Source organism: Antechinus flavipes, chromosome 2 (genome assembly GCF_016432865.1).
Source record: "Antechinus flavipes isolate AdamAnt ecotype Samford, QLD, Australia chromosome 2, AdamAnt_v2, whole genome shotgun sequence".
NCBI classification, from domain to species: domain Eukaryota; kingdom Metazoa; phylum Chordata; class Mammalia; order Dasyuromorphia; family Dasyuridae; genus Antechinus; species Antechinus flavipes.
Window position 1 is genome coordinate 447,300,800 of NC_067399.1, and position 72,089 is coordinate 447,372,888.

The 72,089-nt window shown below is 38.4% G+C and overlaps 1 long non-coding RNA gene across 1 annotated transcript; it reads right to left on the reverse strand.

The window, feature by feature from the left end:
• Positions 1–19,302: 19,302 nt before the first annotated feature.
• Positions 19,303–51,134, reverse strand: LOC127550401 (uncharacterized). The gene is made up of 2 exons (XR_007950859.1): positions 50,971–51,134; positions 19,303–20,029 (listed from the first exon to the last, which is right to left on the reverse strand). It is a non-coding gene; the product is annotated as an uncharacterized LOC127550401 (long non-coding RNA).
• Between the last annotated feature and the right edge of the window lie 20,955 nt (positions 51,135–72,089).

Genomic DNA, 72,089 nt, shown 5'->3' on the forward strand with positions numbered 1-72,089 from the left:
TACTACCTGGCTCTCTAGTGATAACACACAAAGTTTCCCCTATCCTTCCCTACAGCATTTTATGTTGTATGTTCTCAAGTGTCTAAACAAATGATACAAATGTGGAATCAGAGAATCTCTGAATTATAAGGAATTTCAGTGGCAGTCTAGATAAACTTGGACCTGGAAAAGAATTCTTCTATAATATACTAAAAAAGTGGTCCTCTACCCTTCTCTGGAAGACCACCAGTAAGGGGAACCCACCACCTGCAAGGCCCTCCCTTCTACTTGAACATAGCTATAATACAAGAAAGTTTTTCCTTATATCAAAACCAACAACTGTCACTTGTTGATTCTGCCCATTACTTCTCCTTTCACCTTATAAGACCCAGAAGGACAAGACTGCACCCTTCATGATTTCCTCTTAATACCTGAAGACAGTTAGCATGTCTTCCCATGCTCCAACAAATCTAATACTGGTTAAACATCCCCAATACTTTCAAGTATTCTCATGAACTCAAGGACCTTCATCAGCCCATTTACCCCTTCTGCATATTTCCTAGATAGGATAGCATAGTAAAGAGAGCCCAGGACTTGGTCAGTGCTCAACTTATGAAGTGTTCAAATCCTGCTATAGACACTTATTAGTTCTGTGATTTGGAAATTTTTTAATTAAAGCTTTTTATTTTCAAAATATATATAAGAATAATTTTCAGTTTCCCTTATAAAATCTTATGTTCTAAAATTTTCCCTCCCTTTTTCTCACCCCCTTTCCCAGATGGCAAGTAATTCAATATATGTTAAACATGAGCAATTCTTCTATACATATTTCCGCAAATATTATGCTCCACAAAAAAATCAGATCAAAAAGGGGAAAAATGAGAAAGAAAACAAAATACAAGCAAATAACAAAAAGAGCGAAAATACTATGTTGGTCTGGTCTACATTCAGTTCTCACCATCCTCTTGCTAGGTTCAGATGGCTCTCTTCATCACAAGACCACTGAAACTGGCTTGAATCATCTCATTTTTGAAGAGATCCATACTGAAATTCTTTAAACCTCAGTTTCCTCACTTATAAAATGAGGACAATACTAATTTTACACAGTTATTGCAAGGGACAAATGAAATCATGTATATAAAGTACTTATAGTTTAAATATATTGTGGATGTTCTGATCAGTGTTCTTCCTAATATGGCATCCTAAACTAAACATAATATTCAAATATAGAAGTGGGATCATAAACTAAAATGGAAGATACTTTCAAGACACTTTGTCTTGTTTTGTCTTTATTGTCTGACCACCTCAATTTACAGATAAGAAAACTGAGACTTAAAATGGTTAAGTGAGTTGCATCAAGTCACACAGGTGACAGAAGATGGTGGCACAGTAGATAGAGTGCTGAGCCTAGTGTTAGGAAGACTTCTACTGTCTCAGGATGAGAAGAAATGTGTGATAAATAAGTGTTGGATTGAATTAAACTGAACTGGAATGAATTGAATAAAATTGAATTGAACTGAACTAAACTAAATTGAATGATAAAAGTACTGATTGACAAAAGAATCTGATTTAAGAGACATATTCCTCCTATAAAAGAAAGGTCATAATCTCTTAATACTCATTTTTAGTATATATTTCATTTTTCTGAGTTCAAATCTGCCTCAGACACATACTAGCTGTGTGATCCTAGGGAAGTCATTTAACCCTGTCTGCATCAGTTTCCTCATATGTATAATGCATTGGAGAATGAAATGACAGACAACTCCATTATCTTTGCCAAAAAAGCCACAAATGAGTCATGAAGAGTCACAAACAACTAAACAGCAACAACCTCTGCCTCTAAAACTAGGCTTTTTCCCATCACACTATTGGCAGAATACAGCAGTATTCTCATTTTATAGAAATTCTGCAAAATCTTGATCAAAACTCTGTAAAATAAAAATAAAAATAAAAAAGGTAGGACTTCGGTGCTTCCCCCTAAGGGTGGTATTTTTGTCTGGGAAGAACAACAATAGATAGAAAACCTTAAACTAGAGGATCAGTTTGAGAGGGAAATGTTTATTTGAAGGAAGTATCTGCTGAAAATGTCTTCCCATTTTTCCCACAATTTAGAAATTGATTTCTTGCTGTTCTTTGTCATTGTCTAATTTCCTTAGTTGTGTTCATCTTGTTATCATGGCCTTTAAATATCCCAGAGGAATGGGTCTTGTCCTTGCTCCTTACCCTGAAAATCTCTTTCACTGGACTGGACCTACTACTGGTGTTCTGCAAAAAATTATTGATACATAATTTCATCTCCAGCCATGTTCAGCCCTGAGTGGGCATGGCCAACAGGAGAAAATTGTAATTGGAAATGTTGGAGGAAACAACATTTGGAGGGCTATCTTAACGTTTCTCTCATGTGGCTGATGTTGGAGTCTCCTCCACTACAGTTAATTTAAGGGCATGTTTAGTGTTGCTATCCCATATTGGAAAATAGCATCATATCTTATCTGGTCAACTTTCAGAAAATAAAAGCTATCATTTATATTATACTGTAGCTTTGGAGTACTATTGTTATCCCCATTTTATATCAGGAAATTGAAGTCGAGATGGGTTGAGTGATTTACCCAGAATCACACAATTAGTAACTGTCTGAGGCAAAATTTGAACTCATCTTCTTGACTCCAAAGCCAACATTTATCCACCTAGCTGCCCCTAAATTCAGAAAAAGCCAAGTCAATGAAAGACAGTTTAAGAAAAATGTAAAGGGCCATACAGTCCTAGGAACTTTCCAGTGAGTAGAAGGCACAATTGGGAACTGAATCACATTCTGAGCCTTAAATCTCAGGAATATGAGAACATATCCTCCAGACACAAGAAGCCAAACAATATCCATTGAAAATACAGTCTTCCCTTTCTGGCAAATTATTTTGGGCTAATCAATATGTTTAATAAATAATATTCCAGTTGATTTCATTACTGATGATACACAAATCAATAGAAGGTTATTGCATAACTTTCCATTGATATTGTAATCCTCCTGATTTAATAAATGTTGCTTTTTCAGAGGATTGCTGTTTGTATTAGGAATTGGAGGAATGTGGACAAAAATAATTCCATTGCAAAACCCAGACTACAACTAAATTAAAAATGTACAAGAATGAGCCAAGGGTGTTTCCAGGGACTTTCCAAAGTGTGCTTCTGTCAGGCTTCAGGGAACCAGCTTCTCCTTAGGCCACAAACATTTCAGACCACCTTTAGGACCTTCCCAAATAGAGAAGAAGAAAGAGACTTGGACACTTGGCAACATTAAGATAGCAAGATATAAATGATGTTTTGGGAGGTTTGGGGGGAAAGGTGGGAGTTGTCTTTGTATAAACAAGTAAAAGCAACCTCAAAAAAAGATACATTTCTGCTCATGGCAAAACTTCCCTTTCAGTCAAGACAGCCTAGGATGTCTGCATCTCTCTATCCTAGATTTAGAACCTCTCAGTAGATCATAGAATTAAAGAATAGTAGCATTTTATGGGACCTGGAAAAATAGAACTTCAGCCCTTGTGTCAAGGGCGCCTTCCTGATAAATAAAAAAGCCCAGTTATACACCTTGGACAGGGGAAAAGAAAGAGGGAATTCTCGATTTCTGTCTCTTTCAACTTTCTCATCTGCTCCCATCCTTCTTTTCCCCAAGAGATGGTGCCAGCTACAAACAAAGTAACTGATTTGTGGAGCTCTTCAAAAAGCTGTGACTCTTCAAAATGAAATAGCCAGGATCAAAATTCCTCATTGTTATCTGAAACTTTCCCTTTTAGGTGGATCCAGGATCCAAATGTCTCTGGCTCATTTAAGACTTTCTACTCTTTCATGTGAGTCTCACAATCCACTTTTCCATATAAAGTGTGTTAGTTCCTTTATTATCCTGAACAACTAAAAGCCTCAGGTCCCCACTCCTCACTAAGTTAAATTGCATTAGTCAATTGTTTTCTTCCCTTTGCCAGTGTCTTAACAGGATGCCTTCTGATGGATTTTCATCCTCTATTGTGTCATTTTTCAGATTCAAAATGGTGTTCCTACTCCCATTTCCTCTGACTTTCTACTTCCCATCTTCCTCTTGAGCAAGATCATGCAGATTACCCTGGGGCTTCTCTCTGTCTCCTAAAAGCATTGGAAATAAAATAGAGAAGTGAATTGGTTTCTCCCCAAGCAAATGCCTGTCACATAACAGGAGGAATAGAGAAGTTAGGCAGGAGGGACATCCCCTGACTCAAGGTCAAATATTCATGTCCATCATACAGACCATGAGACACCTGATGGGGAAGGTCCCTTAGAGAATGGATCATTCAATGTTAGATGTGAGAAGGGCCTTGAAATATACATAAACAAACAAACAAAAAAGAATATCAAAACTAGAAGGAATCTTAGAACAAAGCACTTAACATACCATCTCATGAAATTTCTACCAGGTTTTTATTGTTCAGTCATTTTTTATGCATGTCTCACTCTTCAGGATCCCCTTTTGGCATTTTTTTTTTTTTTGGCAAAGATAATGAAATAGTTTCCATTTCCTTCAGACCATTTTATGGATGAGAAAACTGAAGCAAACAAAGTTAAATGATTTGCCCAAAGTCAAATAACTAGTGTCTGGGTTTTGATTTAAACTCAGGAAGATGAGTCTTCCTGACTTCAAGCTTGGCATTCTATCTACTGTGCCAACTTGCTGCCTTTCTACAATGAATGAGCATATATTTAAAATTGAGACTTTAGAAGTCATCTAATCCAAACCTATCATTTTACAGATGAAGAAACTGAATCCCATAAGTTAAGTGACTTGCCACAAAGGTTGCAAGTAATAGATGTGAGATTTGAACTCAGATCTTCTAATTCTAAAACTGGTGCTATTTTCACTGTGCCACACTGTCATAGGTAAAATACTATTACCCTTATTTACAGAATCTGAGAGGTTGTTTCTTCCTGGGTCAAGGTCTTCTCTTGGTCTGGTACACTTTTCTTTGTGTTTCAAGATCTTCCCCAAGTGAGTTACAACTAAATTCCCATTATCAATCAAGAAAAAAGCTCTGTAGCCAAGAGTGAAAGGAACACAAACAGCAGTATGGGAATGCAACAGCAGTATATAGTCAGACATGGCATTTGGATCCATGGAGGTAAATTAGCATTACCAAATCCATTTTGAAGATGAAACAACTAAGGTACCTAAAATTGAACAAGGTCATTGGAATCATCCACTGAAGGGTTAATTCTCCCCAAGAAGCTATGGATAACAAACTGCAGCCTTGAGCAGATTTCTGTAACTCTCTGGATAAATCACTTACAATCCCTGAGACTCCGTTTCCTCACTTGTAAACTAAAGGGATTGTAATATGCTTGCAGAGCTGACATCTTGTGCCTCTGTTCTGCCATTCCAAGATGCCACGATCTTTGCAGGAACAACACCTGTGTGCTGCTCCTGGGCTATGCCCCAGCATGTGAGCACACAGGTTCTTGGCTGTCATGGCGGGAGGAATGGGTAATGGGCCTGATTTATGGTGAGCAGCATGGGACCTGGCTCAGAGCTCAATCACTGTGGCTCCCCACGGTGGGGTTCATGCGCTGTAACGGGTCTCGAAATTGGAGAGGAATTTACCCCCTGCTGCCGAACATTACATAACAATCAAGAGAAAGCAAGCGTTGGCAGGCAGGGGGTCTCCATCGTTAGCCTGCACAGTCATGTTAATGCAGATGGGACAGAAAGGCATCTGTCTGTGCCTATTAGGACCCTCACCAGCCTGTAGGAGGGAGCCCAGAGAAGCAAATCCCAAGGAGAGTGCTGCAAGTATGGAGATGATCTCGGCAAAGGGAGAGCTAGGGGCCAGTTCTCCAAGAAGGGACACCTAAGATGTGGTTAAGTCTTTTTCAGCAGCAGCTATATTCATTCAGAGCATCTGAGATTTGAAGCTGGAAGAGATCTCAGAAATCCTAAGATCCCACAACTAGAAATGAAAAGATTCCAAAGTCATCTAGTCAGTCAATCAAACAAACATTTATTAATCACCTACTCTATTCCAGACATTGTGCCTAAGTCACCCCGGAAGAGGAAACTAAAATTGAGAGAGCAGAATAGTCTTGCCCAAGGTCTCACACGTGTTAAGTAGTAGAGCTGGGGTCTTAACTCAAATCTTCTGCCTCCAAATTCAGACATCTTTTAATTAAACAGTCCCTATCAGCTTCTATGCTAGGACTCTCAGCCTCTTTCCATGGAACCCCACTCACTGGAATTTGAGATATGCTCCCAGTAACCCCAATATAGATAAATGAAATTAAGGGGCAATCAAAGAAATAATTTTTTCTATACAAGAAAAGGATACTGAAAATTGAGCTATAAGAAGATGGGAGAGAGGGCAGCTAGATGGCACAGTGGATAGAGCACCAGTCCTGAAATCAAGAGGATCTGAGTTCAAATCTTCTCTCAGACACTTAAGACTTCGTAGCTGTGTGACCCTAGGTAAGTCACTTAACCCCAATTGCTGAGTTCTTTTCCAGCTCTAACAATCTAAAGCTGAGAGTCTAAGTTTCTCTGGTTCATATACTACAAACTAAAGAAACTGAGGCTAATAGAGAGGAATTGGTGGGATAAAATCTATTTAATACTGATAACAGCCATCTAAAGCATGTTGTACAAGTATTATTATCCTCATTCGACAAATGAGGAAACTGAGTGCCAAGTAGTGAAGTGACGAGTCTAAGATTACACAAGAACATGGTGCAGTTTTTAAACACAATGTTTCTACCGCATAAAAGAAATAACCTTGTAACCCGTAGTTATTATACTTCTTTGTCTATTCATTAAAGCAGGTTCAACAGGCTCTGACTGGAAAACATTTTGTTAGCCCTTAATTCATGTGACTATGTTCAATACAAAATGATAAACCTTTGAAAGATGAGAGTTGGGAGGGAACACAAACAGGTCCAACTCTACTTCACTGGTTCCATCAAGGCCGTCAAAATCAGTCATCCTTATGATCAGGTCAAAATGTGCTAGCAAAAAGTCAAAATAGCAAAAAAGTCATGGCTTTCATCCTCAGTTTCTTTACATTAGCCACTCATCTAAAAGACTATCTACATCTCTGGCTCTGCAGGTATAAAGATAAGGTAAAGAAGCCAAAAAGCCACTGGGGAACTAACACCTACTGAGCAACATGTAGTAATAAGATATCAGCTAGTCCCCTCAACTTTTCTTTCTTGACTGTGTCTATCTAATCACTGGCATTGAAGCTCAGAGAGACACTAGTTCAGGTTCAAAGCCAGGTCTTAATAATCATGAGAAATCAGGAATAAATATAGATAAGGGATCAGGTTTACTAGACATAAGGGAGAATCATCATAGAGGAATCATAGATGGAGGCAAATTTTATTATTCATCTTAGAAATCATAATCAATACCTAATTATGGAGGGCAATCAACATAATTATTTTAATAGTAATAACTCACATTTCTAAGACATTTTAAGGTTTGCAAAGAACTTTTCTTACAACAATTCAGTAAGAATCATAGTATATTTACCTGAATTTTACAGATCAGCTACCATTTTTGTTCATGCCCTTCTTCCTTTCTCATCTGGACTAAAAGAATAGCCTCCTAAAGGTCTTCCTGTCTCCAGTCTCCTTCTATTTCATTTTCTTTATGGCTTCTTTATACTTCACACACACACACACACACACATCATCATCATCATCATCATCATCATCATCATCATCATCTTCAACTCAGACCTTCATCACCTCTTCTTAGGACTATTGAAAATAGTCCTTCTGCCTCAAGTCTCTTCCCCTTATAGCCACCAAGGAATATTGTAAAAGTACAGGTGAGCTCCTGTTACTTTCCTGGTTGGCAAGGCCATAGTGTTCTTCAGATGCATAGACAGATTAGATGCTTGAATACCAATATAATCTGTGCCACCCAGGAGATAGCTATTCTTCTGTTCAACATTATAAGCATTTCATATACTCTAATTGCTTTTGCTCTTATGCATACAGTATTAATATTATCCTGTTTACCTTTTCAAGAAGCATTAACAATATTAATAACATGCTTTGATGCTACTGATATTATACATAGTAATGCTTCCTGAAAAATCTGGGACTATATTTATTCTGATGGTTGTCAAAGTAGGGAGAGTAGAAACAGAGAGTTAAGTAGGTAAATGGAATACTTACTTACGTTATTAGAAATGATAGGCAAGCAGGAAGATTTCAGAAAAAACCTGAAAATCAGACTCACTGATGGTGAGTGAACTGAGCAGAACCAGGAGAACATTGTATATAGTAACAGCAACATTTTGCAATAATCAGCTATGATAGATTTAAGCTATTCTCAGCAATACAGTAATCCAAGACAATTCCAAAAAAATTGTGTTGGAAAATTCCATTCATATGGAACTTTAGAGTCTGAATGCAGATCAAAGCATATGATTTTCAATTTTTTTCTTATTTTTTCTCTCTTTCATGATTATTCCCTTTTATTCTGAGTCTTCTTTTACAACATGACTAACATGGAAATATGTTTAATATAATTGTACATATAGAACCTATATCAGATTGATGGCTGTTATTGGGGAAGAAAGAGGGAAAGGAAAGGAGAGAGAAAATTTTGGAACTCAAAATTTTAGAAAAATTAATGTTGAAAACTATCTTTACATGTAACAGAGGAGAAAATACTATTAAGTGCCCCCCCAAAAAAAATAAATAAGCTATAAGATAAACTTTTAACTCACATGGCACAGAGAAATTAAGTGACTTACCCAATGTCAAACTGCTAATCTGTGGGAAAGCCAAAACTAGAAGCCAAGGTTTCTTGCCCAGGATTTTTTCTGTTTTCTTTTTTTCAACCTTTTCCTTATTAAAATTAGTTCACTTGGTTCCAACACATAGGGTATATATTTCACTCCAAGTACAATGTCACTTGAAGTTTCTTTTTCTTGACACACTCAGAATAAGATGATATCTAGGTTAGAATTTGAACCAACACCAGAATAAATATGGATATACATGCCCACGTTCCTATACTATTATTGGAACCCACTGAGTTCCCAGCAAATAAACCTAAAGCGAAGATAGATTCTATTAATCCTTCATTTTAAAGAGTTTTCTGTGATTAGCTTAAGTCTACATGGGCAGAAGGAAAAAAGAAACTGAATAAATTAACTACTGGGTTTGGGTAGATTTACAGTCATTGCAGATAAGTCAGGCATTCAAGTGGATTTTTTTCCTCTAAATAATATTGTTTGGCCCCTAGTGCATTAGTTGGCCTGTATTTCTCTTTCTGGCTCTCTCAGCTCTCTAACTAGGCTCACACTCAAGAAATGAACTGAAACCATGATGAATAGAGTCCAAATCATAGCTTTCAAAATCAAAGAGTTGACAAGGATTTTAGAGGTCATCTAACCCAACCATCTCATTTTACAGATGAGGAAAATGAATCTCAGAGAGTTAGGCATGATTTGCGCAAAGTCCCCCACACAGGGAATGGATGACAGAGCCAAGACTGGAGGCCAGTTGACTACATGTACAAAATCATTTTAATCTAAAAGAACCAAAAGACCTGGGCCAACAAGGAATTTAGGGTATGACTTATCCAGACAATTAATTGCCTTGATTAATTTTTTTGATTGATTGATTTTTCTCTATTACATGATTTGCTTCTTTAACACTGTTCTAGATCTAGGATTTCATTAACATGAATATTACCTACATTAGTGCATCTCGTAACACATTCATACCTCCTCATGTCTTGGATATTGTATCATGATCATCTCAATCCAATTTCCAAACATATATCACCTCAGTTATATCCATGACAGTGAAAAGTTCAATGACTGTAGAGTCCAAAGTCCTGTATTCAAATCCTGCCAGTTGCTACTTATGTGATCTTGAATAAGTAACTTAATCTTGTGAACTTCAATTTCTTCATCTGTAAAATGAGGAGATCAAACAAGCTGGTTCTTGAGCTCAAGGTCTATGATATCATAATAGGTATGATTGGAAAGGGTATAATTCAACTCAGAGACTAAATGATCTCACATAGTGACTATGTACCAATCCCTAGTTATTTTAATGGTGAGATTCCTTCTGAGTATAAATCTATGAATCTAGGGTCCTTTATGCATTTTGCATTAAATGCTTTTTATGCATTTTGCATAGGTCATTTTTGGACACTGGCCATAGTTTATTTATGCACTCCATCAGCTCTTTGTTGCCTTTTGGGCACTGACTACTTTGAATCTTCAGAAATTGTGGTTTTCCAAGATTCATAACCATATATAAATTCATCAATAGGAGAACAAATGTTTTAAAAAAAAGATGATTTTTTTTTCCCATGGAGCAATTTGGGATTATTGAAAATACTTGGTAACTTGATAGAGGCAGCATAGCCTATTCTCCTCCTACTATCTAATTCTGGGCCTAATTTGTTGTTCATTAAATTGTAAGCTCCATGAGGACAAAGATTATCTTTTTCCTCTTTTAAATTTCTAGGGTTCAGCACGTTGCCTGGCACATAACAAATGCTTAATAAATGTTTATTGATCTGCTATAGCCATCCCATGTACAAACCCAACAAAATGTCAATTCGAGTACAACCCATATTCTGGACAATAGTTTGTTTAAATTTATCCTAAATATATCCTATCCTAAATTTAATATGTATTTTAAATCTCTCTCTCTTTCTCTCTCTCTCTCTCTCTCTCTCTCTCTCTCTCACACACACACACACACACACACACACACACACACACCAGAAATCCATCCTCTACAACAAAGAATTAAAAAGAAAGAGGGAGAAAAGGCTGTTCAGTAAAATTTCTGAACACATCAACTGAGTCTAAGATTATATGTCATGCTTCACATCCATGGTCTCCTAAATTTACAAAGAAGAAACAAATAACATTCTCTTATCTCTCTTTCAGGTTCAAGATAAGTTATGAAAATTACATAGATTATAAAAATATATTTTAAAAGGCAACAAAAGTTATATAATATTCAATTTTTATTTTTAATTCCTTCTATAATTTTAATGATAGTATATATTTTTCCCTGACTCTGCTTATTTCACTTTCCATCAAGTCATATAAATTTTTACATATTTCTCCATATTCTTTGCATTCATCATTGCTTGTGGTATAACAATATTCTATTACATTCATGTACCACAAGTTTTTTAAGCCATTCTCTAATGATGATTCTCTACTTTGTTCTAATATTTTGCTATTATAAAGAGGGATACAATAAATATTTTGGTGTGTCTAAAAATCTTTTGTTCTACCTTTGACCTCTTTGAGGTACATGTCTAGCAGTGAGGAATCTCTGAATCAAAGGGTACGTATATTTTAGTTACTTTCTTAAAATAATTCTAAAATGCTTTCAAGAATGATTAGACCAAAAACAAAAACATAAACAAGAATGATTGATCAGTGTACAGATCCATAGTTCTACCATTTTATTTGTATTCCTGTCTTCCTAATTTTGTCTCTTTCCATGCTATTTCAGCTTGTATACAGAATCTGGCACTGAAGTATTAGACTCCAAATTTGTTGGTTCTTCGGTCATTGATGGAGAAAAATAAGTCTTTATAGAAAGACTATTTTCCACTTGCAAAATGAAGAAAGGGAAAGTTTTTTTTTTTCCTCCTCCTCTCCAAAAAAGTCACCCAAGGTAGGAAGCAGGTAAGAAATAGTAGTATGCCCTTATTGTTTTTTTTTTAATTTTATTTAATAATTACTTTATATTGACAGAATCCATGCCAGGGTAATTTTTTTACAACATTATCCCTTGCACTCGTTTCTGTTCCAATTTTTCCCCTCCCTCCCTCCACCCCCTCCCCTAAATGACAAGCAGTTTTATATATGTTAGATATGTTGCAGTATATCCTAGATACAATATATGTTTGCAGAACCGAACAGTTCTCTTATTGCACAGGGAGAATTGGATTCAGAAGGTATAAATAACCTGGGAAGAAAAACAAAAATGCAAATAGTTCACATTCGTTTCCCAGTGTTCTTTCTTTGGGTGTAGCTGCTTCTGTCTTCATTTATCAATTGAAACTCAGTTAGGTCTCTTTGTCAAAGAAATCCACTTCCATCAAAATATGTCCTCATACAATATTGTTGTCGAAGTGTATAATGATCTCCTGGTTCTGCTCATTTCACTCAGCATCAGTTCATGTAAGTCTCGCCAGTCCTCTCTGTATTCATCCTGCTGGTCATTTCTTACAGAACAATAATATTCCATAACATTCATATACCACAATTTACCCAGACATTCTCCAATTGATGGGCATCCATTCATTTTCCAGTTTCTAGCCACTACAAACAGGAGTATGCCCTTATTGTTGTTCAATCATTTTCAGTCATCTCTGACTTTTCATGACCTCATTTGGGGTTTTCTTGGCAAAGAAATTAGAGTGATTTCTCATTTCCTTTTCCAGCTCATTTTACAAATGAAGAAACTAAGGAATCTATGAGTTGTGACTTGTCCAGAGTCATATAGCAAATAAATGTCTGAAGAGAGATTTGTTCTTCCTGACTCCAGGCCTAACTCTCTATCCACTGTACCAGCTAAATGCCCCATTATCATGCTAATGAAGTACAAAGATGTGTCTATTCCTTGTCATCTATTTATGAATTATGAAGAAGTTTTCTAATTGGATCCAAATGGGACCTCTTCCAGAAATACCTCTCTCCCCACCATATGAATAGGAAAGACATGGACCTGGAGGAGAAGGGGCCATGAGAAACAATGTGGAACTAGCAAGAAAGGAGCATGGTTAGAAGCAATCACCAAAGCACAAAGATTCCAAGAGTGAGGGTCTGAGGGCTCATCTCATGATCAAGGATCAAGGATTGTTTTTTTTTTTCCAGTTTCTATGGATCAAGGCAGATGCTATATCCCTGAAACTACTCTAGCTACCAATAGGATATAAGGCAATAATTTTATATTTATTTTCTCCCCTAGAACACTTTCTGTATTTTGAAGGTTTTCCTCTTGTCAAAGAGAAAAGATGTTATGGGATGTTATAAATGTTTAGATTGTCTTTTAAATGAGTTGTGAAACACAAACATGTTTATTTGGGTGTGCTTATCAGGAATGCAACTGGGAGGATACAATTAAATATCCCAGAAGAGTAGAGATAGATTTAAAATGATCGTGTTTTGCCAGGGTTCTATCTCTGACTGGGAACTTGGAACTAAAAAAGATTTAAAGGGAGGAAAGGGAGGAAAGATTCCTTTTTTTTTTTTTTTTTAACAACTTCTTAGAGCAAAGAGAGAATGTTTATGTTGGGAAATCCAATTAGGTAATGAAGAAATCATTAGTAGGATGGGGGTAAATAAGAGTGGATGAATTATTCTTATTGTCACACGCCCCCATCATTGCTACATATTTATTTGTTGTCCTTCTGCCAGTTTCATCTTTGAAAGCTCTTGAAATGATAGGCCATTTCAGTCTTTTGCCAAACTTTATTCAGATTTGTTTATATTTCCATTACTTTTATGAAGTAATACTACTTGTAATTTTACAGAATTCTCCTTCAGTGTTTTACAAATGAGTTTATAGCCCAAACTGGTGTTAACTGTTGGTTGCTGTGTCTCTTCATTTATCAAGAAGAGCAAATGTTTTCAAACTAGTTTCTAGACTATTTCCTCATTGTAGCAACTGACTTTCTTTTAATGGTTAAATTTTTATATGAAATGGTGATAACCATGGTCAATGGCTTTGCCTTTTTTCATTTTTCATTTTCATCATTAAAGGTTGAGTTGAATAAGCCTAACTTAAAGTTGTTGCAATTATTCCGTCTCTATCTCATTTTTATCCTCTCTTTGAATTTGATGTTGATTTTGACCTTTGTTCTAACTAGTTGATTTGACTGCACATTTTCTGATTCTGATATGATCCTACACACATAAGTAATTGATCATTTCTTATTTGTTTAGATATAATTAATTTTGAGTTTTTGTAATCTTTGGTGGAAATCTTCATGATAGTTCATTTAAATTTCTCTTCTGAAATAATGTATTCATGATACATAGGTTACGACATTTCTGATGGGCTTTTCAGGACTTTGTCTCTTTACTTCTCAAACTTAAATCATATTTTTCTATATATTTTCCCTTGCCCCAACTTTCTTAGTGAATGTGCTGAGCAATGAAGTATACATTGGCTTGATTTGTAATATCTTGTTAGGAAAATAGGAGACAAAAGGACTTTATTTTATGGGTAGATGAATGCTTAAATACAGAGGATTCCCCAGTGACTCAGAGTTCATCAAACCTAAAAATGACATTGTGGTGGAAGCCACTTAAGTAATATAGTGAGAACAGAAGTTGTGCTCCAGGAAGGTGTAATACATTTTTTAAATTAATTTGTTGATTAATATATTTACCAAATTGATAAATTAAAAGGACCTACTGTAGAACAAGGTTGTCATGATGAAAGCATTTTGTAAAAATTAAAGCAGTATATAAATGTGTTAAAATTATTGTTATTATTAGTAGTAGTAATAATAATAATAATATTCAACAAACATTTATTAAATGCTTGCTGTATACCAGGCATTGTGCCAGAATTTCAATATCAAAATAAAAATTAAACAATTCCTGACCACAATGTGCTTGCATTTTATTATGGGTTGTGAGGGAGGATAGAGCAATTAAGACAAGCATAACTGCAGGTATAATTGTTCAAATGGTTTCGACTTCTTGGGTGTCTATGGTGCTAGTATGGATTAATTTTGTTGTGAGTATAAGAATTAATACATAAAGCACTAGGTTGTGTATACAAGTATATTTGAAGTATTACTAAGTGATTATTAGATGAAAGAAGAGAACTCAGAGACCCAAAGTTTGAGATATAATAAGAATTTAACACCCAAGAGAAACAATATACCTCTTTAAAAGTTTGGCAGCCTGAGAGCCTGATGATTATAGGCTTTAATAGGCACAGATTCCATCATGTTTCATCTAATTAGGAAGGCCAAAGTGCCATAGATGGTGTCTTCTATATGAGGAACAGCCTTGGTAGTACAGAGTAGTTTATCATCAACAGGCTAACCAATGGGTGATGAATTTTTTGGGTATAGTCAACCTAAACAGTTTGGAAATACAAAATAGTACTTAATCTTATGTGCTCTCCACAGTAAACAATGAGAAAATGGTAGAAAAAGGAGCTGACATTGCTAAGCATCACATTTACAAACACTATTTTAAAGTTAGTTTTCTACAAGAAAGATTTTTGTCTGATAACAAAAAAGTTAATAACACTACTAGAAAAATCCAACCAGAGCCATATTAGCATTCTTGCTACATAACAAACCAGAAAAAAAATTTTAGCTAGATGGAAAGATAGCTCATAGATATTGTTATGCACCCAAAAGCAATAAGAAGTATCATTTCTTGCATGTTCATTACAAGTATGGTCAAAGTGACTACCATGCAGACAGTTAGACTGAGTATCCACATCTATTACACAGGATAAAGAAATACAGAAATTCTTTGACTAGCTTAATAAAAAATCCTCTATATTAAATCACACATACTTTGATGTTTTGGTGACTTCAAAAGTAAAGGTGAGTACAGAAGAGAAAGCCAAAAAATGCGGAAAATATGATTAGGCATTAAGGAGTGAAAGATGCTGAAGGCTTGTAGACTATTCTTAAGTTTTATACTTCTGTCTTTAAGAAGAGAATTGAAAAATGTTGTCCTGGAGTGTCAAATACTGGAATTCTGGACAACATCATAAAAAATGAAATTGCGTATATATCAATAGACAAGACTATTTACCAAAGTGGGAGCGATTTAGATCTCTCTTTGCAGTCAGATCAATAATTTATTAGAGAAAAGATGAAAATTATAAATCAAAATAAGGATGGAGAATAAATTCAGTTCTTACAATGTCTTTTGACATTGTAATAGCAACAGCTCCAATCTAACCTATTTAAGTCAACTGTTGTCTTTGAAAAATCAGAAATGGATAAAAGAAAAGACAATCAATTTGTTTTCATTATTTAGAGAAGTTTAACCAAGGTATGAACAATCATCACAATGAGGAGATCAGAAGAGTCTAGAAACTTTGCTAACTAGTGAACACTTGTTCTTCTTGCCAACTAGAGAGAAATACCTGCCAAAATTAGCTTCAGTTTAAAATAGAATCTATGTGAAACTCTACAGAGAATATTTAAATATGTATGAGAATTATCAACTCAAAAAATATTGAAAAGCAGGGCAAGTAGGTGGAGCAGTGGATAGAGCACCAGCCCTGAAGTAAGGAGGACCTGAGCTCAAATCTGGCCTCAGGCACTTAACACTTCCTAGCTGTGTGACCCTGGGCAAGTCACTTAACCCCAACTACCTCAGAAAAAAAATATATTGAAAAGGAATTAAAGGGTAGCAGGGAGTAAGGAGAAAAACTTGTCAAAAGCATGACATAATACCAGTGGTGTGCTGGAGCCAGCTCCATACAGCTCACAACAGCCAATTGCTAAAATTTTCCAGCGTGAACATTTACACTACAGAAATCAGCAAACACTACAAAACATGGTTTAGTTTATTGTGTTTTTTTTACTTTGAAGTGGCACACTAGATGAAAAGATGTTGGCTCTCTTTGTTCTTAATATAAAACGGCATAAGCCCCAGTATTTGAAAATCATTTGGGTCAACTTGCAATTCTTGCAAAGCTGAAGAGTTCCTAGCTGGACTTCCTGTAAGCTGGAGCATGGCCTAAATGAGGACAAGAAAGGCACCAAGTGACTATGGTATGACTTGTGGACATCCTATGTATTTTATTTCTATAACAAATTATAATTAGGTCAGCTCCCCATGAGCTGTCTCTTTCCTTTGAATATTAAACATTCTAGAATAACTATGAACTACCTTTTGGTGATGTGCAATCTTTATGAGACCATTCTTTGTACACATTGAAAGCATCTACCATAAGAATGTGAAGATCATTTTGAAAACGATCTTTATAGCTGATCCCTTCTTCACAGTCACACAATTGAGAGAACTGTAGAGATTACAACAAAACCTCTTAATTAGGAAGAGCAAAATTCCTCTTTTGAAGCTCCAACATTCCGTGCTTCTGTTAAGAAAGATCAATTAGTAAGCATTTTACTATGTGACAGGCACGGTGTTAGGTATGGTGGATGCCAATTTAAAAAAAATGAAATGGTCCCTGACCTCAAGAATCTGGCATTACATTGGGGAAATATGCAAAATTGTAAGAGTTTGAGATGATACAATTGTAGAGATAATTTTGTTCAAAGATCATCTGATTAACATTATCAGACTCCTCTGATGAGAGAGTATATCCTATAAAAATTCTTAACAGAGGAGAAATTCTCTATAAATGGTCATGTCGTTCTGTTTATGGGTGGGAATATAATTGCCGTCAAACTTTAGAACATTTCAGGATTTCCTCAAGAAGGAGATTATGACATAGAGCTAGAACTGGGTTCATCTATCAGTACATGCTCCTTAGGCAAGAATTAGGAAGAAACAATCAGTGGTGGCCAAAATTGAATAGAAGACAGAAAAAGGGATAGATCACATCTGGAAATTATATAGTGTTCTCAATGATCCCCAGTGACTCCCTGACTCCTAAAGCCCATCATTTTAGACAAATTTTCTCCTGATGACATTTTATGGTTGCAAATCAAAGTAGACACCTCAGAATCAAAAGTGCAGATGACCCAAAGGACAATGGAAAGACTCGTGGTAAGTGTAAGTCTATTGTTTATCACAAATTCTATATTTCATCATACTATTTTCTATCATAAATTGCCTACAAAAGCAGCATATGTGACCAGAAAGTCTATGGGCTGGTACCAAGAATGAAGGAAAGCAGCTGGACTATTCACATGCTACACAGAGAATCAATAAGTATTAATTAATACAGATACAAAGAAAAGCAAAAGCAGACCCTTCCCTCAAGGAGTTTACATTCCAGTGAAAGAGACAACATATAAGTAAAAAGATAAATGTCAAGTAGGAAGAAGAGAATATCAGAACTGAAGTGCAGGTGGTTCAAGGTCCACAGATCAGGAATGTTCCTCTGCAGAAAATCATTTTTGAAGAGTCTGAAAGAAAACCAAAGAAACTAAGAAATATAAGTGAGAAGAAATATAATTCCAGGCAAAAGAGACAGCCATTACAAAGGACAGATGCTATCTAGTAGGAGAGAAAGAGCAAGAAAGCAAATATCATTGGATGTTAGAGCACAGGTAGATGATTTTATGTTTGATCCTAAAAGTAATGGGGAACCATTGAGTTTATTGGGATGAGGTTAGATATTAAGATCCATGCTTCAGGATAATCATTTTACCTGTAATGTGGACCTATATGGGAATGGTAAGAGACTTGAGGAAGGGATAGCAAAGGAAGAGAAATAGCTCCTACCCTCTTGTAGGCCTATGGTCCAATAAGGGGTAAGAAATGCAGAGGCATGCAAAATCTCTATGGGGTCTGAGTTAGAAAGCCATTGGAAAATTAGGGAAAACTTCCTAGAAGAAGGGAGATCTTTCAATTATAGATAAGAATTAAACAGGAAAATAAAAAGGTTCAGGAAATAGTGTGGACAATGGAATAGATGTAGGAAAGGATTGATCGTATAATCTTTACTAGGGATTGCATTAGCCACTGGGGATGCAAAAAATTAAGTACCCCTGTCCTCTGGATGCTTATATCATGGGTTGTGTTTGCAGAGATAGAAAATGATTTTGTTTAGTTGGGGGATAAAGCACATATATATATATATATGTTGTGGAAGTTGTGGAAGGCCTTTAAAGTCAGGCAGAGAGGATTTTGGCTTGTGTTCAATAAGTTATGGGAGAAGACTTTGGGGCAGAAGGATAACATGACCATATATATGCATAAGAAAGATTTCATGGACAACAGTATGAGGATAAATTAGAGCGAGGAGAGTGTGAAGAGAAGCAGACCTCTTAGGTTATTGCAACAGCCTGGGTGGAGTATATGAGGATCTGGGGATGCTGTTGGGACTATGGTAATGGCTGTTAGGAAGGGAGAGAAAGGGAAAGATTCCAGAAATTCTGCAGAAATTAAAACAACATCCTCCTATAATGACCAGCTCCATGTAGAAGGATATTAACTTGCCTGGTGGCAGTGGACTAGCCCAGATGACCCTATCCTGTCAGTATCACTCTCTCTCCCTATGATTCTTTCTTATTTAAAGAATGGCGGAAGGTCCATGACCTGACTCTAACCAGAAAAAAAATAAATAAATGAAAATCAATGAATCCCTTGCTAATAAAGGTTCTGTGAGGGAAATGTTCTTGCGAGGAAGTTGGATTCAATAGGTCTTTTTTATTTTTTTGGCCTCATGCCCCAGAGTGATTTACTCTGAGGTAACATGATGGAGCCTCCACCATAGAAAGGAATTAAATAAAAACGCAATAAAGGAGGACAAAATCAATCTGCTTACAGTTTTGTTTAATAAAAATTCATGACGGATGGGCGGGTAGGCCCATAAGAAATGCACCCGTTCAATGGAAACTCACGGTCATTAGTGCAGTGTGGTGTGGGGCAGCAGGACGGCTGCATGAGCAGGGGTCAGACTGCATGAGGAGGTGTTGGATCAGTCACTTTGCCCCATTATTCCAGGTTCTGTCATTGCTGCCAATCAATACGGCATTCATCACTGGGAATAATAGCAAACCAGAAGGAGAAGCCAGGACCATGACCTTCACTGGCAGCCTGACCCCAAAGGACTCAGCCACAGGGAAGAGCTTGACCATCTAATCTATGGAAAAACAAGGGGGCACTTGTCACGCAGCACATTTCATTCCTGTGATGCTGGTGGACATCGGGGCTGACAAATGTTTCAGAGAGAATTAACCCATACACTCTGGCTCAAGGACCCAGCAGGAGAGCCAGTGCAGTCTGGTGAAAAGAGACTACGGGTAGAATAAGAACGATTCAAGTCCCAGATCCAGCAACTACTACTTGTAAAATTTTGAATAAGTTTCTTCATCATTCCAAGGATAGGGGAAAATGATTCTCAACTTCCTCTTCTGTAAGAAAAAGAAATTGGATTAAATTACCACTAATGTTCCACCTAGCTCAGCTCTAAAACATTGTTCTAAAGTCCCTTCCAGCTCTGACATTCCATGTTTTAGGCCCTTGTCAGCTCTGATATTTTGTTTTTCTAAGGCCCCTTCCAAATTTGATATTCTATGTTCTAAGGCTACTTCCAGTTCTAACACGCTATGTTCTTAAGCCTTTGCCAGCTGTGACATTCTGTGTTCCAAGGCCCCTTCTGGCTTTGACATTCTGTATTCTAAGGTCCCTTCTGGCTCTAATCTCAGTTCTAATTTTCTGTAATTTCTTAAGTTCTTGAATTAATTTCTTGAATTCCATAATTTCCTAATGTAGAAGCCACTTCAGTCCATGAAACAGCTCAAATGTCCACATGATAAAATGAACACTTCTTTCAAAAGATCCTGACTTTCTACAGGGCATGTGCCATTAGGGCTTCCTATCCACATTTCCCCCTCCTTCAGCATTTAGTCAGTCAACAAACATTTACTTTATGTGAAGGGCATTGTGCAAGATGCTTTGAGGAAACAACAATTAAACGGGCAACACTTCATTATCTTTTCAGAAATCCAGTCTCAGTAGAAATAATAAAACAGAGACATATTAACTATAATATCAAGACAATATTTTTTTAATGCCATAACACAGCCACCCAAAAGTTATGGATTTTCTGAGGAGAAAAAAATCACTTCCAACCAGGAGGAGCAAGGAAAACTTCACAAAAGAGAAGTTGATAAACTAAAGCATCAAAACAAAGAGAACATGAATAAGACTCAGATGGGGAATTAAAATGTCAGGAAAAAGGTGAATAGACTCATTTGATTATCGTGTTAGTCTCATGTAGGGTTGCAGTGGATTTTAATGGTAAAATGGGACCAAATTACAGAAGCATTAAATGCCAAAGTAAGCATGAAGGTAATGGAAAACAATCAAGTCGGCAGCTGCCACACTGGGCTCAGGATATCACAGACCCATTCTCAAGCTTCTTCTCCCTCAGGCCTAGGGTTAGTTTAGCTGTCTTGACTTTATTCTTAGCAAAGATCCTGGAATGGCTTGCCCTTTCTTTCTCCAGCTCATTTTACAGATGAGGAAACTGAGGAAAATAGGGTTAAGTGATTTGCCCAGGGTCATACAGCTAGTAATATACTACCTGGAGAAACTGAAGCAAAACAGAGATTAGAGAGTATTTAATAATTTATTTAAAAGGGAGAGATTTACTGGGACCAAATGGATCCATGATTTGGTCCCAGGGCTTAATGAGACTGTTGTCTGCAAGAATCCAGCAAACAATGTGAGTTCTCAATGACCTATATACACACAGCTCAGACTCAGGGGATAGATTGAGGCAGGGGTGGAGTCAGGGTGCTGAGAGTGGAAAGGAGACTCTGACAGATGGGACCAGCCACTGGAGATGGGATGACATGGGAGATGGGATGGCCTGATGGGGGGGAGGAACTGCGGAGATGGGGAGAGGCATTTTGATAAAATAGTATCTGACATTCTGATAGCTTGGGTTGGGGAGAGGCATTCTGATATACTAAAACATAAGATTTTTTATTCTTATCAAATATTCTGATAAAGAGGGAAGGGAGGTTTTGCAAGACTGAGAAGATCATTATAAACTGAACAATTAGGGAAACTGAGTCAGAACTGGGTCAGAATAATTAGGGAAATTGAGTCAGGACAATAAAAGAGAACTGTGACATAATAGTAAGTGTCTGAAGACAGATTTGTACTCAGGAGTAGGACTCATCCTGACTTCAGGCCAGATTTTCTATCCACTGTGCCACCAGGGAAAGTGTTAATAATTATAGTGAAACTCCTCTAGAAGCTTTCAGTGATCCCCGCCTGTGTTGTGACCTTAAATAACAACTCACTTATCATGAAATAATGTAAATTATAATTATGTGTTTTTCTCTTACCCTCAATTAGACTAAGAGCTTCATGAAAGCAAGAGCTACTTTTCATTTATATTTTATATCTTCCCCTCACCCTCCCCTACTCAAGCATAGGGTTTGAGACAAGATGGATACCCTAAGGCTATGGATTTTTTGAGGAGAAAAGGATGACTTTCAAACGGGAAGATCCAAATTTCACTAAAGAAGTGGTGGTTCAATTAACTCAAATTGTTTCTAATAGTCAATCAACTAGTATTTCTTGAGGTAGACTATTGACCTAACCTAGTCTTAGTAGAAGCCTACAGATTTTCAAGCCCATCCTGAAAAGAATCTTGTCTATTTAGGCTAGAAAACAGGTAGCAAGTAAGGGAGGAGAATTTTATAGTCCTTTATTATTCTCATCCAGATACTGTTCTTCTAACCAATGATTAAGCACTTATTATATGCCATGCACAGAGATAGGAACTGGATATAAAAAGACTAGAGTGAATCAGTCTCTACCCTCAAATAGCTTATTTTCTGTCAAGGAAATAACATGCATATAGGAAATAACTTATCCAAAGTGTAAGGTCATTTTGGGGGTATGGGAAAATACTGTGAGTTAAGGAAATCAAGAAATATATCACAGATGATTCTTGGGTTAAGCTGTGAAAGAAACTAGTCCTTAATCTTGTGATTGGGACTGGGAGCCCCAGAAAGAGGGGTGTGCTAGTAAACATTTAACAACCAGTTCTCTGAAAAGCTTTGATATGCTATTCAGATTAATCTGCATTTTTAATATTTTCTCCATCGTTTTCTTATGTCTAGAAAATTAAAAAAAAAATCAATAAGGTCCTGATTTTAGGTTTGCTGATTTCTGAAGTGTAAATGTTCACAACCATTTCTTTTCCAAGTTGGCTACACCTTTTAGGACTTTTCCATTATGCCCCTAAGAACTTCCTTCTCCTTAAGACTGTATCAGCTTTGGTACATGCAGCTCAGGACCCACTGTTTCTCTGACTAGAAAGCTGAGCAAAGAGCTTCTCCACTTAAAAAGGATGGCCAAGTCAGCTATCCAGTCTTTACTTCTCACTCAGCTCCTGAGGACCTTTCTCTTCCTCCTTCCCCTATATTCCTTTTCATCTTTCTTTTGTAGGTTGTCTTCTTTCATTTGGGGCAGCTAAGGAGCAGTGAATAAAGTGCAGGGCCTGGAGCCAGAAAGATTCATTTTTATGAGTTCAAATCTGACCTCAGATGCTTATTAGCCATGGGACCCTGAGCAAGTCACTTAACTCTGTTTGCTTCAGTTTCCTTATCTGTAAAATGATCTGGAGAAGGAAATGGCAAACCCTCTCAAGTATCTTTGCCAAGAAAACTCCAAATGGGATCATGAAGAATCAGACAGGACTGAAACTGAACACCTCCTCCACTGAATTGTAAGCCACTTGAGAACAAGGACTATCTTTCTTTTTCAAATGTGTATTCCCAGGACTTAGCAGTCTCTTAATAAATGGCTGTTGACTAACACAGAAAATTTAACAATGGACTGAAACTGAGTTTAAGATGGCTTCAGAACCCTTGCTAGCATCTTGCTGGTATCCTTAACAACACCCATAATCCTATCCCCCCATCTGCTGTACTCTGTCATACCCCTACCTCACCTATCATTCTCCCCTAGTATAACTTTGACTCAAAGGATCAGCCGGTCCTTACAGATCAGCTCTGTAAGTTGCTACCTCTGTGACTAGGTGAGTATCTCTCTTCTCTGGACATCAGTCTCTTCTTCTGTAAAACATACAATGATTAAAAAAAAAAGTCTTAGATATTTCAGCTCCCCCAAAGCTCTATTCCTCTAAGTCTATGATCCTGGAAGTCAGAAGACCTGTACTACTTCTGGCTCTGCCAATTAACTAGTTTTTTTTATGATTTGAAAAAAGTTATTCCCCTCCCTAGGCTAGTTTCCTTACCTATGAAATAAGATGATTTCTAAGATAGACAAAGCTGGTGGAACAGTAGATAAAATGCTGAGTCCAGAGTCAGGAGGTCCTTAATTCAAATGTGACTTCAGACATGAAGTAGTTGTATGATACTGGCAAGTCATTTACTCTGCCTCAGTTTCCCCAAACTTTAAAATGTGGATACTCTACCTCCCCAAGGTTATTGTAAGGATCAACTTGGAAAAATCACACTCTATAAGTGCTTGCTCCTTTGTAAGGTCTGCTTTGGATCTTCCTAGAATCCTTGACCTCAGTTCCCCCACCACTGTCCCACTCTACTCCTCTATACCTGCTCCCTCCCAAATTGTAAAATTCACACACATCCCTCTGCTGCTCCTTTTCATCACTCTGAATTCTTAGGGAGTGCTCCCTACTAAGATCATGCAATATTTCTGTGTTTTTTATTTGAAGGTATAGAAACAAGAATACCTTTGTAGTTTCTTCAAGCACCAAGATCCCTGACTTGCTGATTCTAATCTGACCTCTGAAAGATGACACAATTAGCACAGGAGAGCAGAGAGGGTTTCAGATGAAACGAACAGGGTGGACAAAGACTCATGGGTGGGAAGCATACATTGTGCCTGGGAACAGAAAAGATGCTGCCCTTGATGGAGTGAAGGTTGCCTACCAGGGAAGAAGAGGAGATTAGGCTGAATGGGAAGGCTCTTTGTTGGCCTTTTATAGTTCAATGAAAGAATGGAGGGTAAGAGGCAGGATGACAGCTTTGGTGGTGCAGATGGAACAGTGCTGAGCTAGAAGGAACCTAGCAGGACATGGTGATCTGGTTTCTATTCCTCCTTAGCCAAACTCTTTGATTTCTCTAAACACAAAAGTCCACAGTTTAATTCTCTTTACCAGTGGTAAGTTGTTGGGAAGCGATATGAGAGTCAAGAATCTGTCAAGGAGTTATTTTATTTCCTGCAGTATTGGCTGACTGTCCAAAACTTTATAAAATTTAAATAAATAAATCTAAGACAAAAGAATGATAGCATGTCAAGATTTTGTGGGATATTTTCTCCTCTTTTTGGAACAAACAGATTATGTTCTTCCAGTTACAGGCCTGTATCATTTATGGGATTTTTTTTTTACTTTACCCCTTAAGTTTCCCAGCTCCCCACCCTGGTCCCTTTTGGCTAGAGTACACCATCACACCCAAATATTTCCTAGGTCCAGTGTGTTAGTGAGACCTTATACAGCACATCCAGCCTTATTCCATAATTTACCTTATGTCTCTAGTCTAGAACTCAGAGTATGTAAAGTGAGACCAAGTCTAATCACTTGCCTCACTTGTAAACATCCCCTAGACCCATCCCTGCCTAAACCATACACAAGGTCTAATTATGACCTTATTTCCCTGCTGTTTCTTCCTCCTTCTTCTCCTCTTCCTTCTCTTCTTGCTCCTCCTCTTCCTCTTTTTCCTCTTTCTGCTCTTCCTTCTCTTCTTTTTCCTCCTCCTCTTTCTCTTCCTTCTTCTCCTTTTCTTCCTCTCTCCTTCCTTCCTTCAGGAGCCTGAGCCAGCTCATAAAAGGGTTTGTTAGCACAGGACACATCCCTGATATCTAGTTCCAGACCCAACAAAATGAGCAGGGTGGCCACAAGACTGGGTTTCCAGTTTCATCTCAACCACAGTACTGAGCACAAAATAGGTTCCAGGATTTAGAACTAGAAGAGGCCTTGGAGATTAGAGCAACCCCCTCATTTGGCAGAGGGAGAAAGTGGGGTCCAGAAGGACAAGTTTTCCCAAGGTTACAATTAGTAAATAGCAGAGCCAGGATTTGAATTTTGGGCCCCCCAGTACCAATGTCAGGTTCTTTCTAGTCTACAATGTTAGGATCAGGAGAGGCACCTTGTAAACAAAAACTTGAATAACTTGATTAACACTGGGATTCCAAGGCAAACAAGAAACTGTAGAATGATTCCATAGCCAAACCCAGGGCCATATCATAATTCCATGAGAAACTTACATAGTCAGGAGCAAAATAAAAGTATATTCTCTTGGGATGAAAAAGACATGAATTTTATTCCTGGTCCTGCCACTTACTAGTCAGATTACACTGGACTGGTCACTTAGACTCTGTAAGCCATATTCCTCATTTACACATTTATTTTTCTTCTTCCCAGACTTATAATTTTAGGTCTCAAAGTGAAAACTCTTTCCAAAAAAGGAATGCATGTGTAATTTAAGAATATGGATCACTGAAATGTTAAACGACTAGCTCAGGCAAATATGTATGTTATATGTCAAAGGCAAGAATTCCTAACCTCAGGGTTATATCACTCATGGTCCTCTTCAAGTACTAAGGACAAACAACAACAGCAACCTGTACCACAATGCTTCCCTCTCTCTAACTAGGAATGAGGGAATGTAATAATACCTGAACTGCCTTTCTCACCACTGTATTGTGAGAATAAAATGAGATAACTTATATAAAGTATGTGGTCAAATGACTACAGAAATGCCATGTAGAATTAACCCCAGGAATTGCTGTGTTCTGATGGAACTCCCAAATACAGTAAGAAACCTCAAAGAAAAGTCTCAATATTCTCATCTCTAAAATGGGAATAATAATACTTATACTACCTCATAGATAAAAGGAAAATATTTCATATGTAATATATAAATGAGGAATTATTACTATACCTCAATGGTGCCCCAAACTGAAAATAGTATTTTAGATCAAAGCTTCTTAAACTGTGGTTCACATCCCCATATATGGAATCATACAAATGAATGTGGGAATCATGAAAAATTTGGCAGTGGTGATTAAGGAATTAAATATTTTACCAAGATTTAATTCTGGATGTAAAAATAAACAAGCACATCCATCTCACTGGTATGCAAATTTCCTTTCATCTTTAATAAATAGTACAATTACATATATATGTGTGTGTGTATATATATATGTAATATATATATATACATATATATATCAAAGAATTGTTTTAAAATAAGTTTCTTGTATTTGATTTGTATTACTTATTTTATATACCTATATACCTGGGTTCATGTAAAAATTTCTCCGGAAAAAAGGGTGGGAAAAGTTTTAAAAGCCCTACCCTAGATAATGGTCTCTTCAGGATAGATATGGTATGGCCTTCCTCACTCTAAATACAACCTTTCTCCTAATGAAACCTAATTCGCTTTTTGGTTACCACAGCAGACTAATAGTCATACTAAACCAGCAATCTAATCTAATAACCCCACCAAGTCTTTTTCACAGTAACAATGGGCTAGTAATACTTTTCCATCCTATTCTTGTGAAGCTAATTTTTCATACTTAATTGCAGAACTTTGAATTCATTACTATTAAATTTTATCTAATTCTATTCTGCCCAATCATATCCTGACTAAACCATTTTGAATTTTAACTGTGTTATTCAGTGTTTTAAGTATCCTTCATACTTTATATGACCTGAAAATCTGATAACTATACTTGTTATCATTTTATATAAGTCAATGATGAAAAATGTTAAATAACATAAGATCACAGCCACATTCCTGATACTTTACAGGGAAGACCTCTCTTCAAAGTGATTTTAAACCTTTAATGGCAACCCTTTGGGGACAGTCATTCATCCAATCTACCTAATTTATCCATCATTCAACTTATGTCTTTCCATTTTGACCATGAGGATAGAATAAAAGATTTTGTCAAATGTTTTATAAAAATCTAATTATTCTGTGACTATCACAATCCTCTGATCTACTTAGCAAATTTTATCCTTGTCAAAATAAGAAATAACAGTAGTCTGTTGTTAATGAAATAATGTAGCTTTTAGTAATTTATTTTTTCCCTTCCTAAGTGCTCACAAACCATCCCTTTAATAATGGTTTTGAAAATTTAGCCAGAAGTATAAACCAAGGTCACTGACAAAGTTTTCATTCTTCACCCTCTTCCCTTTGTAAAAAAAAAAAAATTGAGGCATTTTCCTTTCTTTAATCCTGTGGCAGCTCTCCCAGTCTCTAAACTCTTTCAAAGATCACCAACAGCAGCTCAGTAATAACATCCTACAGTTCTTTGACTCTCCAGGGATATAGTTTGAGGAGGTCAGTATTAGTTGAATGCATTGAAGTCTTCTGCATATTACCTTACCAGTCCCTCATTTATCCTGGGTTTTCACTCCCAGCCAACAATTTTTGTTACAGCCTTCTCAGTAAAAAGATCATTTTTATTGAAAGAGGAAACAGAAGTAAAATGGGAGTTGAGTAGTTCAGCCTTCTCTATGTCATCTATTAATCACCATCTCATTTACCCTAATCTTTACCTTTCTTTGACACTTCTATTGCCTTTAAAATAAATTTTAAAAATTTAATATCTTTAACATTAATAGCCGTATTCATCTTATTCTGAGCTTTCTTTAGCATTCCTAACATTATTTTTATAGGACTACACCACTCTTTTATATTCACCTTGAGTTTCTTGTTCATACTTTCTTTTTCTGTATATATCTTTCAAAACTCTAAATTGTTCTATTTATCAAAACAAATTTTGCTTTTATCTTAAGGATTTTTTTCCTGTTGGACCAATTTCTCCTGAATGAAAAAATGGGCCATTGTATCCTATGCTTTCTTTGACTAAAACTTTCCCTAATCCAAAAGTTTATGTCAATGGCTCTTCCAGCAGCAAATAACAGAATTGTTTCATCAATTCCAAAGCTTCTGAGTTCTTTAGTGATGACTGAAAGTATCAAGGCAATTTTGTCCATACTCCATGACCCTTGTTATACCCCTATACAGCCTCAGACACATCATCACCAAACCTCTCTGGGCCTCAATTGCAGAGAAAGAGAGGAGAGAGAGAGAGACAGAGACAGAGAGAGAGAGAGAGAGAGAGAGAGAGAGAGAGAGAGAGAGAGAGAGAGAAAAGGAGGGAGGGAGGAGAGAGAGAGAGAGAGAGAGAGAGAGAGAGAGAGAAGGTGAGAAAGAAGGAGAGAGAGGAGAGAGAGAGAAGGAGAGAGAGGAGAGAGAGAGAGAGAAACAGAGAGAGAGAGAGAGAGAGAGAGAGAGAGAGAGAGAGAGAAAGAGAGAGAGAGAGAGAGAATTGAATTAAATGATCTCTTCCAGCTTAAAATTCTACCAATTGTTCTGACAGATGAGTGATACTTAAGGAGACTGTGTGAGCCTGAGTTGAAGGCTTTTATACTCGCAGATCTTAAACTGACCTAGCTTCTAGATGAAACTCCACTTGCTAAAGAGACTTTGTCCAAGAAGGTTGGTTTATTCAATTCAATAAGCATGATCAAGCACCTGCTATGTACAAAGCACTGTTAAGACTAGAAGAACTATAAATATAGGATAAGATACTGCCTCTTCCTATCTCTGCCTTCAGCAAACTCATAGCAGGGTTCTTCTGGAGCTGGAAAATCATCCTCGGTTTTTCAAATACTTCTGGCACCTACATTAGATGAGAGGGCCACACTTTATGGTCTGACCTTGACACTCCACAAGAAAGTCTGTTTCTAGAGAAGACAGAACAGGTCAGTCAAAGGTAGTATGATAGCTGACATTTCCTCAGAGGGTCTCCTCTCTTCTAGGACAAAGAGACTGATCCCAGGCCTTGAGTTCTGACATTCCAAGAAATCTTCTCTTAGATCTTTTTGGCTCTCTGATACCTTAATTATACACAGGGGCCTTTAACAGTAAATGGCAAGGATTGGGCTTGGGACCTAAGCTCAAGTGAATCATTTTCTGGTTCCTCCAGCTGCTAGCTCCTTTCCCTCTTTTCTGCTTCTAGGGGTACCACTCCTGAAAGCTACTTCCTCCCTCAAGTGGCTGCTTCTCTGCAGCTGTGTCTGTTAGAGAATGTGTGCCTCAGACTCTCTGGAACTGACTCTTTAACTTCTAGATATCTCCTCAATGCCAGAAACCATGACTAATGGAAGGAAGAATTAAAGGGAGGGAAAAGAAATATCCTACTCCTCCCTGCCCCTCCAAAGTAATTATTACTCCATAGCAAACACATTCTTCCTCGACTTTTCCCCAACTGTTTGTTCTACCAAAATTGGTATATTCTGGAACCATGTAGCTTAATTATCATTTGGGGAGGAGGAAGAGGAAGGAAAAGCAAATAATTGTTTGTCCAATGGCATTGTACCCTTCTGACTCAATTAGAGAAAGGTATTCATTCTTAGTAAAGAGATAGCAAAGATTTCCTTCTCCCCATGACCGCATGGAGGATCCAGGCACCCCTGCTCTAGGAAGTCTGACCTTCCAGCCCACTCCCCCATTCTCAATGGTGATAGGTCTGGCCTTCTCCAGCTCCTTGGCTAGGGGGCACAGGTGGCCACTCACATCATGTAAGCATAGAATCACCAACTGCAATATTCCCATCTTCCCTGTGCTCTGCAGACCCCTAGACAGCTACCTGCTCTGCCAATGTACCCTAAGGGCCTCTTGGTTTTGATATCCCAGCCACTACACTTTTAAGGAACACTGGGCCTTTCATCCTCCCTGCAGCTCATTCTTCCCGACTATATGAAACTTTAACACAGCTATGATCTGCAATTCCATTCTACAACTACATCAGTTGGAGAGATACTGGAACAAGGGAACAGAGAACCAACTGTGTGTGTGAGAGAGAGAGACAGAAATACAGAGAAGAAAGAAAAGAAGAAAGAGAATAAGACTTTGTTGTCTCCCTCATTAAACTGTATGCTCCTTGAAGGTAGGAATACTCTTGATTTTTGTCTGTGTCGCCAGTGCCTACCACAGGGCTTGGCACTCATAGGGGTGAATAGAAGAATTGTGATAGATAGAGGAATGATAATATAAGCAGTAGCCTTGCTGCTCCTCCTCAATTCTCTTCTCTCCTCTCTATTTCTCCTTTTCTCCTTCCTCCCTCCCACTCCTCCGATTTCCCCCACCCCCTCTCTTGCTATCAGTCAGTGGAATTGCTATTTCTAAGGCTGGATTCTAAGCCCTCCAGGATTCTCAAAAAAAGGCAGCAGGGTTTTTTCCTGTTCAAAGTTTCATAATTACCAGAGACCCACAATTAAAGAGGTGACGGAAGAGACCAGTAATCAAAGCTAGCATTTCCTAGTTGAGCACCATGACTCTTGAAACATGAGTCTCAGAGCAGGTAGAGAGGTCAGAGGATCCCAGGGGTGATTTGTGTGTTAACAGCTGCATTTTACCTCAAAGGCAGCTCAGTGTATCTAAGTGAAGAAAATCTCTCAAATCTAGACCTGAGAATAAGATCTTTGGGTTTGAATAGGGAAGGGTATCCTTGTAAGGTTATGATCAGAGCATCCAGAAGAAATTAAGGGCTAAGGGTTTTCTTCTTGGTATTCTTATCTTTTCTAATATCTCCAGACTTTTTGCTCAAGGCTGGAATTTCATCATTATGAGCCAGAATCATCCCAACTCCATTGCCAAAAGCAAATCCAAGCAAAACAGGATCGTTTCGATGGCAAGGGGCCTGAAGCAAGAAGTGGGGGAGTAGCATTCTCTATTCCTCCATCGAAGGCAGTGGAGCAGAGGAAATGGGAGGAAAGCTACTACTACCTTCTAATGTTACATAGCATTTTAAGGATGAATAAATGCTTTACATAAAATCATTTTCCTATTCTAGCACTATAGCTTTATAACTTTAAAGCACCATAGGAGTAGGAGCTGTTCTAAGATGCTGTACAGGTCCATACATCTGGAGCTGGAAGAGACCTTGGAAGTCATTCAAGTCCAACCCCCTGATTTTGCTTCGGAGGGAGCTGTGGACCTGGGCGGGGAGAAGGTCACCTAGGAGGTAAATTGCAAAAGAAGAATTTGAATTCAGTTCTCCCAGACTCCTTGCCAAAGCTCTTTCCAGGACATCCCACTGCCCCGAGGCATTTATCTGATCTCATCCTCACAACAAGCCTGCAAAGTCAGGAAAGGAGTGATTGTGCCCCGCTCTCCGCTGCTAAAAAGAAAGCTTGATGAAAACAAATAAATAAAACAGAAAGGAAATCAGCTCCTTCCAAACTCAACAAGCAGGACTCAGTCGCAGACAGCCCTCAGATAACCCCGGCCAACATGAGACCCAAAGGACCAGGGCAACCGGTGACACCGGGGACGGGGAGGGGGGGAGGGAGTGTTGATGATCTATAGAGGTCTGGCTGAGACATAAAAAAGAAGCAGATCATTTTTAACTTGATTAATAATGCAGTGAAGAGGGGCCCAAAGGAAGGAGAAGGGTTGGGGCCCCCGGCTCGCTCCAGTGCTCCGCTGCCGAGAGGAGCAGGAAAGCCTGCCCGCCGAGGGCTAGGAAGCAGTTATCACTGGCGGGTGATTAAGTTACTAATCCTTCAGGGAGAAGACATTTAGAGGCCCATATTAAAGCAGAGCGAGGCAAAATTACATTCCGTTTCAATTTAGTTTAGCAATTCCAGTGATTTAGTTAAATGAAAAGCAATTGTTCCAATTAATAGTATTGAATGTTATTCATCAAAAGTGTCAAAACAGCTGTGTCGGTGCATTAGTAACCTATTCTCTTGTCAGAGATATGGATAATTCCCCAGGATTGAATGGGGGGATGGCAGCAGTTTGGGGGCTTAGGGAGGAAGGGGGAGGCACTTTTGTGGGTGTCACCTGCACACGGGTATGAATCTGCTTTGGGGCTCATGAGTGTCTGGGTTATGCACATGCTCATGGGTGGGCATATATGTACAGGAGCATTACATGCCCTCCCGTGTACGTCTGTGCCCATGGGCAGTGCAGTCTGTGAAAGAGCTACATGTCTATATGATTTTGCACATGCGTGTTTTGTGTGTGCATATACATATACACGCTCTGTTGTGCAGTGTGTATGTGAATATATGAATTCTTTGTATGCTTGCCTGTCCATACCTATACCGTACACTTACATGTAAGTGTGCATTATATCTGTGCAAGTACATATCCGTGCCTTTGTGTGTGTGTCTGTGTTACACATGCCTATAATTCTGAGTATGCATTTCTGTCCCTGCAGTAGAAAAAGTACCGATGTGTAACTGAAGGATCTAGTCCAAATCTCAGCACCTTTCTTATTCTCTGGATGACTTTGAAAAAATCATTCATCTACTTTAGGCCTTGGTTTCCTCAGATGTCAAATTATGAGATTGAATAGATCAAGGACTCTTAACCTGAGGTCAATGAACTTGTTTTTAAAATGTTTTTATAAATATTTTTCAATATAATTGGTTTTTTTTGTAGTCCTATGTATTTCATTTTATGCTGTTTAAAACATTATTTTATGCTGTCTAAAAACATTATCATTATTTATGCTCCTTAAAAATATTATTATGAGAAAGGATCCATAGGCTTGACCAGATTCCAAGAGACCAGACACAGAAAAGCTTAAAAACCTCTGATCTAGACAAACTTTCAGATCTTCCCAAGCTCCAAATCTATGATGGTACATATGCATGTATTCTGCATCTAGAAGTTGTCTATACATATTATCATTTGCACCAGTTCCAAAAACATAATTTAGAGAAAACAGCCACTAAGACAAATAAGTGTCTGTCATTCTGTTATTTGGGCGTTCGAATCCTGGTTTACACAGTAACTCAGCTCCTGTGCCTAAGGAACAACATCCTCACTATCAAAGCAGCATGGAACACTGGAAAAACTATTGGAATTGACTAAAGACTTAGTTAAGACCCAACTCTGCCACTCATTATTTCTAAGTAATATTTTCATTCTCTCTCTGTCTGTACATGTGTCTGTCTCTCTGTGTCTCTGTTTCTCTGTGTGTGTCTATGTCTGTGTCTCTGTCTCTTTCTGTCTCTTTTTCTCTTATGTAGATATATGTTTATACTCTTTCCTGAACTTGTTTCCTTATTTCTCAAATGAGGATATTGGATTTGTGACCTCCGCAATGCCGACCTGTCTTGATATTCTGTGCTTGTTGGATCTGGAAGCTTTCCCGTATGAGGGGACTGGCTGCCGCCCAGAGCTGGATGAGGTATAGCAAATAGAAAACAACCAAAAGAGGGCTTTCAGAAACAAGAACATTTGTCGGGATGTGTGCTGCTGACACATCCCACTGCAAACACAGTTCCAGAGTAAATGGCTTTTCCTGGTATTACAAATAAATGGCCTTTGTTGTACTGACAGGATCCCCTTGCTATTTGAACGAGCCCTGGGCTGACAGCTTCTCCTGACCTGTAAAGTAATTATAACCACTTGGACATCACTAACCCCAACAGAAATTCTGAGTGTGACTGGGGGGACCAGTGGGTCCCATTAGAACACCTTCTTTGGACTGGATCCTTCCCAGGAACTTCACATAGACCAGTTCTTAAAAGTGCAGGGCTTCTGGAGTAAAAGCAGAGATAAATAATGTGAAAAGCCTACCTGCCTGATGCGCCCCTCCTTTCTCCTTTCCCCTTCACTGGATAATTAAAAAATAATAATAATAAGGAATAAAGCAGGGACAGCATGGTTGCCCTTACTCAGAATCTGCCTACCTCACAGGGTTGGTAACATGCTTTCTAAAGGTTAAGGTTCTATATCACTATGAGTTATTATGATTTACGCTCACAGACTTTAGAGAGAAAGAGACCTAGAAATCATCTCATCCAATGCTCTTATTTTACAGATAAGGAAATTAGCTCAGAAAGGGAATAGCTTTTTCTAAAAGTCCTATAAGAAACACACAGAAGAGCAAAGATTCAAACTCAAGTCCTCCAACCCCAAATCCAGGAATCCAGATGCCAAGTCTTGTCACCATCCACCCTGGGAAGAAAGAACGGTTAATTTACATAGAGAGCTCTGCTCTTCTTTTCTCTCTCAGGAAATAAAGGAAGAGCCAATACTGTGTTAGAAAGTCAAATGTTCCTGATAGAGGTGTCCTTCTATGACTCCCTATTTTCTATTGGCTGTACCAAAAAGCCTGTCCCTGGGGGAACTGGGAGTTGGGCCGCGTGCAAGATTAGAATTTTAATTTTAGAGACAGCAGTGATCTTTAACGTTAAGTCACCATAACACTCCTCATTCAGTTAAATAAACATTTATTATTTCTTGTTATTAACATTTAATGATGATAAAATATTTATTTGCTATTACTAATAATTAATAGAATATTATTAATTCTAATTTGTGCAAAGCACTGTGCTAGGTTCTCAGCTACAAATAAAAAAAAGAAAAAAGAAAAGTAGTTCCTGCCTTCAAAGCGTTTACATTCCGTCATTAGAATTTTATAAGGAAGAAATTGGGTCCATCCAGAATGGTGAAGTTATTTGCCCAGATAGTAAAAGAGTCAAGATTCAGATCTATGCCTTCTGTCTCCAAATCCAGGATGCTCCCAAAACACCAACACACCAGTTCTAACTTAGGCAGGGGCACTTCCTGGGGTCTGACCAAAACACACCCATTTTCTCCTGCCTCCCTTCCGCCTTCTAGAATGCCTACAAAGCTTGCCTCCCCTTAGCGGAGGCTTTTCCTGATCCCTCTAAGGCACAAGTTTCTCCCCTCCACACAATGACCTTTTGTTTATTTTGAATTAAATTATGTGCATGTGTTCTCTCCCACTAAAGAATGTATGCTTCTTGAGGGCAGGGACTGTTTCCCTTATTTCTTTTTATCTCTGGCACGTGCACAGTACTTAGCTTGTTATAGGCTCTTAATAAATGCCTCCTTAATCAATTGGGGTTATTGTGTTTATCGAAGTAGCCCCAGTCCCTCTCTTGCCTGCATCAGTTTCTCAGACACCAGCTAGGACAAGCTGTAGTGGCCACGTCAGGGTTGCTGGGACAGTGCCCATCAGGACAGTGATTAAGCAGAGAGGAGGAAACCTTAGGATGTGATCCCTGAATACAAAGGGCTAATAAACACAATGCCTGGGAATGAGGCTTGGGCACGAGGAGTCCTTTTGCTATTTTGGGAAGCCCCAACGGAGTCTGGAGTAGGCTGAGGGCATCCTGGAGCTCATTAATCTGTGTGGGAATGACAGAGACAGGATAAAAGGTCTGGGAAGGCTTTCCGCCAGCCTTTTCCTCACCGGTGGGAGCCCCTCTGACTGCCACTGCCCTCTCCCCTCAATAAGCCTTCAAGCTGGGCCTCCTGAGACCCATCACAACAGCTCGAGGCAGCCAAGACGATCATCTTCCTTTCCTTTCCAATTTCTGTGGCCTTTTTTATGAGACATGAGAGATTAGGAGCCACGGTCCTTTCCCCATCCAAGATTTGTTTTCTCCCTGAGCCAATCAAAAGAAGCCAAAAAAAGGAGGAAAAAAAAAAAAACCTCCAGGAAGACCCATCTGAACTAAAGGAGCAGAAAGAAGAGTTTTCCCCTAATATCCTGCTCAGTCCAGTTCCCATGACATCCCCTCAATGGAGTATGTGCATGGGAAAAGGTTAATTGCCAGGGATATGGCTGGATTGACCAGTGAACAGCAATATCCTCCCGGGCCTGAAGGCTCACTCAGGAGTCTGGCCAGCAGGGAAGAGAGATTGGAAAGGTCAGGTGGGCAGGTTTAGGCTGGAGGAAGCTGCCTATGACTGGGCCATAATGGATCTCCAGAGAATAGCTGTCCAGCCTGTTCAGCCCACACTGTACCAACTCAGGGAGGCCCTACAAAGACCCTGGGAGGGAGAATGTGGCAATGGCAGCATTAGGGAACACACAACAAACTACACCAGAAGACAAATACAGCATCTTTGGGGATACTGACTGTTCTCCCAGATGCACCAGAGTATAGCCACTTCACTCTGTATGGGAAGAGTCAGGGTTAAATATATTAAGCTTTATTTAAACCCTTTTGCTGAATGAGATATGTATTCTCAGACATAGCTGATGCGTTGATTTATTTTTCTGGCTTATATATATTTGTTTTAAGACAGGACTTCTACTATGGGAGAGAAAAAGAAGTGGTGGGTTAATAGATAATAATAGATATGCCCAACAAAGCACCAACAAAACACTTTTAAATATACAGAAGGAAACAAGTTGAGGTGGGTACGAAGAATGGAACAATTTTGTTTCTACCTCATTAAATTTAATATATATGTAATAGGGTGAGGGAGAGTAAACTGGATTACACCTGTGTGAAGTCCAAGTAAAACTGCTTAAAGCTTAGGTTTGGTAAGCTTAAGGTTAGGTCTGTATCTCCTCAAAAAGGGGGATTAGAGATGAACAATGCAAATCAGTTGTGAGACAGATATCCCTTTCCTATACATATGCACAGGCACAAACATATATAAATGGAAAAAAAAACAACAAATATGAATGCCCCAGTACTCAAGGAGTCAGGGCAACTCAGTACATACTTAGTGGGATAATCTCTATAATTCCGTTCTATATATGCTCTCTGGGATGTATTCCAATTCAACTTCTTCATATATAGAATTATATAGATATACGATATATATAGATATATATATACAACACATATTTACATATTTATACATGTGCATGTTACATATACATGTGGACACGTACATCTATCATAGCCCTGTGTGTGTACATATATGTGTATTGTACATGCATAGATACATCTATATTTCAAAACCAAACTATATAATAGAAGAACTGCTAGGTGGCACAGTGAATGGAGCACTAGAGAGTATGTCAGGAAGACTTATCTCTCTAAGTTCAAATACAGCTTTGGACACTTACTAGCTGTGTAAGCTGGCTTTGGGCAAATCACTTAATTCTGTTTGTCTCAGTTTCTTCATCTGTAAAATGAGCTGGAGAAGGAAATGGCTTGAATGAATGATTGAATAACAAAAATGGAACAGAAGTTCACAGTTTCTTATATATGCCTCTTATTCTTTCAATTATTAAAAGTTTGTGTTAGTTGATAATCATTAAATTCACAATAAAAAAAAAAGAATTTTTTTTGGAAAAACATGATTGTTAGAGATATATTGAAAATACATAAGAAGACAAAACTGGTTTAAAGACTTAAGAGCACTTTTAGAAGCAACCAATTACAATCTTACAATTTAGAATGAGATAGGACCTTAGAGATCAACTCGTTAAACCTCTGCATTTTAAAAGTAATGAACCAGTTACCCATATCCATTCAAAGAGTAACTGATCCAAGTCGCTCTGTGTATGGCAGGAGCAGGCTTCTGTTTACTAAAACCGGTTCTCTAAGATCTGCCAGTAAGATATCACACTTTATAAATCTAGTTCTGGTCTTTTTATAACTTGGGTGTGTAATACAGACAAAGAGGCTGATGGCAGAAGACTGAGAACAAACAAGGAAGCAACAATAATGGGGAAAAAAGAAGAGAGAGGAGGTTCAGTGTGGCTTCCCTAAAAAATAAAACCTCTCTGGATCTCCTCTGCTCATCAGGTCCTTCCATACCACAGGACCCTAAAAGAGGAGGATTCCCATAAATATACAACCAAGAAAAAAGTGGCCAGGAGAAATGGAATACCAAATTCAAGTCTCCCAAAAATGCATGATGTCCATTGAATTTAGAAATCCAGATTTTGAATTGGAAGGGACCTTTCAGGATTACCTAATTAGAGTCACAGGATCATCGCTGGGCAGGGATATCAGAATTCAAATTCTCCAAAGTAACTTGTTCTTAGTCACACAAAATTTAGTTTCAGAGCAAGTATTTGAGTCCACCAGGTCTCCTGGTTCCCCGAGTAGATCTCGCTACATTATGCCAGGCTGACACACCAAATAATTCAGGAACAAAGGGGTTAAGAGAAACACTGGGAACCTGCATACTTTTATTACATTATCGAGATGTTATTGCATTATAAATAATGCCACAAGATGCATTATTTATACATTTAATATCAGGCTTGCTTATAAGTCAGATCTCTTCACTTTTAAAGAAATGCTCTGTCTCTCCCACATCTCCCGAAGCTGTATACCAAAAGGATTGGAGCAGGACAGTGTCCCTCTCCTCCTGAAACAGCAGAGAAAGCTAGTCATTGAGAAAATGTAAATGTCCCATTCTAAGAGAGTGAGGAGAAAAAGAAAGTGTCTTCACAGAGGCTTACAGCTAGCTGATTTTTCTAAGATACCTTGCTCTCTTTCCCAGTTCCCTTAGGACTCATGAAACAGGATATACAAAGAATATATGTCTTGTTACCATTTCCACAAGCATTCAGAAAGTTGAAGGCAGGGAAGCCTACAGGAGTGATTATGAGAGAAGGGAAAAGTAATAAGCATTTATTAAGCATTTATGTGCCAGGCTGTGTGCTAAATGCTTTATGAATATTGTCTCATTTGTGCCTACCCACAACCCTTCTAGGCAGGTGTTATTATTATCTGCATTCACAAAGCCTAGCACTTAATGACTCCACATTCAACAAGTCTATCCACTGTGATGCTCTCTCTCTCTCTCTCCCACAAAAGAAATGGGACTTCTCCTTGGAGGATAAATTGTGCAAACCTAGCAGTATCAGATTTCAAACAATATTATAAGGCAGTAATCATCCAAAATAAAATTGGAACTAAATAAGAAACAAAGTAGCTAATCAATGGAATAGATTAGGTACACAATAAACAGTAATCTAATATTTTATAAACCCAAAGATCCAAGATTTCGGAAAAGGAAGTCGTTATTCAAAAAAAAAAAAATTGCTAGAAAAACTGGAAGTCAATCTGACAGAAACTAGGCATAGACCAACATCTCGCACCATATATACCAAGATAAGGTGAAAAGGGTATGTAATTTAGGCATAAAAGGTAATATGATAAATTAGGGGAACATGAAAAAATTGCCTGTCAGGTCTAGGGAAAAAGAAAGAGTTTATGACCAAACAAGAGATAAAGAGGCTCATATGAAGTAAAATGGATAATTTTGATTATATGAAGTTTTAAAAGTATTTGCACAAACAAAATCAGCATAGCCAAATTAAAAGGAAAGTAGGAAACTGGGAGGTGGAGACAAATCTACAAGTTTCTCTAATAAAGGTCTCATTTCTCAAATATATAGGGAACTGAGGCAAATTTATAAAAATTAAACCATTCTCCAATTGATAAGTGATCAAAGGATATGAATAGGTAGTTCTCAGAAAAGATCAAAGGATATGAATAGGTAGTTCTCAGAAAAAATCAAAGCTATCAATAGAATTATGAAAACATTCTCCAAATCACCAATAATTAGAGAAATGTAAATCAAAATAACTTTGAGGTACCATCTCACACTTATCAAATTGATATGACAGAAAATATGAAAGAATATAACAGAAAATATGACGGAAAAATAACAAATGCTAGAGAATAGGACAAATGCCGATTCAACTATTCTGAGAACAATTTGGAATTATGCCCCATAAAATTGTGCATACCCTTTGATCCAACAGTATTGCTACTAAGTCTATATCCCAAAAAAGATTAAAGAAAAAGGAATGGGACCCAGATGTACAAAAATATTTATTATAACTCTTTTGGTGGTGGCAAAGAATTGGAAACTGAGAGGATAGCCATCAATTAAGGAAGAGCTGAATGCTATCGTGCTACATGAAATGATGAGAATGGTTTCAGGAAAATCTGGGAAGGCTTCTATGAACTGATACAAAGTGAAGTCAGCAGAACTAGGAAAACATTATACAAAATAAGAATAATATTATAATAATGATCAACTGTTAAAAGATAACTTCCCTAATCTAAACAGTGTTTTATAATGAAAAATGCTATTTACCCCCTGAAGAGGGAACTGATGAAGTCTAAGTGAAAATTAAAGCCTTTTTTTTCCCACTGATTTTTTTTCTTTTTTTTTTTTTTTTTTTTTTTTTTTTTGCTGAGGCAATTGGGGTTAAGTGACTTGCCCAGAATCACACAGCTAGGCAGTGTTAAGTGTCTGAGAGCAAATTTGAATTCGGGTCCTCCTGAATTCAGGGCTGGTGGTCTACTCACTGTACTACCTAGCGGCCCCACTTTTTAAGAAATTGTTCTTGCTTCTTTTTTTTTTTTTTTTTGCAACATGGTTAATAAGGAAATGTGTGTTGCATGGTTTCACATGTGTAATGAGGATTGTATTTTTACCTTTTCAAAGGGTGATGGAAGGGCTGGAGGGTGAGAATTCAAAACTCAAAAAAAATTTTTAATGCTAAAATAAATGTAAGAATAATAGAGAGGGGCAGTAGGTGGCGCAGTGAGTAGAGCACCAACCCCGAATTCAGAAAGACCCGAGTTCAAATGTGACCTCAGACACTTAATACTTCCTAACTGTGTGACTCTGGGCAAGTCACTTAATCCCAATTGCTTCAGGAGAAAAAAAAAAAAGAAGAATAGGGAGAAGCAGAGAGAAGAGAGGAACGGCATTCCAGGAAAGAAGAATGAAAGAACATAAGCAAATAAGTCTCTATATTCTATTAAATCCATTTTATGACTCACCTGAGAAATCTCTTGTGGGGCAATCCTTACCATTCAGTCCCTATTGTCTTGTTAATTCAGTCAAACTGCCAGGAGAAAAGCATCTGGAAGCTTATTCTATGTTATGCCAGAAACATTCATATTGTTAACAGCCACTCTTATCATAAGGTAACCCTGCCCATCCGTGGGACCCATAAGCCTTACCTAATCTAAATCATAAGTGATTGCCATAAACCACCAGGGTTTTATGGAGTCACATATATTATTTTATATTAAGAATCCTTCTGAACTTATAAATTTTTCCCAGTCTTCCTTAAAGAGAACAGAAGGGAAAGAAGGAAAACATAACCTTAATTCCTAACTAAATCTTATTTCTTCCGATCCCTTTTCTAACCACCTAACAGACTATCACACTAAACTTGTCACAAGGTTATGATGAAGCCACTCACTGCAAAAATCTTATTATTGGTGAATCTAGCCACCCTCTCTTAATAGTTATCTGTAATAAATTATATCATGAGCTAATTCTTTGCTCTAAATACTTTTTCTCCCTGGATTTTCATGACAATGCTCTTTCTTTGATCTACTCAACCTGGTGGCTGACAATACATTTGAGTGCCTGTTGAAGGGATATCATCACTGTCCTAACTCCAGGTATAAGTTTAGGGATCTTTCCTCTATATATGCTCTCTCTTAGTCATCTCACTAAATCCTGTGACCTCGATTCTCATCCCTATGGAAATGATTCCCAAGTTTATATATATCCAGCCCTCATCTGCCTCCTGAAACTAAATCCTATAATTGCCTTAGTATCTGTCTCTACCTAACAACCCAAACTCAACATGTCCAAAACCAAACGCATCTTTCCTCCCAACCCCTTCCCCAAATGCCCTATTTCTATGAAAAAAATTTAAAAATCATTCTTGCAATCATCTAGATTCTCAATCTCGGCTTTACCTTCTCACTCAGTCTCTAAATATTGTCACCCAGTTCCTAAATTGTTAGTTCTACCTCTACAATCTTTTACATCTTTCCTTTTTTCTAGTCTCTCATGATTACCATCCCAGTTTAGGCCCTCAACATCATTTGCTTGGAATAATGCAGTAGCAATTAACAAAAGACCCCCAAACCCATAAAGGGAGCTGAAATGGAATCGAGTCTTTTCACAGATTACAAAGCATTTATTGTCTGATAAAGCTTGCAGAGGAGAAAAGATCCTGCAAAGGAGCAGAGAAGGAGAATTTTCAGCTGCTCCAGCGGGAGTAGGAAAAGGGTAAGAAGCTTTTGGGTAGAGAATAAGGGGTCTAAGAAAGAAGATGTTTGTAGACAATAAGCCAAGCAACAGGATGTTTAGAAACTCTCAAGCAAGATCCCAAGTCTGCCCTTGAGCTAGTTCTGTGGCTTCTAGCAGCTACAGGAATCTCTGAATTCAGCTAGAGTTCATTTGCAAAGGACCACTGGTATGTCAAGTACCTCTGAGGCTCAAAAATCCTTCTAATTGGTTGTTGCATAATTCCATGGTCCTGCTCCTCTGTGAAGAAGGGAAGCTCTAACATACTGTGTAATCATTACAGAGCCTAAGATCATACTTCCAAACTAGTCTCCCCTGTTTGGAATATCTCTACCAAGAAAACCCCAAATATGGTCCTGAACAGTCAAACAAAACTGAAACAATTCAATAACACATGGAAGAAGGAACATAATTAGTAATGGTTCTTCTGAGTGAGATTTCTGACCTATAAAGTACCTAGAACCTGGAGCATATTTCTGGAGAATCAGGGTTTGTGTATTCGTGGGAATAGAGGGGTTGTGAAGGACTTTAAATGAAGAGTTACATTTCATCCTAAAGGCAATAGGGAGTCATTGAAGCATCTGGAGCAGGGGAGTGACATGATCAAGTCTGTTTCAAAAATATCCATTTGGAAGCTTAAGGAAGAGGGTCAGAGAGAGGAGAGACTTAAATCAGAAAAAAAAAAAGCCCACCAGTCTTTGCTTTCAAAAAACTCCCATTCTAAAAGGGCAGACAACATGCAAACAACTATGTACAAACAAATTATACAAAGTAAATTGGAGTTAATCAATAGAGAGAAGGTTATATGATCCACCTCTTGACCAAGAGAGATTTAAGGTAAAGAATGAGGTAGGTATATATATATATTTTTCCCCCAATGGGGTGGGAGATAGGAGGAAGAAAAACTAGATTTCTCTTGTTATTTGTTTTCATTTTAAATAGAAAGTAGGTAGAGAGGTGCTATAGATGTGAAATGTCACATGCATGTTGAGATAAGGTCACTATATTATTAGTTTTACTAACTTGTTCGACCTGTTACAAGAGAACTCTCATGGAATAAGGCAATCACTCTGTTTGTGATAGAAAGACAATATAGCAATAATTTTTAAATTAATGTTTATCATTTATAAAACATTATTAGACCAAAAAGTGTGGACATTAGCTATAGGATCACAGATTGGGAACTGAAAAGGACTTCAGAGATCATCTAATTCAATGTCTTTATTTTACAGATTGGGAAACTGAGTCCCAGGGGAGTAAAATGACTCATCTGGGGTCATGTGGACAGTAAATAGCAAAGCCAGGACTCAAATTCCATGATCTTTCCAACAGGGTGGTTAATGTGTCTATATTTATAGAATGGATTAACCAATATTAATGAAGATGATACCAGTTTAAAATATAAACTGAATAAGGAACAAGGAAAAAAGAAAACCATTCTCAAAAATAGTATCATGGAACAAAATGGCTTTAATGGAGTTTGGAGAACTACTAAATGGTCAAAAAAGAATATGTGTTTCCATGATGTGAATCATGCAAGAAAGCCTAGCTCACAACTAGAATAGCTTATGAGGGTCATTCCTTCAGAAGACTTGGAGACAGTTATTCTTTGGGGGACAAAAACCAGGGGAAGACTGAATTTAATATGTTGATGAATATGGAAAGAACATTTTAGATTCAGAATGGAAGAGGGGGGCTTAGTAAGGATAGAATGGGTAACCATTCAGACCAGGAAATAGCCAAATTGGAGCTCTATGTTTCTATGAGCCTGAGATCAGGTTTGCTTTTTTTTGCCTACCATTTCTGACTCACTGAGGTTATAACTCATTTTTCATATTAACAGATGTTCAGACAGATTTTCCGCATCTTATACTTGTTCAGTTGACTTTTTTAACCTACATGTAACTTTTGACATTTATCATTTTTAAATGCCATCTTCTTAGACTCAACCCATAGTTCCAGCCTGTCAAGTTCAATTCTGAATGACAATTCTGTTGTTCAGTTCTTTACCATTTCCTTCCAGCTAAATATCTTCAAAAATATGATAAGCAGATCATCTATATTTTCATGTAAGTCCTTGATAAAAATGTTAGAAAAAGGCCAAAGATAGTCACTGGATATTTCTTTCTAAGTTTACATCAAATCATGAATGACTGTTCTCTGGATTTACTAATTGAACCAGCATTCTTCTAATCCACCAATCTAGTGAAAGAAGGAAATGAGTTATAGTCTGTGATCCTTAAAATCTGGAGAACTGAAGAGGAACGAAGGCCTGGAGAACAGAGTTTTGTCTCAATTTTCAAAAAAGGAAAAAAAATGATTTATGCATGCAAGAGACAAGTGATCAATTTCTGGCTAATTTCTACTAAGGTATTATTAAAGAAATGATTAGTGATGAGCTAGAAAAGGAACTGGCAATCACAAAGACTTCAGGAGCTAAGATTGCAGAGTGACAGGAAGCAAAGGGGTGAGTTCCCAACTACAAACTTATCTAAACAGATCCAGACTGATTTCTGATGAGAAAATCCAGAAAAAGTCACAGTAAATGCTTTGCCCAACTCAACCACGCACAGAGAAAGTGACTGGGAGGTCTGTGGACTCTGAGAATGGGGTCCAGGCAGGAGTACCCAGAGAAAGGCTGTGCACCAGAGTAGGAGGAGGTCCTAAAATCCAGGAGCACCACACCAACATCCATGAAAAGACTCTGTACCAGGACAAGAGGACATCCAAGACTTAGCCAAGGATAAAGCCAAGGATAGAGAGACACTATGACAGAGACAGGTAAGAACTGATAGCTTTGTCCTCCCCTATCAGTGTTCAATAACAAATCCATGGATGAGTGAGAGGGAGCCTTGCTCTAATGAGTGATTTTGTTGGGTAGAGGCTCTGGATGATGTATTGAGAAAGGAGGAAGTTAAGAAGCCAGCAGTAGCAGTAGTGTGACTCAAACTCCAAATTCAGAGCAAGGTCTCATTTCTAGCATCTAGTCTGGTCTGCAAAGGAAAAATCAAGGCAGAAATCCAAGACTCTAAGGAAGCCTACAATTCTGCCTCTCTGATGCAACAAAGCTTTCCAGCTGGCTGTTTGAGGTAGAATCAGCAGCTGTTTTGTCATCGTTGTTATTGTCGTCATTGCCATTGGCTTCAGTTGTGTCCAACTTTTCATGGCCCCTTTTGGGATTTTCTTGATTAAGATACTGCAGTGTTTTGCCTTATCCCTTCTCAAATCTTATTTTTCAGATAAGAAATATGAAACAAACAATTAAGTGACCCAGAGTCATATTATGAGTAAGCCCAGGGTCATATAGCTAAGGCTGAATATAAAGTTTTAAACTTGGGTTCAAAAAATCAACTTCATGAGTATAAAGTGGAAGAGTTTATCAAGAAATGATGTGGTTATTTTAATGGACTATAAGTCAGCAGCCACAGAGAAACTAAGGAAGCTAGTATAATATAAGCAAAACTGAAAAGCCTACTGTCCAGAGCTAGAAAGGTGAAAGTCCTGATGTTCTTTGTTCTGGTCAGATCACATCTGAAATATTATATCAAGTTCTAGGTACTAGAATTTAGGAAGGATACTGATAAATAACAATTAATTTAGAAAAGTAGGGAGAAATAAGGATGGTAATGAATCTTGTGCTATTTAAGTATCAACTCAAGTTATTTGTGATGTTTAACCCACAGAAGAGAAGGCTTGTGGAATGATATACATCTTCAAGTATTTGAAAGAATGTCACATGGAAGAGGTTTTAGAGTTATTCTGCTTGACTCCAAGGGGAAAAACTAGAAGAAACAGAAGTTTCGGTTATTTTTCAGTCTTATCTGACTCCTTGTCACCCCATTTGAGATTTTTTTGGCAAAGAGACTGGAGTGGTTTGTCATTTTTTTCTATTTATTTTACTGAGGAAGAAACTGAGACAAATAGAGTTAAATGAGTGGCCCAGGGTCACACAGCCAGTAAGTGTCTAAGGTGGGATTTGAACTCCAGTTGAGTCTTCCTGACTCCAGGCCCCAGAAAACTATCCACTGAAGTCACTCAACTGCCCAGACAGAAGTTAGAAAAAGGTTTAAAAGTGGAATAAACTGCCTGCCCAGCTAGCATGTCCTCCTTCACTGAAATCCTTCAGGCAAAGTCTGGAGGGCCACTTGTCAGATGTGCTGTAGAGGGAACTATTGTTTAAATAGATGATCGCAGAGGTGCCTTCCAATTGTGAGATTGGGTGATTCTGTGAAATGAGATTAGTCTGGGAGGACTTGTTCCTAATGAAATCCTACTGGCTCATAGTGATCGCCTCTTCTCTAAGTGCTCACAAAACATCCCTTTAATAATCCATCCAAGCATTTTGCCAGGAATTGCCATCAAACTTGCCAGCTTATACAGAGAATATGTTTTCTCCCACTTTGGGAAAATAAAGATGGTATGTGCCCATCATAAGCCCAATTCTAAAGCTTCTAGAGAAAAGAAAAAAAACCTGTTCCCATGAGTGGTGAAAAGATCATTGGTTTTGGATTTGGAGCCAAAGCAGCTGAGTGCAAATTCTGTCTTTAGTACTATGTGACCTTGGTAAGTTCTTTAATCTCTCTGGGTCTCTGTTTCTTCATATGAAAAATGAAAAGATTGGATTAGATGGCCTCTGAGCTCCTTTCAAGTCCTGGATCTCTGAGTTTAATAGGTCGGGGGTTGACAATGTTATAAAGAAGGCCAAAGAAACAAAGTCTGACAGTCAGAAGCAGACAGAAAGAACAAATAGACAAGAAAAAATGGATAGGAATAGATTCAAAGAGAAAAATAGATACAGAATATAAATTAGAGTTGGAATGTGTGCAGGCAAAGAGTCCTTAACCTCTTAGACCTCAGTTTGCTGAAATGTAAAATGAAAGCATCAGACTTCTTAAACTGTGGCTCACCACCCCACATGGGGTCTCAAATGTCAGGGTCTCAAAATTATGACCTTTTATCAGTAAATGGTTGATTTGCATATCTATTTTATATATCTATATGCTCAGGATCACATAAAAATTTCTTGGGAAAAAGAGACTGAGAATGGAAAAAGTTTAAGATGCCCTAGACTAGATAATGTCCAAAGTCTCTTCTAGTTCTAAATATACAATATTATAATCTTATTATCTCAATTAAAATCCTTTATGAGATGGTGCAATAGATAGAACATTGGGCCTGCAGTCAGGAAAACCTAAGTTCAAATCTGGCCCCACTTACCAGCTGCGCCACCCTTGCTAAGCATAGAATCTGGCAAGTAGTAAATGCTACATAAATGTTAGCTATAGTCATCATTATTGTTGTTGTTATATCTATATAGTCTACTCACTCAATTTCTCCAATTCTCAGTTTTTTTATCTGTTAAATGAGAACATTGGGCTAAATGATCCCTAAGCTTGCATCCACCTCTGTATCTGTAAATTAAAGGGAAAGGTCAAGAATTCAGAGTTGGAAGGGATTTTAGAAATACTTAAGTCCTACATGAACTGATGCTAAGTGAAATAAGTAGAACCAAGAGAACATTGTGCATAATAAGAGCAAGATTATGTGATGACTGACTATGATGGCCTTAGCTTTTTTCAGCAATGAAGTGATTCAAGATGATTCCTATAGACTTGTGATGGAAAGAGCCATCTGCATCCAGATAGAGAAGCATGGAGACTGAATGTGGATCAAAGTATGGTATTTTCACATTTTGCTGTTGTTTGCTTCTTTGTTTATTTTTTCTTTTTTGTGTATTTTTTCCCTTTTGATCTGATGTTTTTTGTTGTGCAGCATGATGAATAATGGAAATATGTTTGGAAGAATTGCATGTTTAACCCCCAAAAATACTTAAGTTCTTGGGTATGACAATAAAAGAGTAGCAAGTCAGGAAAAGGGGGCTTTCTGTTTGGAGGTAACTGTCCAGCTCCACATCCAAACCTCCCAGACCCAAAGCTCACTTCAAAAGGGCACATCTCCAAGCCCAGCTTCATAGTTGTCCTCCCCCAGCCTCCAATGAACAGAGCTTCTTAAGGCAAGCTGCAAGTTGTAACAGGTTGTTAAGTAGGTCTGCATTCAGAACATAAAAGATAAATCCCCAAGTGCTAGGTCTCCAAAATCTACTAATGGGAATTAGAGCCGGCATTTAATCGAGAGAGACACAGACACAATCCCTCCACGACTCCCAAGAGAGGATTGGAAAGGGAGGGCAGAGACTCTCTAAGAGATGGCACTTTATCTCCTCCGGTTCCCTGCAGCCCCATAATCCCAGCATTCATTCAGCAAATAATAATAATAAATATAGTCAGAAGCAACTCCAGCTACTTCAGCCTTAATAAATGGGCTGAAATAGTGGCAAATTCAGACAGAGAGAGCATCTTTTCAATAAAAGCTGATAGGGTTATTAATAACGGTAATGTAGTACCTAGCGGAGGCAGACCTTTTCAGTAAGAAAGACCTCTCCCTCGCTCTCTCCCCCACCCCCACTGAAGCAAGCAGTCTGTAACTGGAGGGAGAGCAGAGCCCTGTGCAAGAAAACCTGCCCCTCTTCTAACCGGCGACCGAGGCATTCTCACTGCCCAGACAATGAAGATTTCTAGAGAAGCTTAGTTGCCGACATAGGGTAGCGTTCCTCTGCATTGCTGGGGGAGAACATTCGTCACCGCTGCTAGTCACAGCTTTCCCAGGACTGGACTTTCAGAGGCTCTCAATAGGAACTACTTCCTTCTTAGAGCCTTCCCTGTAGGGTCATTGGTCTGTAAAACTAGAAGGAACCTTAGAGTTCTGGTACAGGGGGAAATCTCGACACATTTTCCTATACACCTATCTCCATTTACACTGTTCTCTTAGCCTAGGATGTCACCCTGTTGCCTCTGACTATGGAAGGAGAGAACTAGACTTCAACTCTCCCCTCTGATGCATACTACCTGAATGAGTTTGGACTAATTACAAAATCGTCCAAAATCTCAGTTTCCTTATCAAACAAGGAAGAGCTGGTCTCTTCCAGCTCCAGTTATAGTGCTATAATTCTCTAGTCCAGTCCCACTCATTTGCAGACGAGACTGAGGTCTGGAAGAATTTAGTGGCTTTCCCAAGGTGACACAGGTTACATGGTAGGTTAGGATCACAAGGACGACCTAACCTCAGAGGTGTTGAGTTGTTTTTCAGTCATGTCTGACTCTGAAAGACCCTATTTAGGGTTTTCTTGGCAAAGATTCTACAATGTTGTGCCTTTTCCTTCCCCAGCTCATTTGACAGGGAAGGAAACTGAGGCAAATAGGGTTAAGTAGCTTGCCCAAGGTCACCCAACTAGTAAGTGCCTGTGAACTCAATAGATTGATTCTTCTTGACTCCAGGCCTTGCATTCTATCCACTGTGCCTCTTAGCAGGCCTAACCTTAGAATCAGGATCCAAAATCTCTCTCTACCATCAAAGTCCTTTGAACGTTTCTATATTCTAATTCAATAAACTCAATTTCATTCCAAAACCTATACATATGAAGGGCCAAGTATGTGCAGGCTTACTATACTATATTAGGTACTAGGGAATATGAAGATGAAAAATATGATCCCTATCGACAAGGACTTTACACTCTTCCTGGTAGTATCCTGGGCTAGTCCTGACTCAGACTCAGCCTTGGGATTGGAGCAAAATGAGACTTTTATAGACTGTATAATATTTAACCAGAGAAGTTTAACAGATATTCAGCAGATAAAAAAGTGGGATTTCATTTCTTGTCCCCTCTGCATTGCCTCTGTATGTACAGTCAAAAGACTATGTTGGCTCTCTAAGCCTTAGCAGGGGTCCTCAAACTTCTTAAATAGGGGGCCGGTTCACAGTCCCTCAGACTGTTGGAGGGCCAGACTATAGTAAAAACAAAAACTTCATTTTGCGGGCCTTTAAATAAAGAAATTTCATAGCCCTGGGTGAGGGGGATAAACGTCCTCAGCTGCTGCATCTGGCCCTTGGGCCATAGTTTGAGGACCCCTGAGAGACAGACTGCTTATAACTGGACATAATTTATGCCTTAGGCTACTAGGAAGGTACCTCAAGTATGAGTCTTGAACCAACTGTGTCTCCAGGATGTTGTGTTTAACTTTTAAGGAGAAAATCAGTTTTGTAGCAGTACCCTTGCAATCTTACAAGCATAAGTTCCAACCAGATTCAAAATCTAACATGGTAAATGTTGTAGTATTTATACAAATAAATGTAATACAAGGCATTATACTTGTTAGAAAAGTGGTGAGTCAGAAAAATTCCAGAGAAATGGTAGAAAGAGGATTCTTTTTCAGCTGAGAGGATCTGGGAAAACTTTACAAAGGAGGTGGCTTGTGGGCAGAAGCTTGAAGGAAAAAACGAATTTCATCAGGCAGAGGCAAGAAAGTCCCAAGAGTGCTTTATGCTAGAGCTGTCAAGAGGCCTGCATGTCATCCCAATCTCCTTCATTTTCCTCCCATAAGGCATTAGGACAGCTTAAGAAAATTACCCATATTACTTATGATCAGTGTAAAAGGGGATATTACCCCAGCTCTGTTGATATTTTCCATTCATAGAAAGGAAAACTCTAAGGTCCTCTTCTCAGTTGAGATGGGTATGAATTGAGCTCAAAATTTGTACTCTTAAAAGTAGTAAGAGGTCCCAAATGTGTTTTCTACAAAAAAGAGAATGTTAGAGTAGTCAGAAAAATGAAATGTTTGAACAAAAAAAATTCTCTAAGTTTATAGTCTGTGGGTATCACCTGTCATAATTCTGAAAGGATCACATAGTCAGGGAGGCCAAATTCTCTGTCACTTTCCATAAACTCACACAGTCCATCACAGCCTCTGCATGGACTCACAGGAAGAGTCGCTAGAGATAACAGGGATGATGTGCTAAACAAGGTGGCACGTAGGAACCTAGAGACAGAATACCCTCTAACAAATGTAAATCATAATAAGGAACAGCATTGAATTAGTTCTCAGTACCCCTAGGAATGAGTCAAAAATAAATAACAAAAGGGATAAGAAAGAGAAAAGTAACCATCTGAATTCTACTAAAAGGATAAAAATGTGATTTGGACAGAATGATCCCATAGTAACATAGGCATTCCTCACTTCAAATACTGTTCCACCAAAATAAGGCTAATTCAGATTCAAATATTCTAGAGGTGGCCTGCATCCACTATAAAAAAAAAACCCACAGCTCCTGAGCCCCCACCAATGTGTTTATCTTTACTAGTCAGCCAGAGGACACACTTGGCTCAAAACAAAGGCATTTAATGAATTAGCTAGTAAGAAAAGTAATAAAAGTATTTCCCTAATTAATCTGGTAAGTGTTCTCTCTCCAACATTTGTCTGTGTGTGTGTGATAAGTGAGAAGAATAGAAATGATGGAAACTTGTGAAAAATTTATGTGGAGTATACATCTGTCCAAGGGAATACATAGAGAAGGGTAATTCACCATTGATGCAATGGGACTTCAAAATCATCAGTGTTCACTAGTGATGTTATCATGCTTCTTTTCCTGTGTACTTTGTATAGTTTATACCACACATGCGGTCTCTACTAAGCATATGAGCATGGCAGACAATCTCTGCCAAGTGTTGTTCCCTGTTGGTCTTATGAGGTTGCAGGGACAAATCCACTTGGTACAGTGGGTGTCTCTCTTCCTCTAGACATTTGAAGTGGCTCTTGATTATTAAAAAAGTTAAGAACCCTCTGGTTTTCAAGAAATTACTCTTCCCACAAACTACTAAAAGTTTTCAGTGTTCTGAGTACCTCAGTTTCTCAGACCAAAGATCTTTGCCCCTTCCATGGAAATGAGTGAGAACAGGAAAAGGTACAGAAACAAAAACTAAGCCTTTTTCCTTCAGCTTAACTACATTTCTGAACTTTTATATATATTTGTAGCGGACAAACTATTTCAGACTTTGAGCCTATTCTACATTAGGTACAACACAAACTATATAAACAAGAACAAAATGAGCTATTATTATTGTTGTGATCTAAGTCAATGAAGGTGTTTCTTAAATCAGAGATCTTACAAGGATTGGAATAGCATAATAATACCAATAAGAAGATTACTTTATAGATGTATATCACATTTTAAGGTTTACAAAGTGTTACCTTCACAATTGTGGTTTTTCCATTCTCTGACTCTTCTTATCTTCACATTCAAGATCCCCCAACCTCCCTTTCTAGCCTTATCTTCCACGACTATCTTAGTTGTGCCCTCACAAAGTAGCCAAGAGAATATTTAACTTTCCAGAGTTGTTCCACATTTTCCTCTGTACCTGTCTTGAGCTACACTGTTCTCTCTGCCACCTTGCTGTCTATGACTATGAAATTCCTCCTCCAAGGGCCAGCTCAAATGTCACCTCTTCTGCAGCCATTCACGTTGCCTCCAATTAGAACTGATTTCTCCCTTCATGAGCCCTTAGAGCCCTGTGCTTATACCTTTCTTATTGTACTTAGAACAACCTACTTATATATTATAGTTGCAATGGGAGTGCTCAGGAATTGACCTCAGTCCTTGTTATCCACCTGATGAGCCTTTTGTTCTGATATCGATACAGTCTCCTTGACAAAGTACAAACTTGCCAGACTCTATTGACACTATATCCATGATGATTGATTGGTGATTGATGATTAATTGATAGTTCATGTATCTCAGCAACAGCTTTAGACTTAGCCTTTAAAACGCCTACACACAAATTCAAGAGGCTAGAGTACTGGGGAGAAGCAAAACAGAGTTATTATCCAGAGCTCAAAATTCAGTTGGCTGGACAAACATAAGTCTTCTGCAGAGATCCCTGTATACAGAGAAACTGGCACCAGATGAAGTGGACCAGATTCCTAGACCAAACAGGAGTCAGAGCCAAGAAGTAGCAAGGGACAGAGCTACACTTTTGGAGGGAAACATCCAGACTTTGTCTTTCTTTTTTTTCTTTTTACTTTGTTTTCAATTCAGAGAACAAAACAAGCATTTCCACAACACAGTACAATAAAAAGATGATTGCACATGAAACTGCAAATCTACCAAAATTTCAACTTGTTATTCCCTCCAAATATACAATGAAGTTATTGTGTAAATTTCTTTATTTATCCTTTTTTCTTCTCTCCCCCAAGACTTCTTCTCACCCTAGAGATGGCTACCATTAAATACAAATTGTTATATATATTCACAAGACCTGGCACCTTCTATTCTAAAAGACTGTAGGTCTTGGAACATTATATTTCAAAGAAAAAAAAAAAGAGGAAGGGTTGCCTTTCACTGTACTGTGAATAATGTGAATCATCAGAGTTGTAATATTGTGTCATACTTCGGACATGGACATAAATTATGTAGTATATATGTAAATTTATGTATTATATTATACATAAATATATTATATTTATGCATATATTGTGTAAATGATATATAATTATATATAATATTTTATAATGCATATATAGTGTACATATAATATAGAATAATTATAATATAGTACACCAAATAGTATATGTATTTATGTATATACTACATAATATATTTATGTATTATATATATATGTATGCATATATATGTATGCATACATATATATATCTATATATATCTATATATATCTATATATAGATAGATAGATAGATAGATATATACTATGCAATTTATGTCCATGTCTCAGTAGGCTCTAAACTGCCTACACTATCACATGGTATGCAGGCTTGGCAGCCTCTGAAGCTTGAAAAGGAAAGACCCTAAAAAGTTTCATAAAGCGAAGCTGACAAAACATGGGAAAAATTAAACAAAAGGAGACAGAGAGAGTGAAAGAAAAACAGAAAGGAGAGAAGAAAAGGAGGGTGAATTCCAGATGTGTCTAACTTCTGCTGCTAACAGGAGGTCTTCAGGCACATTTGCTTTTAGGAACAAGACCCTCCAGCTCTGTGGCCCCAGAAATAGTCTTGGGCTCAGATGCAGCAGCAGCATTTGCAGAAGCTGCCTTCACTCCAATGCTCCCTCCTCACTGACCTTAAGTCAGAGGGTCTCCATTCGAATCCTTACTCTGTGACTTATTATCCCTGTGACCTTAAGAAAGCAAACTCTCAGAGTCTCCTTTTCCTCATCTACAAAGAGAGATGTGGAACGAGATGAGCGCTGAGGTCCCATTCATTCCCATAATCCTATTGAGCACTCGGATACTGGAAAAACTGTTCCATCTTTTGTCTCCTTACTCAAAACTCAGTGCCACAAAGGCTAGACAGGACTGGGGCCTCTGGACTTGTACCCCTCCCCGGCTGGAGACATCACAGGATGGAGCTAGTGATAAGACTTGTATTTGCTGGAAATATCCCTCTGTTGTTTTAAGTGAATGGTCACTCACACTCATGTACATACACACACACACACACACACACACACACACACACACACCAGTTCCTGAGATTAACAGGCTACTTCACTCTCTATCCCCCAAATGCACTGGGGGTCCCTCTGGTCTCCTTCTCTCTCAAGCTCCTAGAGAGCTCCAGACATGCCATGAGCCCTACCTAGGTACAAGGTGCCCCTGAGCATCTCGGCCTGGACCATAGACCAGTCTGTCCTTCACTAGGACAGAATGGGGACATTACAGAGGAGGAGGGTCCCATAGCGAGGACCCTCCCCAGCATCTCCCTCATCTCCTAAAGAAGCCAGTCTCCTCTGATTTCTTGTTTCAGATGGGCCAATCCAGAGGCAGTCTGGTGGGTGCCTGTGGCCCCCTCTTGCTGCCCCCCCAGCCAGTGCCCCCTCTGTGACCTACACCGGGCCAGTGACTCCCCCGCAGCCCTCGGCCTGACCTCCCGTAATGAAGGGAATTAATATGGCCAAGCCTCCAGCCCGGCTGCTCGGCTTCCCAGCAGCACAGAGCCTCAGCCTCTAATTGATTAGGCCATAAAAATCTGGGCCCTAAATTGAAAGGCGCTGCACTAATTCTCTTTTATGTTAAATTTCTGTCTTTCTCCTTTATCGAATCGTCCGTCCAGTGTCCCTTTGGCTCCCTATGGTGGGCTTGCTGGGGGCCTGTTTTTCTCTTGCTCAGATTAAGTACCTAATCAAAACCTTGTCTCCCTTAATGGCATAAAATTGAAAGATAGATATTGCACTTTACACAGCTGATTAAACTCTAGAATGTGGCTTAAATGCTTTACAGGGCTTGTTACATTAACTAACTTTGTCATCTGCCAGCCATCTTATAATTGCATATGCACACGTTGCTCCTGGAGATGCCCAGGATTTCTTTTCTCTCCATTACCTCTACCCACCCCCACCCACCATCTACCACCCACCACCCACCACCCGGGGACCTTCACCCCAGCAGAAGGGCAGGGAGCCTCCCTCAGGCAACTGAGGACAGTTAGGGCTTGGCAGCGCGATCCCTGAGATTTTGTTCTAGCCATAAGGGGCAGGGGTCTGCTCTCTCTGAGGTCACCCCCAGACTGTGAGGTCCCCCAATTTGACCTGACATGGGTCACCTTGACCAGCACCCTGGCCAGTTACCATCCCATAGAATATTAGAGCTGGTTGGCCATTTAGACGTCATCTAGGTGCCCAGCTTCTTAAACTGTGGCTCAAAACCTCATATAGGGGCTTATAACTGAATGTGGGGCTCACAAAATTATGGTTTATTATCAAATATTTGATTTGTATACCTATTTTGTACCCAGAGACACATAAACATTTCTCAAGCAAAAAGGGTTCACAACTGGAAAAAGTTGAAGAAGCCCTGATCCAGTGCAAACCCCAAGCCCCCATCCAAGATGAAGAGATTGAAGGTCAGAGAATGAAGTGACTAAGGTCACACAACAGAGTCGGCATTGAATGCAGGGCTCCGTGATTTCAAAGGCAGGCTAATTTCTGCCTATAGCATACTATGCCTTCTCTGCACCTTTTCCCCGTTCAGAGGCAATTCTCCACCTCCTCCCTTCCTAAGGTTCTTCTTAAAGTGCCTCTTCATCTAGAAGGCAGCCTTCACTAAGTTGAGAGTAATGTGCCAATTTCCATTTATTCTCCTCCCTGTCCTGGACTCAAACTCTACAACCATTGCACTCTGTGTCTGATGTAAAATAAGAATTTCACAGGGTCATGGGGCATGGGAGGGAGAGGAAGCCACCCTGAAGACTATTGAACTCAACCTCCTGATTTTCAGGAAACCAAGGCACGTAGAAGTAAAATGATTTACTCAAGTAGAATTACTACATAAATTGCTATTCCCTCAGGATCTAGCACTTGGGCTTCTACTGAAATGCTGTTAAGGCAGGGGCCCTCTGTTCCAGACAGAGCAGTTACAGAGTTGTTGAAGACAGAACTAACAGCTGTGTCACAGAATAGTCAAATTTGGAAACAATCTCACTGCTAAAAAATATACAGCCATGACAACTTAATACTGGAGTCTTCCAAAAGCCACCTTATAAATTGATTATTTGCAACACAAGATATTTTCCCCCTTGAAACAGTGTGCTGTCACCTGTCAGATTGGCTAAGATGACAGGAAAAAATAATGATGAATGTTGGAGGGTATGCGGGAAAACGGGGACACTGATGCATTGTTGGTGGAGTTGTGAACGAATCCAGCCATTCTGAAGAGCGATCTGGAATTATGCCCAAAAAGTTATCAAACTGTGCATACCCTTTGATCCAGCAGTGTTTCTATTGGGCTTATACCCCAAAGAGATACTAAAAAAGGGAAGGGGACCTGTATGTGCCAAAATGTTTGTAGCAGCCCTGTTTGTAGTGGCTAGAAACTGGAAAATGAATGGATGCCCATCAATTGGAGAATGGCTGGGTAAATTGTGGTATATGAATGTTATGGAATATTATTGCTCTGTAAGGAATGACCAGCAGGATGAATACAGAGAGGCTTGGAGAGACCTACATGGACTGATGCTAAGTGAGATGAGCAGAACCAGGAGATCATTATACACTTCGACAACGATATTGTATGAGGATGTATTCTGATGGAAGTGGATTTCTCTGACAAAGAGACTTAACTGAGTTTCATTGGAGAAATGATGGACAGAAACAGCTACACCCAAAGAAGGAATACTGGGAAATAAATGTGAACTATTTGCAAAAAAAAAAAAAAAAAGAAACAGTGTGCTGTAAATTGGGGTTTGGTCTATGGTATTAGGTGCTTACTGGGCACAGAGCATAGGGGAAATTCCCGTTTTAGATAAGATAAACTCTCTGCCTTCAAGGCACTTATACTCTAAATGGAAGTAGCCAGATGGCAGAGATGCACTGTAACACAATATTACAGAGACCAGAAAGTGAAGTCTGACCTAGGATGGAGAAGTTCATCACTGGCTGGAGAATCCAGGAAAAAAAGGGGCAACAAACACATTGTACTTAACACTAATGCATTTAGTCTCAGTGATGTGAGGAAACACATGCACTCTAATGATGTAGATGCACCTAATAATGATGGTGGTGATGATGATGATGATGGGCAGCAGCAGCAGCAGCACCTAATATTTATATAACACTCAGTATGTGCCAGGGAATGGACTTAGCACTTTCCAGTTATTATAGCATTTGATCCTTGCAACAATCCTGAGAGGTAGATGCTCTTATTATCTCCATTTTATAAATGAGGAAACTGAGGCAAACAAACTTTTTTACTGCTTTTCCCAGGGTCACATAGCTAATAAGGTCATATTTGAACTCCAACTCTAATGTTCTTTCCACTAGCTGATGATAATGACTGTAATAATAATAGCAACTGGGTGGTAAAGGTTCTGGAGTCAAGAAGATCTGAGTTCAAGTCCAATTTCAAACACTCATTAGTTATATGACCCTGAACAAGTCACTCAGGTTCTATTTGCTTTAGTCTCTTCTCTGTAACATGGGAACAATAAAGCTCCTACCTCCCAGAGTTATCTAGAACAAATGAAACAATAATTGAAAGCATTTAGTATAGCGCCTAGCATATAGTAAGTGCTATATAAATACTAGTTATTGTTATTATTTTTATTATATAGCACATTAAGGCTTGCAAAGTGCTTTATATACCTTAAATCATTTGAGCCTCATAATGGAGAGTTATTGTCCTTCATACCAAAAGGACCTTGCTATGTTGGGGTCAATGTCCATTGTACCTGCCTGTGGCTGATCAGACCATTACGAGCTCAGAAGACCCTTCCATAGGATGACCATAATAATAACCCTGGGAAAGAGGTACCATTATGATCCCCACTTTTCTCATCTCTTAGATGAGAACACTGATACACAGAGCATATACATGGCTTTTCCAAGGTCACCAGGGCAGTAAGGGGGTGAGGCAGGATTCAAATTGAGGTCTTCCAGACTCCAGGTACAGTACTCTATCCATGATACCAGCTAGCTGCCATCTCTGCTTCTCATTCTGTTTTCTTTCAGACTTTCCTCTAGTTCTTTTAGTATTTTATGGAGACCCTTCAATTCTAGAATTGTCCATTTATCATCCCCCAGTTTTGTTCTACAACCAGTTCTATTTCCTTTTTTTGGTGAAAAAATAATAAATAACAAATAATCCAAGGACAGAGGAAAGCAGAGGGTATCCTGTCATCTTGTAAAAATTATATGTTGTCCTTGAGTGAGACACCTGCAGCTTCATCAAAATGGGTACTTCAACCCCCCTAACTCTGGTCAAATGAACTGCTTTAACAATTGTAAAAGTATTTGGCCACTTCTTCTTCAGCTAAGGGATATAGGGGAATTCAAAAGCTATAGTCAGAAAGGCCTAAGTTTAAATGCTGCCTCCACATTTACTGTGTGGCCCTGAAAATGTCATTTAATTATTTTTACCTCAGTTTCCTTAGCTGTCAAAATAGGGATAATAATAGCACCCTACCTCTCAGAGTCATTCTGATTATTGTTCACAACTTCTCACAAGGTTTCTTCACACTACTATGCTGTGAGAGTTATGCTCAAATGAGAGTATTTTTAAAGCACTTTGCAAACCATAAAACACTATGCAAATACTATTATTATTAAAGTTACTATTATTATTATAATAGTAAATCCTGCCAGATGTATGACAAATATTCCTCCAGATATAACTTTTTTTCTCTTGAATGATTTCCCCCTTTCTCCTTAGGTTGTCTAAATTGCTGCAGAATGCTGCTAATTGGCTATATATTCCAAGTGGACCTAAAAAGTTATAAAAAGCAAATCTGTAAGAAGCTAAAACTTACATATGTCTGTGTGTGTGTATCAAGTCTGTGTGTGCTTATTAAGCAAGGAGTCTTTCTTACAATGTGCATGTGTGTGTATATACATTTATGCACAAGCAAGTAGGTGGCACAATGAATGGATAGAGCATCAGTCCTGGTAGCAGGAAGATCTAAATTCAAATCTGACCTCAGACATTGACTACCTTTCCTTGCCTCAGTTTCCTCATCTGTAAAATGAACTGTAAAAGGAAATGGCAAACCACTCCCACATCTTTGCCCAGAAAACCCCAAATCAGGTCATGAAGAGTTAGACGTGACTGAAATAACTCAACAACAACAAACATTTATGGGTATGTATGTATATGTAAGATAGATGGATGGATGGTGGGTCGATAGACAGACAGATGGATGAAAGGATGACAGATGGATGAAAGAACGATAGACAAAAAGATAGATAGATAGATAAATAGATGGATAGATAGATAGATAAATAGCTGGATGGATGGATAGATAGATGGATGGATGGATGGAAGATGGATGGATAGATAAATAGATAGATAGCTGGATGGATGGATAGATGGATAGATAGATAGAAAGATGGATAGATGGATGGATGGATAGATACATAGATAGATAGATGGATGGATGGATGATATTCCCTGGATACTCCCTCTCCAGGAATACTCAGGCTAAGAAATTTCCCAATACTGATGACACACATCCATCCCATCTCTTACACCATTTCTCATGCACAAATTATAACTGGTAATATGCAACTATTGCACAATAACTATGACAGCTTTCCTTTCTATAGATCTTTAAAGTCAACAAACTGCTTTCCTTAGAACAAGCCTGTGAACTTGAAAGTGTCAATATATTAGACCCATTTTATCAAGGAAGAAATTGAGGCTCTGAGTGCTTGAGCTATGTGTCCATGGTAACACTAGTAAGTGAGAGATAGGACTTGAACCTAAGGCTTCTGACTCCAAGACTAGTGGTCTTTTTGCTACATCATTTCATAATGATAAGTTTGTCATTTATTTTATCCTGACTTGGTCCTCCCTATGCAGAGACAAATGTAGAAAGTAATAAGTCACTGGCCTTGGGAATGCAGAGAATCAGTCCTCATCCATCTCTGCCATTGATTCATCAAGTGGCCTTGGGCAGATCCCCTCTCCTCCTGTTACCTCATTTTCTCTATCTACAAAATAAGGGATGAGAGGTCAGATTACACCATTTTTAAGATTTCTTTCGGTCCAACCTATCTCACTCTCTCCCTGAACGATACGCACCATGAGTTCTCACTTTAGAAAGTGGACTAAAAATCTAACTAGCAACACTGTGCTAATGGCCTATTCTGGGAAAGGAGGCTGTAGCTCCATTCCTGTCAGCAAATGTGTGTTAACCGCTTATTCCTAGGGAAATATTGTGCTAGTTTAGAGAGAGGGAAAAAAAGTTATTAAGTAACAATCTTGGCCTCAAGGAGCTTCCATTTTCATGGAGAGTATGATAATAGAGAGATAAATAAATGCAAAATGACTTGAGGAGGCAGAAAGTTGGGGTAGGGGCAGGGGGAGAGAGAGATCAGGAAAAAAATTCCTTAGGAAATGGTATCTGAGCTGATCCTTGAAGTAAATGAAGGAGTCAAAGAGGGCAGGGTTTTCAGACCTATATTTTCAGGCCTAATATAGCTATTCCAAGGAGCAGGAATGAGAGCTGGAATTTTGAAGAGGAGGAGTTCGGTAGTTGGCTTGAACATAAAGGGTGTAAAAGGGAATAATAATAATATGTTGTTGTTGTCTGCCTTTCCTTTTCTAAGAGAACCAGTGATATCATGGGTGATGTCTTGACTTGCTCATGAATTGGATTTAAAGGAGGCAGAATTGTACAAAATCATCAGCCTCACAATTTCTTCCAGAGTTACCAAAGTCCAGAGGCAAGACAAACATCAAGATGATTGGTGATGGCCTGGGATCCAATCGATCTTCAACATCCAACCAAGCTCTAAGCTTTCCACATTACCTGCTTCAGCCCCTTCATGGTCATTGGAACAAATGTTCTCATCTGCCCGTTCTTCTGGGAGAAATCTTCACATGTTTGGGGTAGACACCTCCCTAAGTCACCAAAGGGCTTGAAAAGCCTTGAAAAGGTAGGATGGTGGGACTATGGGAGAGCACTAAATGCTAATCAGAGGAGTTTGCATTTTATCTCCCAAATAGCAAGCTGTACTAGATAGAATACTGAATTGGGAATCAGGAAGGTCTGATCTTGCTTCAGGATCTTACTAGTTATGTGATCTTGGACAAGTTAGCCCTCTGTACCTCTGTTTCTTCATCTGTTGAAATGAAAGGGTTGGACTTAATATCCTCTAAGGTACTTCCTAGCATTAAACCTATAATCCTAAATCACTACTTCTCTGAGTCTTTATCTTCATCTGTAAAATAAAGAAGGTGAATTTGATAACCTTTAAAATCCCTTCCAGGACTACAGGGATGAGCCTATGATCCAATGGGGAGCTATTGAAGATTCTTGAGCAGGAGAAAGACATAAGTCAGACTTGTGCTTTAGGAAGATTTTTTTCAATGGGATTATAGATGATGAGATTGGAGGCAGGGAAACCAGTTAAGAAACAATTGCAATAATCCAGACAAGAGGTGATAAGGACTTGAGTTAGAGTGATGACAATATGGTTGAAGAGGAGAAAGATGCAAGAGACAATAAGGAAGCAGAATTGACAAAATCTGAATACTGATTTGATGCAGTGGGAATGGGAAATGGAGAGAGGACCCAGGTCACTAAAAGAATGCTGATACTTTTAGCAAAAATAGGGAAGTTTGAAAGAGGAGTGAGCTCAGGGGGGAAAGACTCTGGGTCCAATCTTTGGATTCCCTAACACCCTCTTTCTGAATACCCCCTGGAACAAGCCCCAAGATCAAAGACATTTTGTCCATTCCTGTCTTCAATGGAACTGTGATGAAATACTGCCAACATCCCTTTATTTCCACTTAAACTGTTTTAAATGAATAATCTTGAACCAGCCTTTGCAGTCCTAACAGCAATGAATAACCCACTCCCAAGCTGGTCCCTTCCCAAAGACCTCCCCACTCCATCTGTCCTTCTCTATTTTGCTCTCTAGCCGCCAAAAACCTCCTCACTGGAAGGAGTTCATCATATTACTGATCGTGTTTTCTACAAGCTCAATAGAGATGATTATGAACTCTTTACTAAGTGCCTGTTATTAAAGATTCATAAAGGCACAATATATATTTTAATAAGGCAGGTTGTAAGATATGAAATTCAACCCTGAGCAAAATACTTCTAATGCGAGCTGAGAAAGGGTGTCCTCTGACAGTCAGACTTAAGATTTCCATGAGCAAAGGTATTTTACGATTTGGGGATTCTTCTTTTCCTAGTCCTCTCTAAAACAAACTAAAAAAATTCCCTTGAATGGTGCCCCATGTGAACACACTATACAAAAGTTTGTATACATACATACAGCTAACACAACACACACACACACACATAAATACACAAACACACACACACACCCCTATCCACAACATCTAATCATAAAATCACAGGATTATAGATTTAGAATTGGCAGAGACATCGGTTGCCATACAGCCCCTCATTTTACAGATAAGAAAATTAAGGTATATAAGGTTAAGTTCCTTGTCCAGGTTAATTTGGGTAATTAAACAGCAGAGCAAGGATTTGAACCAAAATCTTTTAACTAAACTTATAATTTTTTCTATTGTGCTTCTCACTTTGCTTGAGATATGTACCTGCATGTAGACAAATACACACAAACATGTGCTTTCTGTCTACAAGTCTGACTAGGAAGGCATAAACAAATACACATTATCCAAGCCAAAATGCATACACACACAGACATACATATGTATACACACCTACACATACACACATACACACACACACACACACACACACTGTCCACAGGCCTAGATACACACATATGTATGAATGCTATCCAGAGGCTAACATTCCTACACATGTGCAAGTCAGGGATTCTGCACTTGGTTGCTATCCCCAAGAAAGGACAGAATATTTTCATTCCTTTTCATGCTCCAGAATTCCAGTCTTCATTGAACTGATTGATTCAGCAAATCAAGTTGAACCCTCATCCCTTTCTCCTTAGGAATTTCCCCATCCCCATTCCATCTTTTCCCTTGGATCTAAAGTGCCTTCCTATTTACCAAGGGGAACTATGAGAATGTCTTTCAAAATAGTCTTGAGTTTCCAGTCCCAAATTTACAGACAGCTGACACAAGTAAAAGGAATTGTGCTGGCAAAGCCTTGCCTTCTGCCAGACAGGTAATGGACTCTCTCCACCTGCCTATTTACTTCCCAGGAATCAGTCATCACTGGACATTTCTCAGGTAGGACCACAGGGACTCACCCTCAATCTTTTCACCTCTGGACATAACCCAGAGCATGAATATACCATATCAGCCTCCCTGCAACTAATCTGATGCTCCCTGAATTAGGGGGAGACTTCTTGCATAGAAAGAATATTCTTCTTCATCAGTTATGTTTCAGAGGAAAGAAGCAATGAAGCCCAGTAAAGATAGCACCTAGGTTCAAGTTCAACTACAAGCTCAGGCTCCATGATACCTATAAACAAGTGGTCATGGTCAAAGAACTGACCCTTTCTCTCTAGGCACAAATTGCCTTTTCTTTTAAATGAAAAGCCTAGACTAGATGACTTCTAATATTATATCTGGAGTACTTAGCATGGCTCCTAATACATAGCAAGTGCTTAATATATGTTTTTTGACTAACTGGACTTTCTTCTGCTTGAAGACTTTCAGGGACAGGAAACTCACTCTCTCTCAAGGAAGTCTTTTTCAACTTGGGAAAAGTTCAAATTCTTAGAAGTTTTCCTTATGTTGAAAAATACAATCTAGCTTTCTATAACTTCTTTTCACATGCCCTGGTTCTGCCCTCTGGGCCCAAGCAGAAAAATGCCTAATCCCTCTTCCAAATGACAGCCCTTCATGCTGACAGAGACTCATCCAAAACTGATTGATAAACCGAGCACAAAGTCATCCATTTACAACAAGAAATAGATAGGCTATTCAGTCCAAGATGTTTACGTGGACTAGTCAGCACTTCTCTTTCCAGTAGGAAAGTAAACTTAAGAAACCAAATGAGGCTCAGAAGGGGAAGGGTAACCACTGAGTAAGAGCCCAGAGAACTAGATAAGCTTCATCAATTGGCCAATCAATTGACCAGCATTTATTAAATAACTACTGTGCACTAGCCACATCTTAAGGGATAGTGTCATTTGGCCATGGGTCTTGAGATGATCAGTTCCTCTATACGGATATCACCAGTGAACAGACTGTATAGTCCTTATGTCCTTTGAACAGAGCCACCTCTCCTCGTGTCAGAATTGGAGAAATACTGACAATTTTTTTTTCTTTTTGCCCCTGCTCAAGAAGATTAATGCTCTGATATGACGTTACCTGGATTCCTTTGTAAAGTGAGAGGGCTAGACTAAATGTTGTAACTTTCTATGACTATAATATTACATTTTGCAATTAATTAACCCATCTTATTTGTTCCCTAACCAAACTGGTTTACTTTCTTATCTGTGTCCCATAATTTTTCTTACCTACCTTTGTTCATGCTGCTCCTCATGCCTAGTATGTCTTCCTTCTCACTCAATGTGATGAATTTCTCTGTGTCCTTTAAAGTACAACTCAAAAGCCATAGGAAATCTTCCCTAACCCCCATCAGTAATGATCTGCCTTCAGAGATCTCATAAAACATTTTATTTTTCACCTCTCTAATACGCTTGTCAATCTTTACTTTGTATTATGTTTAGCCAATCAGTCAAGTCAACTAGTAAGTGTTTAATAAGGATCAGGAACTATATTAAGTTCTGAGTATATAGAGGAAGACAAGAGCCTAGTCCCTAACCTCAAGGAGTTTATTTCCAAATGGAGGGAAGGAAATAAAATGCAAATGAGTAATGTGCTTATATATACATATGTATACATGTAAATATATACATATATTGAGAGAGAGAAAGGAAGTGAGAAAGATACACAGAGAGACAGAAAGAGAGAGAGAGAGAGAGAGAGAGAGAGAGAGAGAGAGAGAGAGAGAGAGAGAGAGAGCGCAATTAGGAAGTAACCTCAACAGCTGAGAGGGAAGGGGGAAACATCCTGCATAAGGTAGGAATTGAGCTGAGTCTAGAAATAAGCCACTAGTCTTATCAACTAGCTCTTTATAAACAATATTGGAAATAAGAGAAAGAAAATTCCTGTAACAAGTTGAATTCAACCACTTCGAGTCTGTTTCTTAAGTGATTGCCTGGGCCCCAGGTTTAAGAACCCTGTGTCTAGGATACACTGACCACAGTACTCAAAATGCAAACTCTGATTCTTCTCCTTATAAATTCCATTCCTTAACTCCATCCCCACCCAGGCACCTCAGCATCCAAAGGGACTTGCATCCTTTACTAAATCCTCACTTTATGAGCCTCAAGCATCTAGAATTTTTCAATCAGCAAAGGGAAAAATCTTTGGAAGTGAAGACAGGAAGATTCAACTTAATTAAAAACAAATAGATGTTAACCATGGCCAAAGTTTATCCAAATTGCCCTGAGAAGTGAGGGGACAGAAGTTAGCGTCCCTAAAGGCTGTAATGGTCACAGAACCCAGAGCTTGGGTCTGAAACAGAGTGGGAAATTCATTATCCAGAATCTAGTCGATCAGGGTCCCTTAATTTCCCCAGCACACAACTCTACTACCCTCCTCAGCTCAGCTCTTACTGTCAACTTCAGACACTCAGCAATCAAACACCCTTCTGGGCAAATGAAGCTTTCACCCACAAGCACAGGAAAGTCAGTACCAGTGAATCATAAAATGAAGAGGGACCTTTGGGATCAATCAGCCTACCCCCCACCTCTGAACTTTACAGATGAGGAAACTAAGACTAAGAGAAGTTGACTTACCTAAAGTCACATATCTAGTAAATAGCGAAGTCAGGATTAGAACTCAGTCCTCTGACTCCAAATTCGGTTTTCTTTTAATTGCACTCAGCAGAGAAGGGAAACCTTTTTTGGAATCTGGCCCCAGGTCACAAAGGGAGTGAAATTAGTTGTTGACAGTGGATTCCTCTCTGAGAGCACCAGCTGTTGAACCAGAAATAAGGGAGAAAAGTATCTCTTTCCATTTAAACTCTATTAAATTAGCAGTGACCTTAATTAGACCTGAGGTCACAGCATAATTAATAATCAACAAATCATTATCCTTATCTAAATAAAACTCCCACCTTCTTCCAATCTCCCAATTCTCCTACTCCCCATTTTTCTATGAAATAAAAAGGCAAAAGGCAAAAACAAAAAACAAAAAACTCCACTACTCAAATAGAAATGTGAATTCACAAATGCAGATAGCAATTCATCTTTCCTTGCTCTATGTATTGTGATTCTTAGGCATGTTCTCCCATAACTTCACCACAAATGATTTACCCAGTGTTCTGCTAACCTTCCTTCCCTTCTCTTGATATCACAAGGGTACCAACAGAGCACAAGGTCTGCACAATGGTTATTCCTGATTCCTTCCAGGGCCAGATCATCTTCTCTTTCTGTCATAATATTAGACTAGTGGCTGTCTCCTGGATCAGCTCTGAAGAAAAGGTGATGGGAATATCTTATCAAGCCCTGGGTTCTTAGGCCTGGTTGCCAGCTAAGTGTAAAAATAAGCTTAGGTCTCTTCCTTTATTTCCTTTCTCTTTCATCTCATCATCTTGTCTTTAAAAGACATCTAAAATAATATGCAGTCAGTTAACTAGCACTTACTTAGCACCCCATTAACTGTCAGGAAGAGTGGTGAACAATGGGAGTATGCATAAAGGAAGAAATTAAACAATTCCTACTCTCATGGAGTTTGCAGTCTAATCAAGAAGACAACATACAAACAATCATTTAAAAGCAAGATTTGTAAAATATTGTATATTTGTAATATATTGTGTATAATAACATGATATTATATGATATTGTTAATAAATATTAATGTAATGTTGATATATAATTAATATAATAAATGTTAGCATAATATTCACAAATGTTAATATATTAAGGTAGCTTTTAAATATTTGAGATGTGTAATATTTCCAATTACAATTATGATTACAGAGAATTGAGAAAGGGTTTTTGAAGAAGATGAAACTTTAACTGAGACTTAAAAGAAGCTAGGGAAGTGAGGAAGTAAAGATAAGAAAGAAAAGCATTCCATGGATGGGAGACAGCAGGAGAAAATACACACAGCAAGAAGAATGAGTCAAGAGAGGGCAAACCCAATGGTGAAGACTGATAGAAGTCTCCTAGAGTAAGATGGTGTCTAGTCAAGAGTCAACAAGCATTTGTTAAATACTTGCTATGTGCCAGACACTGTGCTAAGTATTAGGGATATAAAAAAGGGCACAAAATGGTCTATGTCCTCAAGGAACTCACCTCTAATAGGGGAGACCACATGGAATGAACTATATACATCTATGCTGATCCACTCCTATAGCCCAGGTCCTGAACAAAGTAGAGAGGGAATAAATTTTTGCTGGTTTCTTAAATACTTCCAGGATCTGTGTTTCACTCCTGTGGGTGGTCCCTCCAATGATGCATATTAGAACTCAATCCCTTCCTAAATGACCTTCTTGAGTCTTTGTGGCTGAAAATTTCATCTCTCAGCCTTTCCTGGTACCTATCACAGTGTCTGGAATGTAGTAAATATTGACTTAATGCTTGTTGATTGATTTATTTCGGTTCAGAACCACAAGAGTGCCATGGAAGGGAGGTGACAAGCTTTCAGTCCACAAACATTTATTAAGCATTCATTATATGCCAAACACTTCACTGAGCATTAGAGATAGAAAGAAGGTCAAAAATTTCTCAAGGAGATCATGTTCTGTTGAGGAAGACAAGATGTAAACAACCAGGTACATACACAGAGTAAATGGAAGGAATCTCAGAGAGGAGACTAGCATGTAAGGACCAAGAAAGACCTCCTGAAGATGGTGAGATTTGAGCTGAGTCTGAAGAAGCCAAGGAAACTACAAATCAGAGATAAAGGGGAATCACATTCCAGATATAAAAATAGTTGTAAGCCAGAGCAACATCATTGAGTCAGAAAATAAAATGTCATGTGGGAGGAAGAATAAGGAAACTAGTGTAGAACTAAGTGGCTCTTAGAACATGCTTTCTTAAGTCTGGAAAGGTTTACATGAACTTATGCTGAGTGAAATGAGTCAAACCAAGAAAACATTGTACAGAAGAACAAGAAGATCAACTGTGATGGACTTGGTTCTTTTTAACAATGTGGTGATTCAAGGTAAATCCAATAGACTCGGGATGGAAAATTCCATCCACATCCAGAGAGAGAACTATGGAGACTGAATGTGCATCATAGCATAGTATTTTCACCTTTTTGTTGTTGTTGGCTTATTTTCCCCCCTTTTTCATAGGTTTTTTTCCCCTTCTGCTTTGATTTTTCTTGTACAATGTAACAAACATGGAAATTTGTTTTAAAAATTGCACATGTTGGAGCAGCTAGGTGACGAAGTGGATAGAGCACCAGCCCTGAAGTCAGGAGGACCTGAATTCAAATCTAGCCTCAGACACTTAACACTTCCTGGATGTGTGATCCTGGGCAAGTCACTTAACTCCAATTGCCTCAGCAAAAAAAAAAGAATTGCACATTTTTAACCTATATCCGATTGCTTGCTGTCTTGGGGAGGGAAATAAGAGAGGGAGAGAGAAAAATCTGGAACCCAAGATTAACAAAAATTCATATTAAAAACTATCTTTATGTGTATTTTGGAAAATAAAATACCAATCCCCCCCAAAAAATGCTTTCTTTTTTTCTTTGTCAATAAGTCGTGTCCAATTCTTTGTGACCCCATTTGGGATTTTCTTGGCAAATATACTGAAGAGTTTCTCATTTCTTTCTCCAACTCATTTTACAGGGGATGAAACTGAGACAAACAGGGTTAAGTGACTTACCCAGGATCACACAATCATTAAGTGTCTGAGGCTTACATTTGAATTCAATTCTTCTCAACTCCAGGGCCAGCCTTCTGTCCATTGTATCATTCAGCTGCCTTCTTAGAATATGTATAGGGGAATGAAGAGAAGAATACTGAAAGGGTGAGAAGAAACCAGATTGGGAAGGGTTTTAAATGTCAGAGGATTCACTTTTCTTCTTCAGAGTAAGGGATGCTCTTGATCCACAGTCCTTGTGCCACCATATATAATCCCCACTCTCTCAACTAATCCTGAGTCTCTGTCACCCCAAGGTTATAGTTACTACAAAAATCTATCCCAGAACCCCACCTTTCTGTAGCACTACATCCCTGTGCATCTGCCTGCCTTCCCTCATAGAAGCTGGCATCAGTCGGCCAATCAATAAGCATTTAATAAATACCTTCTGTGTGTTACACTAAACATATACTGTGTGCCAGGCATTGAATAAGCAAAATAAAAGTTTCCCCAAATAATTCATCAAATAATGGTGGGATCTTATTTAGATTTAAAGGAATTGAGAAAGTAAAAATGTGGAGGAAGAGAATTCCAACAAGCCAATGAAAAGGGGGCCCTAAGTGGAGCCCTGGAAGCTTGGACTGTACTCTTTGGAGCACGCCAGCCCTATTGCACATGGTCCTCATGTCAATTCACATCACACAGTTGAACTTACCCCAAGCCTGGCTCCAAATTCCTGTTCACAGCTCTGATTCTGGTGAGGGGGGTCACTGTAAGATTTATTAGGCTTAATGACAGATATAGTCAGTCATCAGGTCAATCATCAAAAATTTTCCAGCACAATAGCACCTGCCAGAGAGAGACTGTGATGTTCTAGCATAGCTTTCTAGGTCCCGGGATTACCACCATACTACAAGAAGGCAGGCCAGACTTGATAAAAAATTATTCTTTCTAAGGAATCTCATTCCCAACTGCTAGATTGGAAGGTCCTTGAGAGCAGGGACAGTCTGGTTTTTATATATGTATCCCCAGAAGTTGGCATAGTATTTACCACACAGTAACTACTTAACAAATGCTTTTCATAGAACACGAACTGATATAAGAATGATAAGAATATTGTACACATTAATAGCAACATTGTGTGATGATGAATTATGATAGACTTAACTCTCTACAGCAATACAGTGATCCAAGATAATTCCAAGAGACTTGGGATGGAAGATGCCATCCACAACCAGAGAAAAAACTATGGAGTTTGAATGCAATCAAAGGATACTATTTTCACCTTATTTTTGCTTTTTTTCTTTCTTGTGTTTTTTCCCTTGTGTTTTGATTTTTTTCACTGCATGACAAATATGGAAATATATTTAAACTGATTGTACATATGTAATCCTATATCAGATTGCTTGCCATCTTGGGGAAAGGGGAGGGAAGGAAGGGAAAGAGAGAAAAATTGGAACTCAAAATCTTTTTTAAAAAATGAATGTTGAAACTGTGTCCAAAAGGCTATCAAACTGTGCGTACTCTTTGATTCAACAGTGACTCTACTGGGCCTATATTCCAAAAAGATCATTAAGAAGGAAAAAGAATCCACATGTGCAAAAATGTGTGTGGCAGCCTTTTTGCAGTGGCAAGAAACTGGAAACTGAGTGGATGCCCATCAATTGGAGAAGGGCTAAATAAGTTATGATATATAAATGTTATGGAATAGTATTGTTTACAAGAAATGATCAACAGGCTGATTTCAGAAAAGCCTGGAAAGACTTATATGAACTGATGCCAAGTGAAATGGGTAGAACTAAGAGAACATTGTACACAGGAACAAGATTGTGTGATCAACTCTGATGAACATGGCTCTTTTCGACAATGAGATGATTCAGGCCTATTTCAATAGAATTGTGATGGAGAGAGCCATCTGTATCTAGAAAGAGGACCATGGGTATTGAATGTGGATCACAAGAGTATTTTCACCTTTTTGTTGTTGTTTGCTTGCTTTTTTTTTCTTTCTTATTTTTTCCCTTTTTGATCTGATTTTTCTTTTGCAGCAAGATAAATGTGGAAATACTGCATATATTTAACATATATTGGGTTATTTGCTGTCTGAGATGGAAAATGAGGGGAAGAGAGGAAGAAAAATTTGGAACAAACGGTTTTTCATGTATTTTGAAAATAAAAAGCTATTATTTTAAACAATGAATGTTGAAAACTATTTTACATGTAATTGGGAAAAATTAAATACTATTAAGTGGGAGGAAAATGCTTTTTATTTGTCCAAGTGATAACCTATCACTTAAAAAGGTAGGGTAGCCTAACAATACTGATGATACCAACCAAAAGACGACTGCAGTCACTTAGTAAATAATGTCATCATAACAATAACTCACATTTCTTTAGCATTTTATGTCATATAAAGCCCTTTCCTCATAATAATTCTATAAAGTTATTGTTGTTGTTTGTTCTTTGTTCTCTAAGAGGACCATGACTCAGGAAG